The sequence below is a fragment of the Sinohyriopsis cumingii genome, unplaced genomic scaffold, assembly GCF_028554795.1.
Source record: "Sinohyriopsis cumingii isolate HCF-2022 unplaced genomic scaffold, ASM2855479v2 utg000957l, whole genome shotgun sequence".
NCBI lineage: Eukaryota > Metazoa > Mollusca > Bivalvia > Unionida > Unionidae > Sinohyriopsis > Sinohyriopsis cumingii.
This window is the reverse complement of record NW_028315947.1, coordinates 402,941-474,956: the sequence shown is the minus strand read 5'-3', so window position 1 is coordinate 474,956 and position 72,016 is coordinate 402,941. Positions and strand designations below refer to the sequence as shown.

The following is a 72,016-nucleotide window of genomic DNA, read 5'->3' as shown; positions in this document are numbered from 1 at the left end:
CACACTCACACAAATCGGTAACTTTAATAGTCTCTTTTCTAGAGATATGGTTATCCCTGAGAAGGGCTGTTTTTTCGAGCTTCACATGCAACCAATGAATGATGGCACCGTCCAGGCCTGGCACCACAGACACATCGCCGGCTCAAGTCATTTTAAGACTGTGGCTCGTAGCACAGAGTGGGTTGACTGGCTTCACTCTTGAAGTCTTCACTTTATGTGATAGTGAAGATTTGTTCCTTATCTTCTTCACCGCCAGGCCAGTGAATGATGACGAGGAGGTCTCCTTATCTCATCCTCACGGTTTTCAGTCTGGGTAACCACAGGTCTTTGTACTGGTGGTAGAGGCTTTGGTACCGGTACTTGTTGTGGTGGTGGTAGTGACTGTGGAGGTGTCCTCACCTCAGGAATGACCTCACACAGAGGCCTAAGTATGAGGTGAAGCAGGATCGTTCTTTTCCTTTACTTCTCTTCTTCCTTCTTCTTTTTCTCCTCCTCTTCTTCTTCTTCTATTCTTACACGTTCTGCAATGTTCTCCATGGCTACCGTGTCCAGAATTCGTCTGGCATACTCCAGATGCATCTGAAGTTCGAGTAATTTTTAAAATTTACTCATTTGTTGCAATTGACAGGTCAACGATGGGTAGCATTATGTTTCCTAGCTAGAGACTAAACATAGCCATAATGGTCACAAAACCGTCGATCTAATTCTTCAATCGTTTCTAGAAGAGTTACGACCATAATAAGTCACTAAATGTTATAAGGGAAATCCAACACTGCGTTGAAGTAGAAAATACACACAATATTGTCCACACACCATGGAATTGGAATATGTTCCTTGTAATTTAACATTATTAAATCGTGTCTTCTGGGAATTTCTTCTCATAAAGTCGATGATGTTGTCTTCCAAAGGTGGTAATCCATACGAATCGAAATACCCCACACAACCCACCTTAGGGAAGTAGACGGCTACCAAGTTGGTTCCTGGGAGATGACTGTCGTCCGTGTTGATGACATAAGCCTGATGGTCTTGAGGTTTGCGATTAGGCAGTACATCTTTATCACACAGGACAGGATTCCCATAAGCATTGTACAAACTCTTGTTCAAAAGGTAACAATATTCCCCCAGATATCCAGTTTTGTTTTATTTTTCTTGTTTTTCGTCACAGGTAATGGCAAGTCATCAATTCAATTCGGACGTTTTGTTCGAAAATCACTGACATGTAACCGTTTTTTCGCCTCGTCTCCGTACTCTGAGCCAAGAACGCTTCGATGTGATGGATCTCTATTTGAATCATTGGAGGAGAGAAATGATCATGCAAGTGTTTTTAACCACTGATGGAACACTACATTTTCCTAGGTGATACCCCAAACATCCTCCAAATACTCGTCTAATTTTTCTTCTTGACTCAACATCATACATCTATCATGTTTAATATGACTGGGATGATTGTTTTGACATCCATAGCAATATTTCTTGATCAATTCCGTAATTTTGTCTGCCAGGTGTTTGGCAAAATAGGAGACTAATTGTTGTTCTTGTTCTGGCCATCTTGACCTCGTCACTATGCGTAATTCCATGACTGGTGTTGTTCCCTAATGGTCCCGTAGTTTCGTACAAGGACGATCTCAAGTAATTCTTCTGGGCAAAGTTAGTTTCCAAGGGTGTGGTACACATTGTTTTAAAATCGCGACTGACTTTGATCTTGGACACGTTGAAGTGCTGAGAATTGAAAGGAATTTTATGATGGGCTCCACTGAAGGCTGCATTGCTAACGATACCAATGATTAAACGTTTGGGGAACTGTCCTTGGAACAGACGATTTCCATCATGGATCGCTGATCCGTGGGAATAGCAAAAGTTGTCTCTTACACGGGTCGTATTGGATACTTGGCAGTATTTCTGCTGAAAGTGTGATTGATGTCGTTTCCAACATTAGATAACAGTTCCACGGGTCATACGTAGAGTCTGGCTGCTTCATTTTGGTTTTGTAAGTGGAATTTTCTGCAGCCATCAAATGGAAAGCGGTGCTGCCACGATTCAATCTGAAACTGACACCCACTCCGTTTAGCGAATACTTTTCTTGTAACCACATGTCCAAATGCAAACGATCCATCAATTCTAAACTTTGGCTTTTTGTAATTTTCCTTTGATGTTCAACAAATCCCTCATATTCTGTATCTATCTCGTCGAACGTGGTCCCTTCGTCAATGCCACGCAGGTATTCAGATGAGCGCTCTTTTTTATTTCCGTACGTAAAGAGACTTTCCTGGTACCCTCGATAAGGATACGTATCCATAGTACTGCTGACCATGTTGTTATTCACATACAAATCCACTATCCTGAACAAGGAATGCATGAAATCGTTGACGGGGGCTACCTTATCTTCGCCGTCAATTTCTGCACCTTTCCCTTCTGTTTCTTCAACATTCATGTACAAGTAAATGCTATTCAGATCGATGTAATCTTCGGGCTGTCCTTTGATTTCAAACTCGATGGGAATCCATCAAAGTTGAGAGGGATGAAATTCTACCCATTGGGATTCTTTCATCATCATCATCATGTTGGGTGGCATGGCAAATAGATCCAAATAGAACAGTCGCAAGGGTCTCGGAGCATCATTTGTCCTCTCTTTGGTTTAATAATCAAAAACGTCTAAGTCTCGGACAGTTCTTCGTTTTTTGGTCTTTCTAGCTCTATGGGTGTGAAGTCCACTGGAAGGGTGTCTTCGTCGTCTCTTTCTGCCTTTTCCTTGCTGTGGCGTTCGGGAAGCAGGAATGCCAGATTGCATTTATAGGAGTTTCTCGTCAGCTCAAAATGTCTTTATCCGTTTGAAGCAAGACATTTTTGCTTGCTCTCAAGAAATCTTCTTTGGAGTTTTGTTTGTCAAAGATGACATTTTGGAGAAATTCTTTGCCTTGCGACAACGCGGCACCTTTCAAGGCGTGGAATCATCGTGTCACCATTGGTTTCAAAACGGAGGCTACCGTAGGAAGCACCGATTTAAATATATCTCCTAAACGATACTCTCGTGGCAAGCGACACCTCGTTACACTGGATACATGACTTACAATCGTTTTCGAAAATGGAGTTTCGCCGTGACTTTCCCTTTTGGTGAATGGAATATTTGGCTTATATCCCCTTTTACAGTAATGTTGACAGTGTAAAAATACGACTGACGGTCGGATAAATAGTGAGGATGTACAATTTCGCTGTGAAATTGATACTTATTTCCACCTTCATCGTCAGCGTTTGTGGCAGAATCTACTTTGAAAGGAATGACACTCAGTAACGATACGGAGTCGTGTCCCACCTCGTTGTATTCGTTGTACTCCACCTCATAGGAGTACGCAAAATCAAATTGAGTTGTCAGCGATGAATGGTACGGGTCCACCCTTGACTCTCTTGAGATTCCCACCCAAAATGTCAAATAAATCATGACAATATTGAATGGCCATTGTTTTGTTATCCGGACATTTCATCCGCAGGCGACGAGCTACTTTATGGTACTCAATCGTGGCAGGTTTGGTCAGTTTGGTTAAGGCTTTGCCAAGCAATGCATTGAATCTGACAGCTATCGTGTTCACCAAATGTTGATCGCTAAAATAATAGCCTGCAGGAATGTTTAACAGATAGATATTGCGTGGAATATATTTGGACACTGGTTGTTTCTTAGAGTCATCTACTCTTGAGTATTATCCGATAAGTCTTGCACTTGTTCGTCAATAACTTCAACCCAAAATGTGTTTTGATTTCCAGTGTTGTTTAGTGGTTGTATAAAGTGAATCATTTGCACCAAATCTACTTTTCAATGGACTTCCTGGTCGAATGGGATGGCCTGAGGTAAGGCGGCCGTGAAACAGCACAATGTGTTGTTGGGAAACACCTCCATTGAACTGTCACTGCGTAACGTTAACTAAAAATGGTTGTTCATAATTCCAAGGGGTCACCAGAGGTCAGAGGAGTGTCCAAAAGAGGATTGATGGGGTCGTTTTGGGTGGTGACTGTTGGGAGGGTTACTGACGTTAGGCACAATGCTCCCGTTTTTGTTACCGTTAGAAGAGTATTTCAAGGACGGATTGGGGAGAATGTAACCGATGCAACTGCTCAGTAACATGGTCCACAACTGTTTGTTCATTTGTTGTAAACTCAAGTCAGCAATGGCAGCACTGATGATACAATGTCCCATACAGATAAGGCAGAAAAGGACGATTTACGTTTTAGGCTCACGTTCTCCACACCACACCAACAAGGGTTGCTTTGGTAGATCTTGTAGAGAAGAACTGGTTGAAGGTGCGGTCACTACATTGGTACCGGTTGAGGCTGTGTTGAAGAGCATGATGGCCATTTCTTTTTGGCCATTCTTTTCCCTATAGAATGGGTCAGTGACTTCCCTCCCAGAATTTATTTTACTCTCAAGCCTACCAGAAAGATGGAAGAGCCCTCACATATTTTCTCACTTGCATAACCCTAATTACAACTAGATATATATGGATAGGAATCTCCAACTAATGCATCAAGCATGTGATGGATAAAAAATTTCAAACCCGTTGGTCATGTATGCGGATCACCCTCAATCTGTACCAAAGTTTGACCCTTATTTATTATTTGGCATGAAGTGTTCTCTATATATCTGTTGCTCACGCACTCACGCACGCACGCACGCACACACACACACACACACACACACACACATGATCATATTATCATCACGCTTTTGGAAGTGTGTGAATGATGTTATGCTGCTCATTAGAATATGCGTGAATGCCTAATGTCAGAAAACTTCTTTTATATCTATTACGATCGAAACGTCAAAACATAGGTATATGATGAGGGTGATCCGCAAATAGGAACATCGGTTTTGGACCAGACCCCTGTCTGCGATACTTGAAGCGTTGATTGGTATTACCTGTCCATATACGTGTACTTAAAGGTGGTTATTATTATGAAAAGCGTTTGGATAATTCCGTTTTGTTTTATAGTTCTCACCGCTCCTGGTGATGTTGTAGTTGTTTTATTTTGTGTTTCTTCGTGTTGTTGCTTTTACAAAACTAGTTTTTCTTTAATTAAAATATTACTTCTGTGTCAAACACTCGTTGAGGCAAATCCAACCACCATTTAATGTTACTTGTTGGGACGAGGGGTTTATCCGAATTAGTTGCTAAGACATGCAAATCGACCATATAATGATGATAATTTACAAACAATTCTTAGAGCTTACACGTAATAGTTTTCAAAGATACTTTTAACGGCAAAAGTAATAGCAGAGCATTTTCTGAAAATGTGTGTACGTGTGTGAGTGTGTGTGTGTGTGTGTGTGCTGGTGGGTGGGATGGGTATTGGACCAAAATGCAAGAAGTAAGGAATGGTGAACGATAAACGACCACTGATTCATTATTCGATTGGTAAGATTCAGGTCGCTAAATCTAAACAAATTTATTTCCAGACAAAGATGATGGCAGCAATAAAATACATGATAAATATCGCTCGTTGATCATAAAATGAAATGGCTACTGTGTAAATATTTGGGTTTTATTTTAATGAATTCATAATGAGAAGAAAGAAATTGAAACAAACTTCATGCTTTTCCCATGAAGAATATAGCGTTGTATTTTTTCTTTCTTCAGATTTAAAAGTCGTATTTGGTAATCAAGGATATGTATGTATGTATGTATGTATGTATGCATGCATATATATATATATATATATATATATATATATGTACCTACTTACGCACGCACGTTCATACTTACGTACGTGCGTGCGTACATATATACAAACGTGTGTATGTATGTTTTTTGGAAGATATGTAGCTATAACGCGCGTATTCATATATACGTCACTACGAAGGTACTCGGGGAAAAAGTAGATGTTGACAACGCTAAAATGCACCTTCAAGGGTATTGATTCTTTAGTTAAGTGTCGCTACTTTGTAAGTCTCTTACGATACGTCTGTTTGATATTGACATGATAGGAAGATAAAGTTACCTAGACGAAAAGATCCCCATATTGTCTTAAATACTAAAAGCTTATTTCTCTATATCTCTATAATCCGTATGTAACCGGGCTTAGTACGATTTGGCCTTACTTCTTCTCAGATCCCTAAATATCAGTTAGATCAAAAGCATAGTGAGAGTCTTTAATTTCAGTGACATCTTAGAAAAAATAATGCAGCACAAAACATATGTGCAGGAACGAAAATACGCACACATTCAATAATACTCTCTAACGCCAAAGGACAAAACATCATTAATGTTGCAAAACGATCGTGCATTCTTTAAATAATAATAATAATAATAATAATACTTTATTCAGTATTTTGGACACATGACAATATTACAAAATGTAATACAAGTAAATAAAGTGCGCCATGTGTTATGGTAATTAAATGTGGTGTTCAACACAATCATATATATATATATAATTCCTTATAAATAATCAGCACATAACATCTTAAAGTGCTACTACTACTACTAAGTGTATCATTCGCCATTCGGTTGATGTATCAAAGATTGTCGGAGTCCAAAAGCCAAATTGAAATGCTAATCATTTTGTTTATAAATACATATATTACTGAGACGCACGAGGGATACAAATGTTTCTACAGACATATAGAGATAGTAATCTTCATTAAAATATTTCTTTCTTAAATGGTCATAAGCTGGAGAAACACAAGCAAAATTGAATTCATCTTCCCCCAAATATTTTTTCCGGCATCATTCACAGTATCTACTATTTCTCTCAATTTCTACAATGCCTACCCGTATATATATATATATATATATATATATATATATATATATATATATATATATATTCAGTATATGTGCTGAACACCTACATTTAGCAAGCAACTTCCTAAAAAAAGTTTGAAAATACACATGATAGGTGATTTTCTGGTTTTAATTCATTTTTATACATATTGCATTACATACGTATTATGTGAACTATTAATATCACCTTGCCAATATTTGAACACCAAAACCCAAATCATTGCCTAAAAGAACGAGAAAATTGTTTACCGTAACGAACTTCTTGATTTACCAGACATATTCAAAGCCGAAGCGAAATAATATGTCTTTAAGTTTTGACAGGTGACACGGTTGGTTTCATCCAAATTCAACATTAAATAGCATTAATGTGGATACCGAGTTCAAGTCATTCTAACAACTTCAGCCAGTGTTAACTAGTTCTAAAACTAATACGAGGAACCAAGTAGGTCTCTTACTCACTTCATCAACAAAACCACATTAATACTAGTTATAGGAACACCTAAATACTATTTGCAAAGGTTGTATTGCGCATTTTCAATATCTCTGCTAAATTCATATCCACATATTTCTGATCCATAGCAAGCAATTAAAGGACATAAACTTTAAAATATCATGAACACTAAAGAAGTCAAATTGGTTTTTATAGTTCCAATCCCTTGAAGTAGCTTTATTTCCTGAACTGCTAGTGTCTACTTAGCTTTTCAAACTGAATGTGGGGTAAACAATAGACCCATATAATTGGAATAAGGCACACACTCCGTTCGCCTTTATTTCAAATATTAATTCTCCTTTTGCTTAAGATACCCTCCATTTCTGAGAACAATGGTTTTAGTTGCATACAAATTGGCCATCATATCATGTTTATCACAGAAACTTTATACAAAATTCATTTGGCTACATTGTCAACGTAAAGCATTGCAGACATTTCATCAATATCTTCTGAGATAAATACACTTATGTTCCATTTTAGCTTCAGACTTGTAATCAAATCATTGTTAAAAAGGGACAATATATTTTCTGTACTTAGGAACAACTTGCATACTGATGGAATGTTTATATTACTGGAAGCTATGTACGTTGGAGAGAAACCCTTTTGGTGGCTTTTCTGCAAGTTTGTTAGTCATGTGTCATGCGGTTACTTCAAAGGGATAGTACTGTCATTTTCGTCACGCGATAATGACATCCAAGCCAAACAGTGCATTGTACATTGTTTCTTCATCCAAACATACATGATAGATTCATGTATCATGCGAATGTAAATTCATTCAATGAGTTTGAGTCTGTAAGTTGTCCTGACGATATTAGTGACAAACTTTTGTTTGGAATGCATCGCATTGACGCAGACATCAGTGCGAATAAATTAATGAGTAGTTGATTTTTAAGTTAATTGGGTACAACACTTATACAGGACTGTCCAAAGCTGGTTTACTCATTTAAATAATTTTGGCATTCCACAGTTCAATATAACCTAAACCGAGGGGCCTTAAATTCTCGAAATGGCCCGTTCCATTCTCTTTCTCTGAAGGGAGTCAATATATTGATTAATTGTAGGCAACGATGTAAAGCCCTGTTGTACTAACAAATCTTCCATCCATATCACTGTGAAAGGCTCAAGTGACTATACTTAGACAATCTGAGGTTGTCTGTACCTTGCAAACAACGATAATGTTGAATTGAAAATGGAGCACCTTTAGCAACAACAAAACCCCAAAACAAATCAAAAGAAACAATGATTTGAAGTCAGGCAGCAATGATTGATTTTGACTATTAGGTATCAGAACGAATGAAATATTGTTTGTATTATTGACTATAATATTAAACAAGGAGCCACTCTAGTTTGCTGAACGCACTTGTTAAATGACAAGAAACATTGCAAATGAAAATATAATACCACCTGAAAATATTTAAGGCATGATGATACCAAAATTATGACGATAGATGTTGTAGATATGTTTAAATAGTCACGTAAAAGTACGTTAATATTAGTGTCTCAGTAGATAGATCTGTTTGGTGCGAACGTCACATCAACAAATGAAAAGATATATATATATATATATATATATATATATATATATATATATATATATATATATATATATATATATACTAAGGCAATTGGAGTAAAGTGCCTTGCAATGACAATAAGATGATGTGCGGCCTGTTCTTCACATATTATCCACCGCAACTCTCTATTTTGAGATATATAAGTTAGAGGGAAGCATGCTTGGGATGATATATGAATGTTAGTTTGTTCATTGAAAATATTAAAGCTGGACGTTCATATGCTTGAGTCAATATAGTTTGAACGGGAACATTGACAAATTACCTATTAAATTCACTTTTCTAACATTCATTCTCATGGTATTTTATTTGTCTATACGACCGCAACAAGGAAGTGAATGCATAGTCCAACCTTCCCTATCAACGTGTTTGTTAAATGTAAGTATCGGTAATTCCCCAGAAAAAATGGCGACAATAAAATGCAATATATCATAGGTATCTTCTTAATGATCATAAAATGAAAATGGCTACTGTATAAATATTTGGGCTTTATTTTAATGAATTCTTAATGAGAGGAAAAAACTGAAAGAAGCTTCATGCATTTCCTATATAGCGTTGTATTTTTTCATTCAGATTTTTAAAAGTCGTATTTGGCAATGAAGGATATGTATGTATGCATGTATGTATGCATGTATGTATGCATGTATGTATGTATTTATGTACTTACGCCAACACGTACATACGTGCACGTACGTACGTACATGCGTGCGTACATATATACAAATGTGCGTTTGTAAGTATGTTGGAAGATACGTAGCTCTAGCTCGCGTATTCATATATACCTAACTATGAAAGTACTCAGGAAAGAAGTAGATGTTGATAACGCTAAAATGCACCTTCAAGGGTATTGATTCTTTATGTAAATGTCACTACTGTGCAACTCTTTCACAATAATGTCTGTTTGATATTGACACATTGAAAACCAGTTTATCAATCTGCATTATCAAGTAAGTTATATAGTGATGGTATTTGTTTAAAAATAAACTTCCTGATAACTTCACTTTTCAATTTATTATAGGTAATAAATCTGAGTTTGATTTAAGCATAAGACCTCACAACGGATACACAATTTGAAAGAGGTGTAACCAGGATAAACCATAGTTAGCATGTAATATTTTTGAACCTATTTGACATTCCTCCCTACTAAAAATATTCCTACAAAAATTCCATTTTAACCAAAAATTAGCTAATATCTAAATCTGTTGAAAGACAAAGAAATATTCATCGCAATAAAATTATTTTGGCTTAATTTATAAAAAAATAAAAAATAAAAAATAAATTAACAATCAAATATCATTAAGTTTCGCTCTGTAAGAAAGATCTATCAATAATTGTATAATGTGATGGGTTATAATTATAACGACCTACATTTGTCATTGTGACTAAAATGTCTTCTCGCTGTACGTGCTTTTGTTTGAATATGTTTTTGTAATTAACAAAGAAAGAGGACCAATCGATACTTAATACTTTAAAGTTAAATGAACACGAAGCCATGACAGAATGGTATCGTTCTGCATGATAAGAAGTTATAGTTACCTGGAAGAAAATACCCCATATTGTCTTAAATACCTAAAGCTTATTTCTCTATATCTCCTATAATCCGTATGTAATCGGGCATATTCAGCCTTTCTTATCCTCAGATCCCTAAATATAACTTAGATCAAAAAGCATAAACATATCATTCTTTAATTTCACTGACAATTTAGGCAAAGTAAAGCAGGACAAAACATATGTGCAAGAACGGGAAGAGGTACACATTAGATAATTCTCTCTAACGCAAAAGGACAAAACATCATTAATGTTGCAAAACGGGCATACGTTCTTTAAATAATAATAATATTAATAATAATACTTTATTCAGTATTTTGGACATAAGCCAATCATACAAAATGTAATACAAGTAAATTCAGTGTGCGCCATGTTTTATAGTAATTAAATGTGGTGTTCAACATAAGTCTACATATATAATTCCCTATAAATAATCAGTGCATAAAACATTATAAAGTGTTACTACTACTAAGTGTATCACTCGCGATTCGGTTGATTTATCAAAGATTGTCTGAGTCCAAAAGCTAAATTGAAATGTTAATCATTTTGTTTATAAATAAAGATATTACTGAGACGCACGAGGGATAAAAAAATTTCTACAGACATATAGAGATAGTAATCTTCATTAAAATATTTCTTTCTTAAATGGTCATAAGCTGGAGAAACACAAGCAAAATGGAATTCATCTTCTACCAAATATTTTTTTCCGGCATCATTCACAGTACCTACTATGTCTCTCAATTTCTACAATGCCTACCCGTATATATATATATATATATATATATATATATATATATATATATATATATATATATATATATATATATATATATATATCTATCTATCTATCTATCTATCTATATATATATATATATATATATATATATATATATATATATATATTCAGCATATGTGCTGAGCACCTACATTTAGCAAGTAACTTTCTAAAAAAAAGTTAGAAAATACACATGATAGGTGCTTTTCTGGTTTTAATTCAAATTTATACATATACATATTACATTACATACGTATTATGTGAACTGTTAATTTCACTTTGCCAGATTTGGCATATCAAAACATAATTCATTGCGAAAAACTGTTTATGGTCTCAAACATCTTAATTTAGCCAGACATACTCAAAGCCGATAACATGTCTTTCATTTTAGGTAGCCAGGTGACACGGTTGGTTTCATCCAGTCTTTTCAACATTAAATAGCATATATTTGGATAGCGAATTGAAGGCATTCTAACAACATTCAGCCATTTTAAAATACTTCTAAATAATACGAGGTACCAAGTGTGTATCTTACCCACTCCATTAACAAATTCGCATTGATAGCAGTTTTAGGATCACCTACATACTGTTTGCAAAGGATGAATTGCACAATTTCAATATCTCTTCTAAATTCATATCCACATGTTTGTGATCCATAGCAAGCAATTGAATATATCAAATAACACAAATTTTAAAAACATCATGAACACGAAAGACGCCAATTTTTTTTATGGTTCCAAATCCTTGAATTTACTTTATTTCCTGAACCGCTAGTGTCTGCTTAGCTTTTGTTCAACCAAAAATTGGGGGTGAACATACCCATATACTTGTAGTAAAGAAGATAATCAGTTCGTCTTTATTTAAAATATCAAACCTACTTTTGCTTGAGGTAGCCTCCATTTCTGAAAACAATGGTTTTATTTGCACAAAAATTGGCCATCATACCAGTTTTAGCATAGAAACGTTAAATAAAATTTATTTTGCTACATTGTCAACGTAAAGCATTGCGAAAATATCATCAATATCTTCTGAGATAAACATACTTCTGCTGCATTTGAGCTTCAGATTTGTAATCAAATCATTAATAAAAAGGGAAAATAGATTTCCTGTACGTAGGAACAAGTAGCATACTGATGGAATGTTTATATTACTGGAAGCTATGTACGTTGGAGATACATGTCCTTCTGGGGTTTTCTGCAAGTTTATTAGGGTCATGTGTCACGCGATTACTTCAAAGGGATAGTACTGTCATTTTCGTCACGCGATAATGACATCCAAGCCAAACAGTGCATTGTACATTGTTTCTTCATCCAAACATACATGATAGATTCATATATCATGCGAATGTAAATTCATTCAATGAGTTTGAGTCTGTAAGTTGTCCTGACGATATTAGTGACAAACGTTTGTTTGGAATGCATCGCATTGACGCAGACATCAGTGCGAATAAATTAATGAGTAGTTGATTTTGAAGTAAATTGGGTACAACACTTATAGAGGACTGTCCGAAGCTGGTTTACTCATTTAAATAATTTTGGCATTCCACAGTTCAATATAACCTAAACCGAGGGGCCTTAAACTCTCGCAATGGCCCGTCCCATTCTCATTCTCTGAAGGGGATCAATATATTGATTAATTGTAGGCAACAATGTAAGGCCCTGCTGTACTAACAAATCTTCCATCCATATCACTGTGATAGGCCTAGTGCATGGCCTATCAAAATGTGCAAACACCCCATTCCATAGCTGCAATCAGCTATCAAGTGACTATACTTAGACAATCTGAGGTAGTCTGTATCTTTAAATATTTGTTTGCAAACAACGATAATGCTGAACTGAAAATGGAGCACCTTTAGCAGCAAACCCCTACAAAACAAAACAAAACATTGATTTGAAGTCAGGCAGCAATGATTGGTTTTGACTATTAGGTATCAGAACGAATGAAATATTGTTTGTATTATTGACTATAATATTAAACAAGGAGCCACTCTAGTTTGCTGAACGCATTTGTTAAATGACGAGAAACATTGCAAATGAAAAGAAAATTTCACCTGAAAATATGTAAGGCCTGATGACACCAAAATGATGACGATCGCTGTTGCAAATTTGTTTAAATAGTCAAGTAAAAGTATGTTAATATTAGTGTCTCAGTAGATAGTTCTGTCTGTTGCGAACATCACAGCAACAAAAGAATATATATATATATATATATATATATATATATATATATATATATATATATATATATATATATATATATATATATATATACTGAGGTCATTGGAGTAAAGTGCCTTGCAATGACAATAAGATGATGTGCGGCATGTTCTTCACATATTATCCACCGCAACTCTCTATTTTGAGAGATATAAGCTAGATGGAAGCATGCTTGGGATGATATATGAATGTTAGTTTGTTCATTGAAAATATTAAAGCTGGACGTTCATATGCTTGAGTCAATATAGTTTGAACGGGAACATTGAAAAATTACCTATTAAATCCACTTCTCTAACATTCGTTCTCACCGTTTTGTATTTATCTCTACGACCTCAACAAGGAAGTGAATGCATAGTCCTACCCGCCCTATCATCGTGTTGGTTAAAGGTAAATATCGGTAACTCCCAGCGAGTGAACTGCTACTTTGATACCATAACAATTGAATTGAATTCTTGTGTGCGTCTAAATCAGACCTCCGTTGCCTGTTCTAGATTGACAGAGTCAGGAAAGCATGGACAAATGGAACATGAGGAAAATATTTGCAGTCATCACGTTGCTTTTAGGCGGGTCCGCATCCTCTGGTAATTATTGCACTTACAAATAGACGAGATCTTTATGTAAAGTTTACATGCAAGATAATATAGTTAACCATTATAATTTTTTTTCTTTGGAAATATTGATTTAAATATAACTACATATACGTTATATAGCATCCTGATTTTGTTTCGCAAATATAGCATCAAGTGCTAAGACAAAAATATATTCGTTATGGCGAATTCGTATGGAATGCAGCAAAGCGTATATGATTTAAAGACAGTTTTATGGATATTAATCGTCACATAAAAAAAAAAACAACACGCTAGAAGCAAACTGTTAACAATGAAAGACGACTTCTGTATCGTTTTGCTTCTGGCATTGTTCCTTTTAATGAAAACGGCAAGACACAGTTATTATACAAAAGAACCTTGCGCCTCTTGATTCCTACTGACTAATCCAATCACTGAAAGTCACATTTCTGTGTTCTTAGTGCATTATTTTTACAAATCCGCAGTCTCTGCTCTACTATTTCTTACTTAGTCGTCAACACGTACTCGCTCATGTTTACCAGCTGATAGGGCCATGGATACGTGTATCCAGACAAGATATAAACAGCATATACAGAGATTATTTGTTCGCAAAAATATCTGAACCAATTTATTTCATCATGAATCAGATAAAAATCAAAATAAAAGCATTAAAGATAGCAGCGAAACTCATAATGACAAAAAAAATTGTTGCGCTAAACAAGAGGGCCATCGTACAGCTGTAAATGTGAATCTTGTGTCAAGAGTCTTGAACAACAATAGCAGATGATTCGAACTATATATTGGTAAGGAAATAATAATTAGTCTTTATATATAAATAAGGTTTATTTGCATATTCGCTGATATAAGAGCAACCATGTAACATGCGATATATATATATATATATATATATATATATATATATATATATATATATATAAAATCAGATTTACTAGAGATATTTAATCTTGGCCCCACAGTAATAGTTCGAAAAAAAAAACTAGTCTTGCCCTCCATGTGTGACATCGCTGACTACCCCAACTGTTAACAATATAATATAATATAAGTTACACAATGCAAAAAAAAAATCCAATTGGTTCAAGATGGGATAAGTCTAGTTTTCAAGTCGTTTCTGCCTCCGGACATTACTTTTAAGGATGGAACAAATAATCGATCCGGGATCGTCCAAGATAATCTAGTAGCGGCTTCAAAAGCACATTAAATAATCGCGTCACTCTTGTTCACACACACATGGGGTTGGCGTTGGAGATAGGAGATATAACGAAATTTCAAATCCTTCAACCTCGATTTAGGACGCTGCTCACTCAGTCAACATTTAATTATAAAGAATATAATTGAATACGTAAGATTTATTCTTGTAGAAAGTATACGACACTTCTTTTTCTTTCGCGTTTATTACCAGGAACAACGCACCGAAATAGTTCAATCCTTTACAGCCTATGGCAATTGTACTTTAAATATATTTTGATATGATGATACGACACTTCTGCATGAAAACCCCATTCAATAATTTAAACTGAGAAACAATTGCTTGATCGTTACGTCATTATAAGTAGCAAACAAATTTTCTTATTCAAACACGTTTTATTTGAACCCCAATATTACGAATTCATCGCTAATGCACCTTTCCAAACTAAAGGTGATGGTATAAAGTTTGCTGACACCATTTTTTAGATCCTTGTGACCCTGTGTTCCACAGAGTTTTGAGAAGAAGCTATAGCAGAGGGGTTGGATGCGAGGTGCAGAGTGTTGCAGAAAATCCGGTATGTGACAGGCAATTGGAACCTGGTTGGTACAGAGCAAGCACTGATATCAGTTCACTCAAGATGCCGACTACTTGCGTGCAGTATGCCTGTGGTACAATGTTTCCTATATGGTTAAACGGTATGTTTGTATACATAGAGTGGACCATAATGCGCTCGCGCACAAATGTTGTTTTGAGATATATTTTTAGTAACATATTAGTGCAGCTTTTTTGGCCAGTGTGAGAGAAAATAGAAGCAAAATGCATGCAAGATACAAGTGTAAATAAATTTCCTTGTTAGTTAAAAAGAAAATTATACACACATGCAATAATATAAAATTATACGTACAACGTGCATGAATGTATAAGGAATAGAAGACGGAATAATTATAATTATGTGCCAACAGAAATGGTGTATAAAATAAAATTTAATGGAAATGATTACAAATCGCAGCTGCTAAAGGTATGCCCCAACTACAATATTTTCTTAATATGTTCATGTTTTCAGCATTATACTGATATATTGGTCACGTTGCTGCCCCTTTTCTCTGTTATATCATTGTGTGTGTGTGTGTGTGTGTGAGAGAGAGAGAGAGAGAGAGAGAGAGAGAGAGAATTATAAGACAGGCTACTAAATCGGGTTTCATTTAAGTTTATACCGCATTCTTGTACAAATACTGACGTGTTCAACAGCTTGAACGACCATTTCATAACTTCTCAGGTACTCATCCAAGTCCAAACGATGGCATTGTTGACATGACTGGGTGCCAAAAAATAGCGTCATGCTGCGACAACACGTATCCCATTAAAGTAAAGAACTGTAATGGATTTTTTGTGTACTACCTGTATCCCACTTCCGGCTGTCCAGAGGGATATTGCTTTGGTAAGAAAACGAGATCTACTGATGTGCATGATCCCACTTATCTAGTGTTTCTTGATTATTTTAGTAAGTTTCATGCTATGGACCTGATGAGAAGAACAATATTTTAAATCTATGTTTTATTTCACCTGATTTAAATTTCATGATTTTGCATCTATTAGTCTTTAATGTAGAATACAATACTCAACCTATGTTGATCAGACTCATACACACATTTTTAAGTTTCAGTTCCGTGTTTTATATGATAATATCTGCACGTTACCACCATATCAAAATTCACCATAAAGGGTACATAGTGAAAAATATCAGTCCATTTGTTTCACAAGTTTCTCCGAAAACAAGCACCACATGTAAGTTTTGCTTTGTTAAATATGATCCCAAATATGCACTTGTGTTCACGTGGTGTTTTCGAAGATTTATAGTGTATCCGAGAAAAAAATAAAATCTGAAGCCTTGAGATCAAGCGACATGTTTAGACTGAGAAATTCAAATTACCTTTGCCAATGGTGTTCACTAAAGTTTCATGTAAAAATGACTACAATCCTTTTTTATAAGGAGATTTAACTAAATGTATTATCCACTGTTTCATATTTAGGAACTTTGAAAGGAAACTGTATCATGTATTCAAGGCTGTTTACAAATCATTTAGTACAGTGTTTATCCCAGGCCCAACATCGATCATCGAAGTTAACGCGACACTTACATAGTTCGAAATTTATAAATTGATATTCTAAATGTATTAATATCTAAGAGATATAATTTTAAATATGACTTAACATAAGACTAACATTCATTATATGTGTTTCTAAAAACTGAAATACAATTGTAGGTAGTGGACCCTGTCTTAATACTGGTGAAGATTCCACTACGATTTTTGCAGCAGAATCAAGTAAAATGCCCTTTCATATCTCACTTTCGCTATCTGTGTAATTATATATCAAGAGCGGGTTGTTATTTTATCAAAGACGTAGACTTACTTCAAACTTTATATGATTTACAAGATGAGAGGAGAAAATGTGTCTATGAAGTTAAGTATGGTTTGACAATTGTTTGGACCTATTTAGGAGTAAACGAATTTTGTTTTGTACTTTCGTTTCCTTTTCGCGCTGGATGTATTTAGAGTTTTCTGACTTGACAGTTCTTTATATACTGAAGCGAAGGAAAAAATGCATCATCTAGGAAAGAATTCCATTTTCGAAAATAAACAATTTGAAACTACTTTCCTCGCACGACCCACTTACCTCTAGTTATGAATATCAAAACTCCTCCACGACGATTTGCACACAATGATGCATTTATTATGCTGTTATTTCTTTTGAAAGCATAAAGTATGAATTAAGCATTTAGATTAGCCATAAGCATAATGGAAGAGCCAGCAAATTAATTTACGTGGGACTGTCTTGTGAAATTGTACGTTTGGCAAACTTAAAACTTATATAAAAAGTCAGCAGGCGTAAGTAAGTTGGCAAATAAGTTAGTGACTGCGTCAAAATTGTCAAGGGTAACTGATAAACTAATTTGATCAATGTATTATATAATTGTCATGTCTATGAATAGGAAGGAAGTTATAATAGTCTCATTTGATTTGTAGCTTCAAGAAGTACCACCAGGGAGGGAACATCTTATCCAGCAACAGGTATGTCGACTAGAAACGTTCAATTTTTCTTTCAAAAAGCATACTTTTTGGTTTATTTAGAATGTATGTTTCATACACAACAATTATACTTTTATTGTTCTAACAGCATTTTATGTTAAAAAATGGAATCTGTTTGATTTTAGGTGTCACGTCAAGCTAACTGATAATCAGATCCTACCACCCCATATCTTAAACCGTAAATATTTCACGTCTCAGTTTATAGTGAATACTGAAATGGTATAAATATGTACAATACTCATATCAAAAGTGTCCGCTTCAATAAACCCATGAAAGAGCCGGTGTAAAAGACAGCAAAGTTTACGGAAGTTTTTGAAATTTTTATATTTTATATGCTGAAGGTGGACATCAATAACTAACTCTAGTTTGTATAGGGACTTAAGAAGTTTCGCCAAAATACCCTTCCCCATTTCTTTGACCTGCGGAAAAAAATGCCCAGGAAAACAAAATAGCTAACCCAAGATAGTCTTTAATCCAATGTTCATTAAGTATGTAAATTTAAATATTTCTACTTTTTATAACGATGTTTATGGTCAACAAAACCTTAAACGATTATACCAACTACTTGAATATTACAATATAAGACTGAGAAGAGGTTTGTAGGAATACTAGATGCAGAAAAGCCCATATATTAGAAGTAGACTTCAGCAATGCTAAACCTCACCGGGAATTTTGTCTTGGCACAAAATAATATATTGTGGCCACATTTTACGACCGTTGTCACATTTTGCAGCCAATGTTGTAAATTTTTATTATTTTTAGTGTGGTTAAAACCCGTGAATGGACTTGTTCTTGCTAACAATATCAGCAAAACCTGTATGTATTTGTTTTGCGAATTACTGGTTGCTTTTTGTTGTTTACAGAGTTTTTTTAAATGTCAACTCCTTTTTAAATCTTAAGAGGCCAACCTTTTCAATCTTGAAGAAGTCATGGAAAATTTAGTATACACAAAATAATTGTTTAAAAAAACTTAAAGGTACTGTGCGAAATACCATTATTTGATAGTACAATCAGGCGTATGAGACTAAGAGTTATTCATTGAGGCACCAATAACCTCTAATGTTTTAAATTTGTTCTGGGATCTTATTATGCATTGGTATTAATTTTATTGGGGTCCATTTCTGGTTGCATAAAAGCGCTTACCTAACTACCATTCTTGGTGGGCTACTTGTTGATTTAAAGGCTGACAAATGTTTCATTTTTTCAAGTTGTATCCAATCTTGTTTATACAAGGAACATTGGCTTTGATATTTGGTCCGTAAGCAAAACATGTTGCAAAACCAATTTGATGCATACAAACATCGACTTATAGACATTTCAGAATGTTGATTCTATCTTCCGCTTATCATTAATACATGTATTATAGGTCAACGAAGCTTAAGGAAAATATACCATATCATAAGAGAAATCGTCTAGCTGAGATAGGAACATGATGTGTTTTTCGGCTCGGTTAGGAAAAATGCCAAATCTGGATGATGTAGAAAAGCAGTATAGAGTAATCATGAAATAAAAAAGGTCTCTGGTCATAAGAGAGAGAGAGAGAGAGAGAGAGAGAGAGAGAGAGAGAGAGAGTCGTGAAACGTTTAGTTGTATAATGTGGAGAAAGATAATATCCCTTTAGCAAGAGAGAAAGTACAGGGGCTTTTGCTTCAATTTCTGGTTCTTTAGTTTACCAACTCTGGTACATACCAGTAGCGTGTTTGAAGTGTAACACTCTGCTATCTATTCCGTTTTGTTCGTGAACAGTGACCCTAGAAAAGATACTCAGATTTCACGATATACGTTGTCCCTGTCATCCAAGCAATTTCTGGGTATCATTTACCCATTACTGGCCATAACAATGTTATAATACACCGAGATAAGCTAAGATAGAGAGTAAGCTAGCAAATAAGTTAGTGACTGAATGAATTGATGTCAGGGATAGCTAATAAACTCATTTAATCAAATAATGATATCATTTTTATGTCTACGAATAGGAAGGAAGTTATAATAGTCTCATTTGATTTGTAGCTTCAAGAAGTACCACCAGTGAGGGAACATCTTATCCAGCAACAGGTATGTAGACTAGAAACGTTCAAGTTTCTTTTCAAAACGCATTCTCGCTTTATTAGCAATGCACATTTCATACACTACAGTTATCCTTATATTGTTCTAACAACATTTTATTTACAAAAATGGAATCTATTAGATTTTAGGTGTCACGTTAAGCTAATTGATGATCGGATCCTATAACCCCATATCTTAAACCGAAAATATGTCCTGTCTCAGGAAATAGCCATGAAAGAATCAATGTAAAATATTGCAAAGTGTTCGGAAAAGTGCTCGTATTTTTGTTTTATATGCTGAAGTTGGACATCAATAACTAGCTCCAGTTTGCATCGGGACTTAAGAAGTTTCGCCAAAATACTCCCCCCTTCTATGACCTGCAGAAACAATGCCCAGGAAAACAAAATACTAACCCAAGCTAACAAGAGGAGCGAAACATGGCATGTATTTGTTTCGCCTATCGTTGGTTGTTTTCTTCTTTTCTTACGGTCCTTTGATTCAAACTCCGTTTTAAAGAGGTCAACCTAATTCAGTCTTGAAAAATATAGGAAACATTTAGTATACACAAAATAATATTATTGAAAAACGTAAAGAAAATGTGCGAAATATCGTTAATGGATAGTTTAATAAGGCATACGAGACTGAAAGTTATTATCGGAACTATGACATTAACGTTTTCAAGCTATATCAAGTATTGGTTAGACAATAAACTTTGGCTTGATATTTGGTCCGTATGCAATTCACATTGCAAACCAGTTAGTTTGTTCTTTACGAAATGTTTCAACATGTTGATTCTACATTCAGTTACTCGACACTAGTAGAAGTATTATAGTTCGGTGGAGTTTCATTAAGGAAACGGCTTGAAAATATCGCATACAAAATCGGTGAGATCATGTTACGATCTTAAATTCCTGTCTTTTGTTCCAGAGTACCAAAAAGGAACTTCAATATTGGTGGAAAGTCAATCATTCTGTGGACTGCAAGTAGTCAGTTTCCTGGTTTTGGGTCTCTCCTTTATATTTATGATGACCGGTTTTATCTTATTTGTACTGGCCATCCGTAAAAGGTATACCCCTCTCTCCGTGTGCTGATTTGTATGCGCCTGTACTGAGTCTGAATAATCTCAAGATTAATGCTAGTAATGCATATAATGAACATAATATAACGACTGTCTTTTTCTTTGACGTTGTTGATGCTGACATCACCGCATAATTGAATTGAAGATACAGCGACAACAACGAGAGTTAGTTGACAAGTCAACATTTTCTGTTACTTCCAAAAGCCAATCTTCATTTAAAATTATCATTATAGGTGATTATTCCATCCTACTTATTTTACATTTATTGTTCAGAATAGAACATTACCCATTTGTCAGTGACAAGCCATAAACTTTTAGCCTTGTGAACAACCTCATTAGAAACAGAGTTGTGCCAATCGATGGGACCCCAACGCAAGTCACAGCGTCCCTCTGTATACTCCCCCCCCCCAAGCCGGCATTGTCTCAGGGTTCATAATGCAAAATACTAGCGGGTATATGTTCAAAATTATATCGGAGAGTATCACATTATGTCGTAGTGATAACAAGTATCTGAATCAGTGCTACAAATTTGCCAAGAACCCATATTGTCCACTTTGTAACGGCAACAAATAAGCTCTTGCCTATTTTGCTTTCAAAAAATGTTTGAATGTTTAAAACGCACGTAATCATTGTATACTGTTTGTCATTGTCTGTGTTTGATTTGCAGGAAAACCTTCCCAGAGACGACGAGACCATGTTATTGTGAACCAGAACATGTTTACGAAATACTTGAGAAACCACTAAAGTATTAACAGCACATTTAATTCCCTTCACAGATGCTTCTTTTCTTATGTAAATTCTTTGTATCTAGAAGTAAAGATGTACATGCAGTCTCTGATAAACTTGGAAAATAAATATTCTCTAAATCGTATTGAAACCATAACATGAATTTTTAAATCAAATATAGCTTCAGAACAATTAACACGGTTACTTATTAGTCCGAAAATATGGAAGACATAATGCCATACCAGTACATCATCGCCGTTTTTTATTTGTCAGAAAAGATGGCGGACAATCCCATACCTTTGCATCATCGCTGTTTTTTATTTGTCAGAAAAGATGGCGGACAATCCCATACCTTTGCATCATCGCTGTTTTTTATTTGTCAGAAAAGATGGCGGACAATCCCATACCTTTGCATCATCGTTGTTTTTTATTTGTCAGAAAAGATGGCGGACAATCCCATACCTTTGCATCATCGCTGTTTTTTTTCTTAGTCTGAAAACAGGACGGACGTAATGCCAAAACCGATGCATTACTAGCAGAATGGAGTGAGGATTTTCAGTATATTTCTTCTGACATTATATTATCAATAAATAACGTAATTTGGCATGAAGCGATCATTTGTTTCTCAAAGTACCTCAAAAGTTACCAATTTATATTTGTTAGTATGTTAGGTTGTTGCTATTATTAATACTATTCAATGATCATGTTATGCTACATGTTTTAGTTTAACAGTCACAATTTGAATGATTTTGAGGAGGATACAATGTCTAAAACTGATGATCAATACAAGCTTTGTTTACTCTGGATTTTCGCAACAGTAAGTGATCGAAGTCGGAAGAAAAGTTATTTATCACACATCATGATCGGGACAAAAATAATACAATGCTAAAACGATCAATATAAGTAACAGATGAATCGACCAGAAAAAAAGAAATTTTGATGTAGTGAAACACATATTGTTCCATTTATCTTTTGTTTCTGTATTTAATCTACTGTGTTGTGCAGCATGAATTCGATCTGTGTTTATGCATCCGTTTACTTATCAGCTTGAATTAAGTAAAACTGTAAATTATATTACATTTTCCTTATATACAAATCTTGATCTTGTGAATTAGTATAAATAAAACGGAGTTATGTTGTTATATGGGGTCACGGAATGAAAGACTGCTTCAAAATAATACAAATCTTGCAAATCAATCAAAATCATCAACCGCTATATCATGTATTACATGTCGGAAATGTAAAAATAAATAAATAAATACATAAACAAGAAAGAATAATGTGTGATGTAACGACTAGTGTTTTAAGTTTTAACCATGAACGATGACCACTTGTATGGCGCTACGTTGGGCAAGGTATATAAGGAGGTTTAGGGCTTATGTAGATGTTATATTAAGGAATAAGTATTGGTAGGTAGTAGACATGTGTACAGACACTCTAAAATGCCTATACCAGCGACTTTGTTATATAGTTTTTGGTGATGTATGCATTGACAGGATGGTATCGCGGTTGATGCTTACAGGCAAAGCGATGAGTGCTCTTACCCGCCGACCCGGTTTCGAATTCGCATGCTAAATTTAATGAGTGTATATGAAATATGGTTAAAGATATTCGCGTGTGATGAATGGAATGCTGAAAATAAAAAAAGTCACACAAATGAGAAATTTGGGTCACATTAGCCAAGGTTTTGGTATGGCTGAGTTACTCTTTTTTGAATGCATATATATATATATATATATATATATATATATATATATATATATATATATATATATATACATATATACACCACGGATGAAAAACAATTCAAAATATTGTGGGTGTAATGAACGGAAAGCTAAACTATAAAAGTCACTCAAGCGTGAAAGCTCGGTCAGAATTTGCTCCTATATATTCAAGCTGTAACAGCTAAATTACAATAAAGTAATTCAACATTTACAATTTTTGTTTTGATATTTTGAATTGCATTTGTTTTAGATATATCAGTATACCAATTTCTCTACGTGTAAGTGAAACAGAATCAAAGATATTTAGGGGTAACTATCGGATAGCTGAGAACGCAAAATTCACTCAAACGTGCAGATCAAGCCGAAGTGACATAGTTTGTGAATGATTGAGTTACCTTTGCTGAGGTACACCCATAAATCAGTTTTCAGAAGTGTGTTTGAAACAGTATCCCCAAAACGAAGGACTAAAGATCGAACAACTGAACATGCGAAAACTACTCAAGCATGAAAATGATGTTAGATTTACCCAGTTTATGTATGATTTAATAGCTTTCCTTGGGAAGTACATACCAATGTTCATGAGTGTACCTCAACGAGTTGCATAGATATTGAGGTCTAATGAAAGAACAGTTAATAGATAATACCAAAGTATCACAAGCAAGAAAAATATGTCACAATAACCTGGTGTTTGTATGGTTGAGTAACTATTCAGAGATGCATTCACATACAAATATTCACCACTAGAATACAGTTAAAGATATCAAAGCGTAACAAACGAATGAACAAACTCACAAATGCGGAAAAGTAGTAACTAATGGCCAAATCTGTATATCCCTTCCCAGTTTCATTGACGACAACGATCATTAAAGTCCTTCCCTGACTATTTGACTACTGTGATTCATACTTTGGAAAAACGAATAAAATCGATGAGAAGAATATACATACATACATATATATATATATATATATATATATATATATATATATATATATATATATATATATATATATATAGTAACGTTATCTAAATGAATGCATAACGAATTATATTGATATTAACATGGTGGCTGAATCTGGCATTTTGAACATTTGAACATTTGCTGACTACCAAGGACAAAATCTGTCAATAAGAGATATCTCTCTTTGCAAATGATAGTGGGCAAAAGCAATTGATCTGTTCTTTGATTGTAAAGGTATCACGCACACATTTTCAAAACACAGTTTGTCATTTGCAGTAAGCCGTTAGCTAAATCAATTAAAAATCAAATCCTGTCAAATGTAACTGAGTGTTGCCAATGTTGCATTGTCCTTAGTATAACAATTCAAACGTAATGGCATAAGGAGCGACCTATCAAGGGAAATAACTCTCGAGACAATGGAGAAAAAAATCATATACAGATTTTGATATAAACAGGTAGTTACGTTGGTTAACTAATTAAGTAGATACACAAAATACAACTCGTTTGTATACTTTATATACATCTGAGATCAGGTCCAAAATTATAGATAAACCTTGCTTTCAACTCTAACTGTACTAAGAATCCTCATATCTGATTGATCATTGATTTCACATTAGGTCAGTCTGAGTTTAATGTGAAAATGTTTTCAGAATCTGATATTTTTTCTGTATGTAAAAAAGGACTAATACGTCAAACATAAATAACATGGTGTTTTATAGCATGTACATTTTTTGTCTTCAGTAGGTTATTCCTTATCTGTGGTAACACCTGCTGTATTCTACATGAAATTTGGTAGTTGAAAAATAAAATAGTAGAATACTTAACACTAATCATAGTATATTTAAGGGATGAGTACGAAAAGATATCTTTGTGGGAACTTGAATGTGTTTTCTGTTTTATGGACTTTTATTACATCAACCGCAAAGAGTTTAAATATCACTACACACTAAGTCGACAAATTCAAAGAGCTCAAATATGAATATATGCTGAATAATATCAGCGAAATTCAGCAATATAATATTTATATGTGCTATGAAATAAAACCTCAATCCCTATCTCTGTTTAAATTTTATTTAAAACAATACTACACTTGTGAGATAGAATTGGTCAGATAAACTAGAATATTTTGAAACTGAATGGCACACATTTATTAACTTAGTTGCATAGTAGTCATTTTCTGTCGATTGTTTGAAATATTTTAGATATATTTATGAAAATTAGTTGATGCATCTACAATCTTGAAGTATATATTCAATAATTCTTCGGATGCAAAAAGTTCCAATACATTTACACAATTTCTGCCATTATACGACAAGAATAAATAATTTATCAAAAATGAGTAAATGTCCAGACACATACTATACATAAAACCACTTTCATGAGTTTGGGTGAAGTAGTAACTAAGATATTGAGGTGTAACGAACGGACAACTGAATATACGAAGGTCACATATATGTGAAAATCAGAAAACAGTGTCCGAGTTTTTGCGTAGCTCTGTTACTCTGTCTGGAATTCATCCAAAAACTGATTGTAATGAGAATAGCCGAAATAGTAATCTAGGCATTGAAGGTTAAAAAGGAAACGCCAAAATATAGAAGTCAGTCAAGCGTAAAATAGGTTACACTAATCTAGGTATGGTAGTGTTATCACATGCAAATTCACATTAATGTATGGAGAATTGGGTCAAATATATTGCTGGCGCTGCCATCCAACATTATGAAAAAGTTATGCAATCATGAAATTAGGTCAGCATGATTTAATTATTTACTTGTTATTAACTGATTCCAAAGGTTAATCTTCATGGTTGTAGGTGATAAAGGGTACATAATATTGAAATCGTAACTAGCAAATGAAAGAAAACATTAATGTAGGACCACGTGGGCAAAGGGCAAAATTGTTTTTTATTTTTGGTGAGAGGATAAAAATGTTCTATAAATAAATGTCTCTCTTCTGTCCAAATGAAAACTTCAGTAAGCAAATGAAGTCCTCCTTTATCTAACTAAATAAAAAAAAATGAATCATAATATGTGACATTCTAGTAAACCCACTGATAAAAACATCACACACATAAACATACACAGAGAAATAAAAATAATCCACATACATATATAAGCTCTACCGACTGAATCTCGAAAGAATAATAATGCTCGTTAACAGCACGTGATTACGTTTGGCATTAAACCTCAGTGGCGTTACGTTCGATCACAAATGACTTTACAGTGAAGTTAAATGAGTATATAGCTGACCATTTGCTAGTTATCAAGATGGTGGCACCATTTTTAAAGTTACCCGTCTTTGCAAACGAAAAGAGGTTATGAATAATTTGTTATTTAGGCATAAAAATGTTGTGTACAATATTTCAAAATTTGTCATTAGCTGTAAATAATTTGTGAGTTTTATTAAATCAGAGTCTGAATAGTGCCAATGTCTGATGATAGCGAATAATGGAACTAGTTTTATGTATATGACTTGCAGAAGGATATTGTATTTACTATAGTCCTGCTTAAAGGGAAACAACTCCGGATAGAGTGTCATAAGATAACTGTTATATTACTGACTCAAACACAAATAATAGTCGAATTATTTAAAACCAACTACGAAGTTACTAAGGTCGGAACACAAAACAGCCACTCACCATACAGACAGAGATAAATTCGAGACTGATTAACACATACCCTTAAATGAAAATTATGAGCAGCCTCAGACAGGATAAAATCAGTTTGGTCATACTTCTCTCGCTCAACAAAGACCTTGACTGCACGATCATATATCTTGAAAGAATCCGTAACATGGACTTTCCCGTATTGTACATGTGAAATCTTACCCTGCGGTCACCTTCGGTAGTCTCAAAACAGATCTGAACAAATTCAACTTCAGAAAATTAATACATATCTTTTGTCTAACAAGTAGAAAATGACGCTGATGGAGGTGTGAGCCGAAATCGGTTTGAGATCAAACACACGTTTTTTATCAACCAATTTCTCGTCCATTTAGATAAGGCTGATGTATGTTACCTCATTCAAAGACGAGAAGTGTAGATGAGGCAGTATAATGACGTATTTATAAATATCTGCAGATCGTTCGACCTATTATAAAAACCAAACCATGGCACCTTCTTAACGTCCGGTCTGCAACCATGTTCGCTCTGACATGATTCACAAAAGAGACCCGAGTGCAACATAATGAAAAATATGCACAATGTTATGCATGTGTTAAACTAAAATCAGCCAACCCATTGAGCAATAACTACTCAGTTACATTACCAAACTAGGCATTAGAACAAATACGGACAACGGTAGGAGAGAAACCCAGACTACGGAAAACGTGGCACTGTTACCGAGGCAGACTCTATCACAATAACAGTTTCGTAAAAAGGGACACATATGTAAGACAACATTACGTACATGATGAAAGTGATTCACCTACCAGGAATTATAGATATAAGGTCCATCAACTTTGGTACAACTGTATCACATGTACAGCATGCAAAACTAGTTAACATGGTGTTTTAAGTGTTCTGCCTTCCAACCTACTGATTCCGGATGTACATGCCGAGATCTTAATGTCTCTTCCTCTAGTTCGCAAATAGAAAATAAACCACTTCTCGAGTCTACTACTATTGGAAGGTGTATATGGACATTCTTTATATTAAAAAAGAAAGGTCTGCAGCTTATAAACCTTAAGGTAAAACACGTACAGCCAAACTGCCAACCAGAAATAAAATAAGAGTTACGAAATAAAATGTATCCAGCAATTATACTATGTGAGACGTTTCTTGACTGTAATATGACTGTGCTTTTTCTATGAAACAGTTCTCATGGGAACTACGAGATGAAAGCCAAACAATTACTGGAGGGATGAGGGATAGTCATGAATGTTTCAAACAATGACATCCACAGAAGAACTAACTTCTAAATATCCATTGTAGAATCAATATGGATTAAATGACCTCAATCCCACGTCCAGTTATATCTGTTCTGCTTAATAACATCTCTCTCTTGTTACGTGGTTAGGCTCGAATAAAAAGTAACATAAGAAAGAGTGAAAACAACAAGTTTTGGAAAATATAACAAATAATTTATTTCTCTGGAAAAAGACTGTAAAAAATAAAAAAAGAACTTACAGTTTCCAGAATCAATTCCAAAATAAATACAAGAATAATCTAAGAATAAAGTTGTAGCCATACTATTGAAATGTTCTAATGATTTCAAGTTTGAGTCCCGACGAAGAATCCAAGATGGAAGGCGATGACGTATGATGTAGTCTGTACTGTGTTGACATCTACAGTTCCTTGTAAAAACACAATAATATATCTTCCGGTCTTGGAAATCCAAACAGAATTTTCAATAAATGTCCTTGTTCACATGTCTGTATGAATACAGTAACATTTCCAGAGAAATGAATTAATCTTTAAGAGTCCAAATAAACTGAAGAAACTTAACAAATAACTCAAAAGCTCAAAAGTTCATTTCTGGTCACAACAGAAGAAAACAACTTGACATCAAGTGTTTAAAAATCCTGGACTCTTAGATCTCTCTCTCTCTCTCTCTACATTACTATTAATATTAAGCATTTCGCAATTTCGGAAATGCCTAATTGGGAAATATATTGCGAATTAGAGGATGACGTGATTATGTTTGCGTGTAAAAGTCACATAGCTCCTGTATGTCCTTGGTAAGAACCAACCATTTTACTCCTATAAAACTTTGTTTACTTGACCCTCAATCAAGGCCATGAACTATGTCAAAAATAGAAACAAGTGTTTCTACTATTAGGTATCTAAGGAAAGCTCAGGACAAACTGAATTTTCTGCAAAATATCGAATTCCCTGTAAACCCAATTATATTATATTTGACATGAACAGAAAATAATAAGATTCCAAACCTACAATCAAATCAAATCAAACACAACTTAAATCAAATATAAATTAAATCGCATATATGTAACACTCCCCCATAAAGAAAAAGAAAGATTTGTTTGATAAAACTTTCTTTGTACCATAGATTAAAGAAACTCATAAGAAAAACTCTTATGAATTACACACAGTGAACATGAAATAATACGTTGTTATACACGGGAAAGTGCGTCTGATATTAAATTATGTTTTCCCTTGAGTGCCTGATGTCAAAATTATATTACTGTAACAACAAATTCCTTCTTAGCAGTCTTTTATTTTTATTTTTCATCCTGCCGATGAAAGTAAGGGGGTTGTGATCACTAAACACAACAATCGAAGGAGCTGAATTAAGTTAAACTTCAAAATGTTGTACCAATATCAAAGCCAAACATTCCTTCTCGATTGTTGAATAATTTCTTGGGTGCTTATTTAATTTCTTAGAAAAACAGCAAACTGGATGATCAATACCAATTTCATCTTCTTGAACCAAAACTGCTCCAACCAATATACCGCTTGCATCAATGGAAAACTTAAATGATTCTTTGAAATTTGGAGCTGAAAGAACTGGCGCGCTTTTAAGTATGGCTTTCAACTTGTCAAAAGCCTCCTGACAATTTTTAGCCCAAAGAAACTTGTTTTTCTTACTCAGTAAATTTGTTAGGGGTTCCGTAATTATAGAAAAATTGGAATAAAATTTTCAATAGTATACGAACATACCCAAATATTGTATCAGTTGCTCTTTATTTACAGGGGCAGGGAAATCAGAGATAACCTTGACCTTAGCATCTATCGGTTTAACTTGTCCATGTCCCATGATATGTCCTAGAAAACTTACAGTAGCACGGTAGAGCTCATTTTAGATAAATTAATTCTCAAACATGCTTCTGTGAGTCTGTAAAAGAATTTCCGAATTGTTGCTAAATGTCCTTATCAGGTGTCATTGTAGATGATGACATCATCGATGTAAGCATCACAATTATCAAGACCAGAGATAATCTGTAAGTGACCCACGGTCCACTTTGTAGAAACCTTAAACAAAGACCCCTCTTCTTGTAAGAGGTTTGTAGGTTGGCGGATTATACCTTCTTTCAAGGTGTCAGCTTATTTTGTTTCTTGTTATCTAGAGGTTGACCGCCCTCGATGTTATTGCCGAGTTTGAGTAAAGATAAATATAAGTCTTGAAACTTAATAGGTGAATAGAGATCTGAGCAGATGTATAGAACAGACCAACACGAGCCCCCAGTAAACAACAATTTAATTAATTACATAAAACAGCTGTGAGAATTCAGTACATCAGGAATATACTCTGCTTCTAGAAATAAAACTTTCACCAAATTACAAAACACAAATATATTTAAATAAAGTAACCGATCTGTTTTACTCATAGAATTAGTTCATCTTAGGATCGAGTGAACAATCGATGTCAGTGCCTTGTACAATTGCATAACATGCTTCTCCAGTTCACTCCACTTCCACTGTAGCTATTTCTTGGACTTCTCCCTCACCTCTGTGCGTAGCACGTAGATTCACAGATACCTGGATCTCAGGATAATACCTCTCACTATACGTCTCAGGATACGTCTGAGAATGCGTCTCAGAGATAATACGTCACAAGATACGTCTCAGAGATAATATCCACATGATACGTCTCAGAATACGTCTCAGAGATAATACGTCACAGGAGCTATTTTCTCCCTTTTAAAAAAAATAAATAGAGACAACCTAAATTTTATGTTGTTTATGACACAGGGGTTTGCATTCTCCCCTCTCGTTATCATATCTTACTATCGGTGCTAAAATATGCCAAAGTTATCAGTCGGCCCCATATGTCCAATAACGACCCTAGATAGTTTAAGGGCTAATTCATCACGCATTAACACCACACGAGGCATAAATGTTCCGAGTCAGCCTCAATTTACACAAGTGAAGGAATGAAATACAAGTTTTACTACGTCATGTTCAGAGAATACACACATTCGGGTCTATACATACATGAAATCACGCTTCATGCTTAACAACGTTAATTTCAGTCAATACACACTCAACCTTTATCATACCTTCTACATTCGGTGAATAAACATGGATTCTCGTAACTTATATTAACTAATGTAATGCATGAAATTCTTAGAACCTAATTCTTAGGCAAACAAGAGGACAAATTCAGACAATTCGTCAAACTTCTCTGAAGAAGATTAATGTACGACTTCCCATGAATAAACTCAACACAGTTTTACTTCATAAAGCAAATTGATTTACGAATGTAGCAAATAGATTCATGCGAATACAAGTAAATAAATTCAGCAAAGTATTATATATTGGCATCAACAAATTTCACGGAATTGTCACAAATACCTTTGAGCTTTCAAGCTTTCCTCGCCTCTACCGCCAAATTTTGTTCGTCGGTTTTCCTCGACAACAGTCCTCTTGGACAACAGTTTTACGAGAGAATTTCTCCCAAATTTACTCTCGGAGCCTTCTTATACTTGTTTAATCTTGCAGAAAAGCTTAGACTGATGTTAAATTCAATGAAGATAATATTCAATGCTCAAAGAGTTTCATGTGAAAGACGCGCCATTAATTTAGCGTAATAAATCAGAATCAAATATTATATGCTGCCTTTTTCCCGAGGCGCCAAAGTCCTGGTCAACTTGACCTTGTAGTTTGAATAACAGTGTTCTGGAATCTTTCAATTCTGATATTTATACTATGGAATCGAAGTTAGCTTTGTCCCCACCAATCTTCTGTTGGCTTAATAAATGAATGCTTAATTAAGAATAAAATTCTCCCCTCGAAAAGACATTACCGATCATGGTGGTATGGCGACTTGATACGCACCTGTCCCCATAAATAAATCTAATTAATTGTTATCTGGTCCAAGTTAATGTGTACTTCATAGTCGCCAGAAATTTGCCCCTTCACATAAACCCCTCTTTGAAGAGTAAAATCGGGATTTTGCTCTCCAAATGTTTGAAGATCTAATCTGATTCAGTTACACGTCCTCAAGTGACCCCCTCACCCCAGACGTCCTGTCTACTAGGCCAGTCCTTCCCTACATTCTCGTTGCCCTTCATATATCGTACCTGGACTTGGTACTGCTGTAGAAATTATTACCATCTCATTAATCGTCCATCTGTCAACTTAGCTAAAGCTAAATAGGCGAGTGGCTGGTGGTCAGTTTCCAAAATAAATTTTCGTCCATACAGGTAACGTTAGCATTTAGATATCCCAAATATAATTGCCAAGCATCCTTTTTCAGAGACCGAATCATTGCGTTCTGTAGTTGAAAATTTCCTGTTACTGTAAGCAACTGGGAATAAGTTTCCGTCATGCTCTTGTAATAGCACTGCCCCAAAACTTACACAACCTTCAGTACGTAAGACAAAATCTCGTGTCACAACAGACAATTTCACTGCTGCGTCTGACGTCAGCCTGTCCTTTAACGCATGAAATGCTCGTTCACATGCTTTTGTTCATATAATTTTCGTCACAGCTTTTTTGCGAGTTAATTTAGTCAATGGGCTCGCAATAGACCTGCAGTTAGCAACATATCGACGATAAAACCCTGCCAGTCCCAAGAAAGATCGAACTTCCGTCTTAGTGGTCGGTCGTACTGCGTCCCTAGGTTAGTCGACCTTTGAGCTATCTGGGGTTAACGTGTCTTCACTGAGGGTATGACCTAGGTAGGTTAGTTTCCTAAATCCTATATGGCACTTAGATGGTCGTGCGGTCAGTCCTGTTTGTCGAAGTCGCTCTAAAACGTTTTTCAGCAGAATGATATGATCGTTCCAAGTAGCTGTCGCTAAGAGTAAATTGTCCATGAAGTTTGAGACTCCAGTCCCTCATAATGGTTCAAGTAATTTTCGCATCATATGTGTGAAGACACTCGGCGCAATCTGGACCCCGAATGGCATAACTACCCACTGGTAGGTCCCATCTGGAGTTGCGAAGGCAAGTTTTGCTCTGTCTTCACTTCGAACTGGTGTTTGCCAGTATCCGTTGGACAGATCGATTTTCGAAAAATGCTTCGCATTGGTTACCCCGGAAAATATGGACTCAGGGTCAGGTAAAAGTTCCACTTGGAATTCCGTGATCCTGTTCAACCTCCTGTAATCGACGCATCATCTTTCTTTTGTACGAACACATGTTGAAATTTATATACCTGTGTATGATATATATATATATATATATATATATATATATATATATATATATATATATATATATATATATATATATATATATGTGTGTGTGTGTGTGTGTGTGTGTGTGTGCAAAACAATAATAAACAATAATAATAATAATAAAAATAAAAATAAAAATAACGAGGGGTTTTGGACTTTTTATAGCGCCTAATCCTTAGAAGCTCGGAGCGCTTTACAACATTAGACAACATGTGTGTATATATATATATATATATATATATATATATATATATATATATATATATATATATATATATATTCCCATAGACATGAGTTGATTAGTATTGTTTAAATATTTGTTTGTAATTTAATTACATTTAAGACCATCTATATTTTAATTTATATGTATGGACAATGTAATCTGAAATAAAGAATTATATCTTCTTATCTTATCTTATAAACATTACATTTCTACAGTAGGGCTCATTATGTGTCTGTCCGTCCTTTTATCCAGATGAACGCATATTTCATTTTACCTCTGGATCTCCTCATTCGGAATTATGAACAGAACATATGGCGGATCGATCAGTTTAATATCCAGAGGATTAACTGTCACACGATGATAACCGCTGTCTGGTTCTTCCATCAAACTGAACTGTCAGTAAAAAACGTTTAGTCCAGGGCAGGAAGAAGTCCACCATTTAATGAGATAAGAGTATATGGATGACTTATTGGCTTAACGTAACTAACATTATAAGGTATGGTCATATAAATAACATTAGGCTTACGTACTATAGGTAATAGGTTTGTTGAAAGTTCCCTAGATTATCGTCAGACGTTGTTTTATTTATACAGGTGAACATTGTCTATCTGACCTCACATTTCCTGTTTTCATTCGGGATCGCAGCCATTTCTATTCCTACACAGTTAATATGTGGCCCACGTTACATGTTTTCTTTTAAAGTAAAATCCCTTTTAAGTTGTAATGCCTACAAAGGAATTGAATAATTTTATTTTATAAATGCAAATTGCCAATTATGAGAGACATTTTAATTTAAAAAAAAACAGGTACAAAGGTTTTGGAGTCAATTCATGTCATTACTTTATTACAGTTTACAGATTAATCTCTTTTTATTTCTCCCTCTCTCTGTGAATGAAAATGAGTTAGGGATCAATATAAAGGCGAATAACATTCACTATTATTGTCATCTAAAGATCCTGAAACAAATGGTACTATATGTTTTAAGCTTTTATTCTTTTTAAGCATACGAAAATAACTGGCTATCTAGATTGCGCACTGAACACAATACTCCAAAAATATATGATTTAAAGACGAAAATGCCACTTTTGACGTATGGCCAGATGAAGATGAGTGAAACCTTTTTCTTATTTTTCTTAATTTCATTCTTCTTTTGCGGTAAGCTTTTCCAGTCGTTTACTATCCATTAAAAGGTTATTTTCAATAATATAAAAATATATATTAGTGTTTTCAGTACATATGATAGACATCTTTGAGATAAAAATTAACTGCATTTGCTAGTAACCAATAAAATAGTTGCCTTAATATGAAACATGAACCACAAAAAGAGCATCAGCCTTTATTCTGCATGAAATAAAAGACACGTACTGCTACAACGCATGACGTCACGATGTGGTACGACAAGAACAATACAATTCATATCGTAAGTAATCAGTTACCTAGGTAAGGTATGCCATCCATTACGCCGAACTTTTTAATACGTCTGGAAAGATAATCCGGACTCAGGTCACTAGCAGTAGCCTAGCCAATGCGCTCGTTGATGTCCTTTTCAAGTTCTCTGTAGTTACTACAATAACTCAGCATGCATATGCAGAATTCTTTAGCAAACTCTACACAGTCATTTAGAAGAACGTTATATCGATGAGGATCTGCACGAAGCGCGGCAAACTCAAGCGCGATAGGTTTGACTTTCCTGTATTTGCCGATATAGAAGGCCCCCTTGACTCTCTCTTTCACATCTCAAAATAAGCAGAATTCTTTCCGAATCTTGAATGTCTTCAGTTCTTCTCGATCGTAGCGTAGTCAAATATCCAGTTCAAAGTTAAACCCGGGATAGCAGCAGCAGAGAGGGCGAACAAGCTCTAATTGATTCACTATCCGTTTCGCAAAATAAGCCTTCCTCGAAAATCGCAAAAAAACCAAAACAAATCGCGATTTTCTCAGTATCTCGTATGAGACAACCCTGTCAACCAACTTAATAAACTCTAATGTTAATGCTAACACACCATATGGAGCTGATGCTATGGTTGGTTTTATTAATAACGGTATTATGGCGTTATTTGAAAGTGCCACATACATGATTGATGGAGAAACATAGAAACAATTCAAAATTATGTTGATGTTGCCGCCACAGTAGTAGGGTTAGCAAGATACTCTGACGACCACACAATATCAATTGGCACGTCGATGATGTTTCACAAAGATAATTATAAATGCCAACCCATTTCTTCAAGTACAAGTTGTACTAAATACTGCGGCTGACCCTCAACGTCCTGGAGCGATTGAAAGACTTGCTGATGCATTTTTGATGCTACAAAGTCAAAACCCTAATTACAATTTAGTATTTGCTACACGTAAATCAATGTTGAAAGGTAACCGTAGAGAATTTTCATGCGCGATTCCATTATCACATATCTTTGGATTTTGCAGAAATGTCCGAAAAGTTTCTTTGGAGCGAAACACACAGTTGTGCTTGTACGAAAATGTACCAGTAACGATGCCATTTGAAGATCAGCCGCTGCTGCTGCTGGTAAAGTGATACAGTCTAAACTATCGCTGTGGATACCAGTAATGACCCCATCGATCGTTGAAGAACAGAAATTACTTTATTTTATGAACATAGGCGGTAAATCTCTGCTGTCGTGGTTCTCAGTGTCCACCGATAGTACCCAAAGTAACGTCACTGGGTTATTCACGTGGCAAATAGCAACTCGACAGGGTGTTTCTGCACAGAGACACATATTTGTTGCGTTGCAAGATGCTACTCGGGTGGGTAATCAATGACGTTCCCATATGATATTTGATAAACTAGGTGTTACCGAAGTTTCTTTGAGGATAAATGGGGATCAAGAACCATCCGAGGATATAATCTTAAATTTTTAACACAATCATGTTGCTCGCACGTATCATAGATTGTTGTAGTATATGGGACGTGATCAAAACAAAGACACTGGTTTACAAATCTCACAGCTGGATTTTACAACATTGTATCCAATCTATTACTTCTCGCTGAAACATTTAGATTTATTTAGACAATCTGTCGTTGATATACACTTAAAGCTACCGTGGATAAAGGCGCTGTTGCTGATTACAGAGCAATCTCGGTCATACTCAGTAACAAAGCAATGTTACTTGAAGGTGTTAGTGGTCGAATGAGAGTCGTTGATGCACCAGTGGAAAATCTTAATGTGTTACCTTAATCCATGTGATTTAGAAATACGGGCATTTTATAAAAATGTCATATCCTCATGTTTGTGTCAGTCTGACTCTTGGTCAGATCAAGAAATTACAGTCCGCGCCGGCAAAAACAAAACACCAGAACAAAAATATCGTTAAAACACAATCAAATCACAGGCGGTGAAAATAAACTTTCACTAACAGAAGGTCAAATCAAACATCTCAATAAAGCCAAACAATCCAAGACTGGAATACGATTTAAACTTTCTGCTAGTGCTATCAACGATATGGCTAAAACCGGAGGAATATTTCCACTTCTCGCAGCAATACCAGCGCTGATAGCTGCTGCTGACCCAGCTGCTGCAAAAGCAGCCGTGTTAGGTGCTGTTGCAACCGCTGCTGCAATGGCATTAAAGAAAGCAACTGGGAAAGGATATAGAAAAGGGAGCGGGTCTAAGACTAAGAGGAACTTCGCCTTCATGGTACGGAAAGGGTCTAAGACTACCAGGAACTGCACCCTCATGGTACCTCAAACATCGTTGAGAGACGCAGCGCATCTAGCGCCGTTGTCAAATTTTGATTTACTCGATGCTGCTAAACAACTCAAAATAAACATTTTAGAGGTGTTTTTATGCGAGATCAGTTACCGCGTAAACCAAACATCGTTGAAGAAGGAATTATTAATCTTGAAGACAGCGTTGGTCCAGGAACTCATTGGGTTGCATATGCAATTGATCCAGGTGGACTCGTTTATTTTGTTTCGTATGGGTTAGCACCTTAAGTTGAATTTCTAAAATATGCCGGTAGGGTACGAATTATTCCAGTGCAAAGTACTCAAGTACAGAGTACTCCGTTTCAAATTCCAGTTTTTGGTACTCAACGCTACCAACACAAACATTAACCGATCCACCAATATGTGGCCTTGAAGCAATTAATGTACTTGAGGCGTTATCAAAATCAACCAAACCACCTCACAAGTCGTGCACGATTATACCGCAGGTAGGTTTAACCGTCCATCGTTGTTTTAAACAACCCTTAAAGATAACTTTGTTGATATTTACGGAAGATCTCTCAGCAAAGGTAATGGTAAAAAAACGCGATGATAATGATTTATCAAAATATGCGACTAAAGATAAAATCGACAATCTTATGAACATCTCCGGGGTTGACCGAGATGACGTTGTTGTTTTTCAGGACCGATATGGTGTGTTAAAAACCAGCAATATCAAATAGAATGACATAGTTCGGCGAGTACTCGGTGCAGTCACGCATAACATCCCTGTGTTTACTGACAGCGGGAAAATCAGAGAATCAAGTATATCATGTACAACCATCAGAGATGAAATCACAAAAAGTGTTGCTAATCGTTTAAAATCAACCGGTGACTATTTGACAGGTGAACTCAGCATGAACGTAAATGAAATGGTAGCCGTAACAGATCTAACATCTGATGAAGATGCCTCAACAAAACAATATGCTGACGTTAACTACAGCACCGGGCCGAGTATGACGTACACGTAAACATGTTTACAAATCTCCGTAGAAACATTAGACTAATTTATGAAACCGCAGAGGAATTATTTGGTACTCCGCTCACCGCTAACATGAAACTTCTGATATCAAGACAAACATTGATACGATTAGGAAAACACAAGAAGATATCGTAAGTGGAATTCCTGATATCGTTAAAAAACTAGTCTGATTAAAATTCCTCACAAACAGATCATCAACGTGGTATACACAGTGTCATCGGGATTCGCAACATGGTCAAAGCAAAATAAAACTCCCAAACATACCGCAACAGTCACTGGTGTATACAGGCTGTCTGTGTTCAGTGCTGAAAAATTTGAGATATTTACAACGTATCCATGGCGTCATTCAGCAGATAAGTTTTCTGAAGTTGTGTCTATCATATTAAATAAAGGAAACGAAGAAGTATTTATTGTGGAAGCAGTTGGTAAGAAATTAACCACAACATCTTACCGGTGGTGTCTAGAATTTGTAGCTGAAACACCTCAATTGGTTACTGTGTAAAATAATAATGTCGTTGACAGCGTCGACAACAACATTAAATGTTCAATAATATAAACACGATCAAGTACGTGAATGGCAATCAGCGTTAAAAACCCATCATTAACTAGTATACGTTGAAAGTAAAAAAATACAAGCGGCGTGTAGTTGCTTTGGATGCTATAGTTTATTCAGTATCGGCGTTAGTTGCGTCCACCGAGGTAGTATTATCAGCGCTAACGCCAGTAACGACGGCAGTAGCAGTAAAAATACGCGTTTCATCATCAGCGGCCTTTGCATGTGTTTTTAATACTATCGCGAAAATGATATTCACGTGCATTAGCATAAAACTCAACGACTACGTTGTAAACTTAAACACAGCCACAGCTGCATATTCTAAATTATCGTCATCAAGCCTCGAAGATACAACGATATCAGATTCCAAATTTGCCGTAATGGTTAAGACATACCATGAAGTAATCGAAGCAGAAAACCACCATTTGAAAGAAAATGAAAATAATAATGACAGAACTACTGCAGCCGATAGCCGCAAATACAACTCCGGCAAGAACAACAATGACAACAGGAAGGTCCAAACAACCTGAATTCAGTATTAATTTTTCAACTGTGATTCCGGTAAGCGAGATCGCGTTATTACAGTTGCGAGTATACCATAGTTGGCAAAATATCAGATCAAAATCATTTGGTGGATTACCAGCAAACAATTCGTCGGTGTTTGCAAATAAAAATAAACCAGATGGTACACCCGACTGGAACGTGTTGGAATATCCACCGGGTGCTATCAAATCGAAGAAATCAATGAGGAATTACGGCGCAGAATAAAAAGTATCACCGGGAAGGAATCCAAGAAAGCAATAACAGTCCATGAACCAACACTGTCCGCTGTCATCAATATAAACTCTCCCGATTACGCCGTGGATATATATCAGTCATCGATCAGAACAGTCTTAGGATGGCCTGAAATTCCACTTTAAGTCCCACCGCCGTTACCAGAACCAAAAAAGTCTGATTATACCACGGACAAGACATCATACCACGAATTTACCCTCATCATACTAAAATCGTTGAGTAGTAGTTTTTTCTTCAATAATAAGGACCATATATCGTAGTATTTTTGTATGAACGACTCCATGGAGGAGGAACTAAATCTATAATTATTCATCTGGGAGACATCAAAACATACTTTGAAATTATTAATCAAGAACATAAAACACAACTAGAGCGACTACGGCAACACTTCCAATATCATCTTTTTGATATAAGAAGTTCACGTAGCAACATCATTAAACACATTGAAATATTAAATCAGCTCGTATCTGACATGGAATATCTTCACCAGAGAATAATCCAGGCAAGATATGATTACACTGACGATATAAATATATATAAACAACGATTTTTAACTGCATACTCGATAACAGAAGCTGATCTAGTAATTTTAAATTTCGGGGATATAACGCAGAAGAATTATTAAATTTCACCGAGAAAATCATTGATGAGTTCTTTTCTGATATACTTGAACAGTGAAAAAAAAACACTACCGTTACGAACTATTCTCCGATACAACAATAATCCACACGAAGGTCGCCATGTATCTCCTGAAATCTTACATATAACTCCAACGGTCGCGGTCAGTCTTGTCTGTGATGTAATTGATGGAAGTTACAACACAGAAACAACAATATAAAATCAAGTGCAGCTAGGATTTATTCTTTATTCGTTCACACCGAAAGAACCCAACGGATATCTGATTGTACAAGAACCGATCAATCTGGTCTATCTACGATGTCATAATCCACTGTTATCAAGAATCAATTTCAAACTAACTTACCAGTCCGGGCATTTGCTGGATTTAAGGTATGAAACGCCAAGTATAAATTTATATATAAAATCCTAAGGATACTAAGAGTGTTATCAAGAAAGTAGTACCAAAAAAAAATATTCTCCTCCTTGACAGTCAAGGTGGATATTTATTTTGAACTGACAAATGGACTAGACCCAAGCTGTCGCTCAGATTTCACACAAAACACAATAATTTTTTACTGAAAATTGGTCAGTGGTGAAGGATAAGGAAACTTTTTCCTGACAGTCAGGGACATACTTTCATTTTTATTTCCGGATATAATCTTTCTTAGTTGCCTCACGCAAGAATTTGCCTCATTCATGAGATAATTCTGATCTAATGTTTTCAATGACAGTACACTAACAGAATGGTGTTATTTTTTTTACACTAAAGACGACACATTCCCATATGAGCCTCTAGGGTGCCATATGACATCCTACCAGGCTCAGGGGAATGTAAACAACCCTCATATACACCCCTAACCTGTCAAACAACAGCCTAGAAGGCTCAGGAAGGCGTTTTTACAAAGACGAAACATTCCCCATGTGGACCCCTAGCTTACCAAATTATATGCTAGCAGGCTCAGAGGAATACATCTAAGGACAATACAAAATGTAGTATATATAACGACGGCACATTCACCATATGAGGCCCTAGATTGCCTTATGACATTCTAGCAGGCTCAACCAGTACATATAAGCTTAATTCTAACTTACCCATAGGCACAACATATATATCTACATTATTTACCGTGCCTCTCCTAGATTGTCTTATGACATTCTAGTAGGTTTGACGGGCAATATATAATCTTAATTCTAACTTATCCTAAGGACAGCACAACATGTACTTTTTAACTATAACTTAATTGTAAGGACAGCACAACATACGGAGACCTTCTCTACATTCAACATATTTTTGCACACACTCCCCCCAGAAATCAACCATTCGGGTGAGAAAGGAGCACCACGCCGTGATGACGACGTGGGAGAGGGTGAATTTTTTTCTGTTGAAGTTCGAGCTTGGGGTGAGCCCCCAAAAGTTTATATAAAATCGCGAAATATTGCCTACTTCGACAATATGCCAGTCATTGGATTCGAATTCGAAGCGTCGATAACGATAATTCGGAGCTCTACCAATGGGCCACGGAACCTTGTTATTGATATATGTTTCAGAAATTATTATACAGTTACTTTTGGATTACAAGAAAATAATACAAATTATTATAGTTACTTTTGGATTGTAAAAAGTAATACAACTTGAATTTAGTTCTACCTAACAAGTCATATTAAAAAAATTACTTATTTTCTGGATAATATATAATACCTATAAAAAAAGAAATGGAGTGTATTTCAACATTATTGTACAATCTTCTGACAGTCAAGGGAGGGAACTCTATCATTTTTTACACAATCGTGCAGAGTTATCTCCGTTATCTGTATCTAACTCTATTAGGACATAAGAGAATGAGATTCGATGTTTATACTTTTGAGAAAAAGCCGATTTGTATATTTTATCTGCAACACGTTGTACGGAAGGCATGTAGATGTCAAAATATTTACCAGCAGCATATATCGACTGAAATATTATTTCTTCCCCGGTTTCTTTATTCAAAGATTTAACGACTCTAGGAACCTTTTTATACTTTCCAGTAGTTCCGAATGTACAATTTTCCCGTTGTGTAATAGTCCGAAGGTTACTCAAATTATTATTTTTCCTATCTGAGTCAATATGATCGATCACAAGACCGTCTTTGATTTCCCCGTAAAAGACCTCGAATATGAACCTATGACTGTTAATACTTCTTTTTCCCAACGGCGAACGTTAGATAACCAACATTATTAACAACACCAGCTGGTTTCTTCAGCAGACAGTGTCTGACTGCACCATCACGAGATGATTCATAATTCTCAATGATGTCGGTCAAATTCTTTTTGCTCCATTTATATGTAATATTCTTTGTCTAAATTATAATTTATTTTTACAAAATCTGGTAATATAGTCTTCGGTTTTTTTATGAACTTACCAATGACAGAGTTGTTATTTTTTTATCGTAATATCGCTTCAGTTTCCTATTTCTTTTACCACCACATTGCACACACAGCTGTGTTTTACCTCTAACCCCAACACCACACCATAAGCAGGGTTTTGGACCTAGACTCCCCTTCCTCCCACTTGGCGAATGTTGTCCGCAAGATTCATGTACGCAGGATTTGTTACAAGGAGTTACAGACCCTATCAACAGCCACTTGTACTGATTTCTTATTTGAGTCATTATATATTATATTTTTTATTTAAATACTGGTTTCAATTATAGCATGGATGAGTTTACGAGATTATGTACAATCAAGCCCTGGAAAACTTCCAGATTCGATCTTGAAAGAAGAACCCCTGACTTGCGGAGGCGAACTCTGACTGATCCGACTATTGATCTGATTAATATTATGAGGGGTGCGAAAAAGTAATTTCATGATGATGGGGCATTTCACACGTGGTCGACATTCAAAATTATACGCGATGACAAAGGTGTCGACGATGTCATTGCTGCTACAATGAACGATACACGTGCGAAAGCGATTATCGATTATATCAACGATCAGAAATATTTTTTTCAGAATAAAGTTTATTGTGCTAGCAGAAACATATTCCGCTGAGTGGATTATCCGTGACAAACGTGACCCTGTCCTTGCTAATGGACAAACTGTTGTGTTAAGTAAATATTCCAAGCCAGGAACACTGATTGGTATTGACAGACCATATTACGCTCGAGCGTATCATGTGACCGCGGTTGTTTATGGAATTTATCAGCTAAATGATAAACCCAACATCGATGATCTTGCACCAATGAGATTTTCAAGGCTGAATTGTGTAGCCGAACGAGTAATTGAGCATTTTACAAATGCGAAGCGTGGAAATGGGTTAACTAATCAGCGACGTGAAAGAAAAAAAAAACACATGGGCTGAATCGGTCAAGGATACCGGAGCTATAATAAGTGATGTAGCTATGTTATCAAGTAAATTAAAATTTCCAATGACAGTAAAAACGTTAACCGAAGAGGTTCTATATGAATCAGAGAACAAAGGAAACGGGACACCAATTGAAATTATTGATCACAATGCGCACGCGTGGACTAGCGCAGTAACAATATTTCCACGAGATCGAACTGTAAGATTTTACCCAGAGAACTCTGTGAATATATTTGATTTTGTTCACGAAATAAGTAAAAACGATCCTGTATCGGTATGGTTATTTTCAAGTTCAGATGATAAAAAATATGATCAATTTGTTCGACCCAAAGGCGATTTATACCGTAAAGAATCTCTTCCTGAAACGATGAGAAATCTTGCGCAAAGATATTAAAAAAATACTGAGCAATTATTTAAAAAATGTTTTACAGTTTCGTCAGTTGCTGCCCACGCTGGCAGAGAGAGAAATTCATGGAAACCAACGCGATTTGAATTTCTTAAAGATGTGCTGTTAAGTTATATCGAATACGGACATGGCAGTTTGTGGAATACCAAGTATGACCACAATGATGTTATTTCGGTGGATATGGTCGCGTGTTATCAGGGAAGTTTTCTTGGAGCGGGTGAGTGTTCTGGATATTTCAAGCGATTTGGACATCCCTGTCATGAAATGGTAAGAGTGGCAATTAATGGTCCATAACCTGTATTTGATTTGACAGGATTCGCTTGTGTAGTGTCGTTCGAATTCGCTAAAGATCTTCATCCGATCTGTTATGTTTGGTTTGGTAGACACTTCTCAGAAAAACGCTGGATACCAATAGTTTTATTACGATATATGATTGATAATGTTGATGGCCAGTGAGGCAGTTATATCATATCGGAAAGAAGCCGGAGTTTGGTTACCTACACCTAAACTACTCCCTTATTCTGCTGACGTTGTCGACTTTGATACGCGATTAGACATTTTCGCGAAAAATACCACCTGAGAAAGCATTGCAAAGAATCTCGGTAGAAAATAATTGGCAAATTTACCCAAGGTGGAGCATATGATAACCGACGGCATCACGCACAGTTAATTCTAGATGATATTGAATATGATTTTATAATCGCTGATGCAACAGTGAGAAATATATATTATAGTCGAGAAAACGCTTACTTATCCAACGGACAAAAGTTAGGCACAATTGTTAGTTACATTGATGGAGAATAACCGCAATATACACAGCTAAGATCCTCAATGCTCGCTTGTGTTTCTATAAATTTATTATCAATGATAAATAGATTTCCTCACACCGCAGTCAGAGTTGCCTCGGATTCATTTTATATCGATAAAAATATTCTTTTTATAAGTACTGATGCATCATGGGGTTCGTGGAGAATACAAGAAGAAACGTTACGTGATTATTCAGAATCCGCGGATGTTACGATTAAAGATAGTTATCGCAGCGGTCAGATATCAGAATTATCATATACAGCGTCCGTGTATGATCCGGTATCCAGACAAAAGACGGTTTATCTAAACGGGCCGGAAGGTTCTGGTAAGAAAACTCGAGTGATTGAATTATTTCGACGGAATTCAGATGATATGATCGTGCTAACACCAACACAAAGAAATAAATGAAACAACGAGGAGTGCAATCAAGTGCTTATCACAGCTTTTTCAAATACAGCGGTGGCACATGGACTCCTGACCGAATGGGAGAGAAATATATTCCAAAGATCATCATTTGGGATGAGGTGTGCACAGTGTCGTTAGAAACATTAAAAACATTTCTTGATTGGTTGTTATTGAAAAATACTGCTGTGAGAATGTGCGGCGATCACGGCGAACCACCACCGTTTGTTGGTCCATCTCCACACGATTGGTTGAAGAAATTTAAAGATTATTACTCGGAGATAACTGATGATCATAGATCTCTTGATAAAGAATTAAAGGAGTTAAAAAAATTAATCAGACTACAACCGAATAAAATTCAGTGTGAAATTGCGCGTAAAATAATTTCAGAAACTTCTTTGAACGACTTTTGGGAAAGATGGAGACCAAACGATTTAATAGTAGCAAGTAGAAAGATAGTCAGAGACACACGTGTACCGTTGTGTTGTAGATCAGCTGATACGCGAAGACAGAATATCGACGTTGATATACCAGGACAGACCGAGAAACAGAATATTGTATTAAATGATGTTGTTTTAGTCCATGTCAATGTTGTTGAGGACGCGCTACACGCTGTTGAGGACGCGCTCTCCGTGGACGTTAGGATATGCGATGACAATACATTCATCTCAAGGACTAACTATTACTGATACAGTTGTTTGGATTGTTGATGATCGTATCGAGTGGTCAAATTTAGTTTATCTCGCAGTGTCTCGAGTCAATAGAATATCTCAACTACGAAGAATTGTCTTGGACGCGTCAGAAACCATCAGTGATGATATTGACAGCGATATAATAAAATTTTTTTTAACTGGTTATAAACAATGCGACAAAAATAATAAACGCGATTTTGTTCTTGATGCTGAATTTACCAGCGCGCTGAAACAACAGCAGAATAATCATTGTGCAAGTTTTAATTGTATTATGTTGTGGCAGTACTCGAATAATAATCCAAGACAATTTACCGTGGATAGAAAGGATAACAGTCGCGGTCATGCACGAGAAAATGTGATGCTGACCTGTCTTGAATGTAATCGACGTAACGGCGCTAGTTAAGTGATCGAGGTGGTAATTGTGTATCCTCGGGAATTACTTGTAATGTTTAAATGTAAATCCGCGTTGAGGAACAGTTGAATCTAATCTGTAGATTGCAGGTCTACCAGTAGATCTTAACACGCTGAAAATATTATGTGATATGATACTACACATAGGATCAGTCGCTCTTTTTTTTTTTACCACCTTCAAGTTCACCAGGTTCATATAAATATCTTACAGTCACATTATCCAGCGCCAGTTGTTTTGAAAAATCACGTCGTTGTATTGATATACGCGCGCTTGTGATTGCATTAACGGGTTTCATTGCAGTTGTTCGGGTTATTTCATTATTTAGCGCAGCTATCACACTTGGGAATCCTGCAACCCATTCGCGAGATCTCTTGTCCTGAATGAATTCCTTCGCGTACTGATATCCAAATAACCGCTCAGCAAGTGTTCGACTAAATCGTTCAACAATTGCCTGCAGACAATGAATTGCAGTTTGCCCTCGTCTGTAATTCTTTTCCAGGATCAACCTGTAGCAGCTGTGGCCATCGTAGACCACCACGTTGATACATTCGTTTAAACGCAGAAGCAATTTTAGCAGCTGGTTTAGTTGATAACGGCTCTGCTTATTGTATCTACTTGCAACGTCAACGACAGTTAACACGCATTTGTATGTTATTTGACGTCTTCGTATTTTAATGGTATCGTGTGGTAGAAATAATATATCAGCCTGATGAACTTCATTTGGCACGCTGACATCAAAATGTGCAAACTGAATTCGTTTAGGCGGTGGTAGTTAATTTGCCATATTGCCTGTCGTGCTAACCACACTTCAGCTGTAAAACGTTCGACACCTGCTGCTTCGGAGAGTTTACTAATTGTTGCTCTACCTTTCCAATATCCTCTTGGAGAATAATAAATTGACTCCATTATAATAATAATCGGTTGATTAAGTACCAGCTTAGGAAACTTCGTTTCCCAATACAAGCTTATAGGTCCATCTGGAAGTTGTAAGACGCAACTGTTACTTAATTTGATAATGTGATGGCTCAAGTGGGATACGTTGTACCTGGTTGCTCCGTCTGTAGATGACTAGAGGTGCTATGATGTACTTATGGATATTAATAAAAATGCAAAATCGTTAAATGAAAACGGAGACAATGTTGCTGAATTTATCTCTGATATCGATGAAGCACCAAGTATTTATGATTTTGATGGGTTTATTAACAATTTAGTCGTGTACGATGGTGTAATGCTGGACAAACGGTCAAATCCAGCTAGAATATTTTCTCGAGGCAGACATAAAAACATAGATGTGATTTATTTAACCCAGCGATATACACACATTCCTAAAGTGATCCGGGATATCTGTAATATTCTTACTGTCTTTAACGGAGTTGATACTCACACGTTACGAAATATTCATCAGACCTGGTGTAGCTGTGATATGGATATAAATAAGATAAAAAAATTATTTAGTCGGGCTCAGTTAACCCCGCATGGATTTATAACAATAAACTTACATGATCATCGAACACGTTATCGAATTGGTCTTGATAAAATCTTTGGAGAATAGCAGCAGAGAGGGCGCTGCCCCAAACTTGGCACTGACGCGATCGCTGACTTTTCCTGCGATTTTACGCTATCAGAAAAACTTATCAGCGACAGAGTGGGTAAGTCATTTAGAGTTTAGTAAGATCGTTGACAGGATTGTCTCATACGAGGTAATGAGAAAATCGCGATTTGTTTTTTTTTTTTGTTGCGATTTCCAGGAAGGCTTAAGATTTAGCGAAACGGATAGTGAATCAATTAGAGCTTGTTGGCCCTCTCTGCTGCTTATGCGTCATCATTTGGCATATCAGAGAACACGCCCATAGGGGTCTTGTATGGCACACGCCATATGGCACACAAATTATAAACGCATGCCAAGCTTTGTTAATGCAGATGAAGATGCGGAACAACATTCACCGTTTGTCGTCATTTGGTAGATTGTTTCTGTATCTTTTTCTATGTGCGATGATAACCTTTTCATAAAAGTCGATACGTTATTCACGTGATATGCCAGTGGGTCAGTGCTTTTGAATGTTCCCTCGACCACGATGATAAAATCTTCTGAAATGACAATGTGACATTTTCACGAGTCAATGAATGATGTAATGATTGACCCAATACACGTCTTAAAAGAAGGGATGCTTATAAGATGCATGAATGAATGGTATAACAAAGAAAAAAGTAAGCTTGACCAAGTAAAGATTATCTCAGTCTGATAATGCTTTATTTGCTTAATACTTCAGTCTCTTTATTTATCCCACATCCCGTCAATACATTTACCTGTTCATTAACCAGTTCTTTTATATTGTAACACAATATAGAAACGTGAGTAAAAGCTATGTCTGTTGCAAGTCTACTCTCAACTTGATAAAGCCATTTGCGTCCCTCTCTTTATTCACAAACATGACCCGTTTATGCCTACCTTGGCATATATTCAAAGTCACCATATTTACCGAAAGTATTGATATTATTTTATGAAATTTCTGTTTAAACCAAGCTTCAAATGCTGAACTTTAAATCCAGACTCCGATTTTTTTAAGTTCTGTTTTTTTTTTCTGGAAATATTACATCAAAATTGCCCGAAATCAAACTCGTTCCTAAAATGCGCAAGATTTCTACCTGTAGTTTTCACTCAAATTACACGTTTATTGGTTGCATCTAACGGTATAATAAGGCATGTCGTTTGACCCGTGTGTGGCGTTTAAAGACGGCTTAGTATGAAGAGCAATATGTACACGTTAAGATAGATCAATATTTTTTTAATAATAATTTGAACATTTAAACTGTTTTATAGGGAACAATACATTTTATTTAATGTCTTTGATTAAACATGTGTGACACTTGGTTGCTCTCAATTTTAGACCGCGAAAACTAACATGTCTTTGATTTCTTTCCTCCTAAATCAAATTTTTGGGTGCTGAGTCACGATTTCCACCGACTCTTGAAATACCCTTTCACAATGATTTCTTGGAATAACTAGATTTAGCCTATTACGTCACATATATAATAAAAACTCCTCCCGAGGATGCCAACAGTAACATAATCTATGTCAGTCAAAGTATAAATTAGGGACATTAATTCCATGCTTACAAAGGCAGGAAACATGCAATGCGATAATGCCGTACGTATCAAAGTTTTATCAAGGGCGCTATATGTTTACGTAAATGGTGTTTCTATAAATGATTATCAGGACATGCGTATTTGGTTTCTCTTATTCCCAGTATAGATGATTGACATTTCATCCAGTGGTGGAGACAATCTGTAGGAAAAGAAACAGAAACAAGACACACACAATCAATGGAGATATTGTACCGAAATAAAATCAAATCAGTTTCAAAGATTAAAGAAAAACTACACAAGCATAAAAGACCCAGTAGACCATACACACACACATACACACACACATATTCCATAATAACACACACATGTATTTGTGTCTGCGCGTGTGTGTGATGACACGATGGATAGTTTCATTTTCGTTGTTGTTGTGGGTTTAACGCCCTTATTCAACACACGATAGTACATGCGGAGACTGAGACCCTCGCGGACAGAAGTGGATTTGGCAGTGATCGGTAAACGAGAGAGGTATATGACACACGGTACTAATTATATGGAAAAATGGGAACCAGCCTGGAAATAGGTGAACATAAAATAGAGTATATATGGGTTTGGCAGGCCAGGATTGGTTAATAATTAGGAAAAATAATCTTTTGAGAGCTTATCCTAGTTATAAGTGAAAACAAAAATAGAGACATTGTTTTATTGATGGGATTTCAGTCTTTTAACAGCCTTGAGTTTGGAACACTCATTACTAAAATTAGCATCTGAAATTTTGTTGCGGATCTGAAAGCACATGTTTCAAACACATGCAGGTTAAGAAAGTGCCGCGGCTCATATCCTTTCCTTGACACTGAAGCGGACATCCAGTTTTCATTTATACTGACAAATACAGATCTGATCATAAGCACTCAGAAATTTTAAGTTACTGAATTTTTAATATCATGGTATTTGCAAAGGTTTACTATGGGAACTGAATTAGTATTGTGAGTCCTATAGACCTCAGCCAACAGCGGCCGCTTCCATGTTTGTTTTGCAGCTTCTTGAAATTCTATACGATTCATATTCAAGAAGTCATATAATGACAATTCAAAGTGTTTAAGGGGTGAGTCTTGCTGAAAAGCCAGTTTTTTTGCGAATACCTGTTTATCGTAAAAGCGTAATCTGTCAATGGAAACTCAATACTCTGTGCAAATGTGTTTTTGATAAAATAAAAAAATAAAAAACGAAAGACAAACCGAGAGAGAGAGAGAGAGAGAGAGAGAGAGATGGTGATGATGTAGGCCGATAAATCAGCCCTTCACCCGTTACGATCTTGATGTTGGGGTTAGGGGCTGATTTCATGTATTCATTGAACTCTGCAATTATCAGCAGACACTTATGGCTGCACATATATGTGTATATTTCACACACTTACCGGTATTTTTCGCGGCTGTTGAGCTCCCGTCGGCTGAAGAGTTCTTTTTGCGATATGTACATCATATTTCCGAATCAAATCCTACGTTTGACAACTTGTAAATCCAAGCAGAATAACACAACCCTAAAATGCCGTTGAAATTTAAGTTTCGTGATCACCATACTACACAGAGCAACCAATCCGATGCGACTTCCGCTCGTTCGCTCATTCGAAACACTCGGTACGCTTGGTCATGTGACTCGGTTGTTATGCTGGAAAGCGCCAAAGTATGATGGACGAAATGATTGCGGATGTTCTTGACGAATTGGGCTATGACGTGAGATTAAAGGTGGAACAACAAGAAGCATTATTAAAATTAGTTGAAGGAAAGCATGTTATTGCTTTTTTACCCACCGACTTCGGGAAAAGCCTGATATATACTCTTTTCCCTATCATCAAGAGAAAGGTAACGTGAATTTAAGAAATGTTGATAAAATGACATTGTTCTTTATTGAGGTAGGAGTTATTGGTATGTGAGAATAGTGATAATCGATTGGGCGAGTTGTGTTGGTGATACTAATAATATTTATTTGTGTTTTAGGCCAAGATACATATCCATACATCATGTGATACAAAAAAGTGCGTAACAAAAGAACATCGTAGTTATAAGAAGAAATATACATAAAAGTAATAATTATTGCATTTTACAGATATAAGTTATATAGTTATATACTGCACAGTATTCAAACAAGGGGATTTAAGTGTGACCATAAAAGCTGTGGAGCAAGATTTGTGATGATCTAAAGTATTATGCAGCAGGAGTCGTTGATAAAATTATTATGATTATTATTGACAGTATGACATTATCATTTTTTGGATTAATAGGATTAATATAAAGTTATAATAATTTCTTTTGTCCTTTTCATAGTTTTGATATTTAAATCTTGCCAGTGTTCATTGGAAAGTGTTGGATGGATACACTGATTTATGGAATGTTAGACTGAATCTTACTGATAATGCCATTTCTCTTGGAGACCTAATATGGGATGTTTTGATTCATATACATTACGAATGCCTGTCTACATTATAAAACATAATTACCACACAATTCATGAAAGTTCTTTATCAATCTTCATAGCAGTGTTAAATGACAGTGTTCTTTTGTTTTATTCTTATTAATGAATATAATAAATTATTCAAGAATGTGTTTTTGTCTAGAAAATTTAAATAATGAAACATACATTCAGTCAGAACACATTGACAACATATAAAGATGATCACATAACAGTTTCTGTATATTGTCATTGTGATAAGGCTATTACTGGTGCATGGAAGCCAAAAATATTAAATGTGACATTGTATAAAAAATGATAAAGTACAATTCAGAAAATATTTTTTTAAACATGCATGAAATAATAGTCTTTCTCTTCTTTTGATCTTCATTTGACTGGTAAACACCAAACAGTGCTGGTTATATCACCACTACGGGCCTTGATGTTAGACCAACAGGCAATAATGAAGACACACAGCATCAAAGCCCAATGCATTATAGAAGACATGCCAAAGGAATCCATTCAAGGTAATTTTCCATTGACAGTCATGCATATATAAAACAGTGTGTGTAAAAGAAAATGATTTATTAAAATTTGGCACAAAAATTTATGCAAACCAATTAATAACTTTCCACAAAGTATCTAATATACTAAGAGATTTATGGTGATGTTGATTTCTGTTCTTGTCCTTATTACATTCCAATCAAGGTAATACAAATAATTATTGAAAGAAATAAATCAACTGTTATATTTAGCATGGGATATTGTGATCATACACTAATGGTAGACTATCTTTATACAAGAAACCTTAAGTTATTTTGGTGCAAGAAGTAGTTTCTTCATTCAGATCTGTATTTATCTTAAACATAACCTGTTTTATATTTTTGTTATTCTTTTACAAAGACAAGATGTAGAACAAATCTATTACACAATAATAAAGTAAAAACTGTTAATGTAGGAAAAGGATAGTAATCAAATTTCACATTTCTACAGATATCAAAGATGGAAATGTAGATGTTATTCTGGCCAGTCCAGAGGCTATCATGAAGAAGGAATGGTTACAGATTGTACATCAAGAACCTTTGTGGTCACAGCTATGTCTCCTTGCTTTTGATGAGGCTCACTGCATTTCACAATGGTGATTATTATATTCTTTATACTAAAATTTATTGTACAACATAACAGAATACTGTGTAACATCTGGCACAGAGTCTGTCTTTCGTTAATAGGAGTTAAATACAATATTGTCCCTGTTTCCATGCAGTAAAATTCTGTTATTTGAAGACTTTGATGTGTGTATTTCAAATCAGATAAAACAGCTCTCTAAATTCAAATAAGACATTATGAAAATAATAATGCAGGAAATAAATACTACCTATGAATCTGAATCATACAAAACTTGCATGTACTCGTGTATCTTAGTGCCTTTGGTCATTTACTTCAAGTTCAGTACAATCATTCTTATAGCAAGTTTAATTATTCCATAACAGGGGACTTGACTTTAGACCGGAGTATAGAAAAGTGGCTGAGCTGGTGACTCATTTCCAACACATTCCATCTCTTCTCCTTACTGCCACAGCAACAGAAAAAGTGGAGAAGGATTTGAGGACTCTACTTGCACTTCCTACTGGGGACACACATACCATTGCCAGACTTCCAGACTGGTACCTCATTCTTTTATTTAACATCTGTTCTGTGATTTTTATGACAATTCACTTTCACTTATATTTTAAGTATTTTGTTTGTCTGTTTATTACTATTTCAAGAAATATGTAAATTATTGTACAAACCTGTCTCTAGCTGTATTTGCCTGAAATAAACCCCAACACCACAGTAAAACTATACATTGGTTGTGGATATTCATAACATTACACACATCTTACCGACCTATTCACATGCTATTAAAGTTTTATCCGATAAAGAACTGACATACAAATACAAATAAACTACTAGCAGTGGTAAGATGCAAGAATCAAGGGATACTTGAATAGAAATAGGGTTAACACATTATTTAGTTTTGTTTTGTTTGAAACAAATAGGGGAAATGTAAGTTGTTATAGCATAACGTCTATAATATTCAACACATACTCCCATAGTGGTGATACACACACCCTTCTCCACTGATGAAAACCTCTTATATTCAAGCAAGGTACAAATTTCATTCTCTTCATTCTACATACATATTTTACCTATCTAAACTTGCCACCTCTCTTATCAACCATTTGCTGTCTGCTTAAAGTGACTGGACTTTTTGCAATGCAGTATTCAGTTTTCTTGTGATGAATTCCAACAAATTATAAATAGTGATCATGGGCTTTCTGTCAGATAAATATGAGCATTTAAACAGACACAAAAAATTATTGAATAAAATGTAAGGTGAAACAAAATGTCCTGACTTGTATTTGTTTCTTGTGCAACATAACACTAGTATTAAAAAAGTGTTTCTCTTTCAGACCTAATATCTACATACATATGGAGAAGTGCTCAGAGAAGTATGAGGAAGTGCTTGCATGGTTGCCACATCATGTCATGTCCAGGAAGGAGAAGTCCTAGAAGATAGTTGTCTATTGCCAAAGCATGAGGGATTGCCAGAACATTTTTATGTGGCTCATGGAAGACTTGGCAGAGAATGCATACAGATGTTGTAGTACATTGCGGGGTTGAAAATTCAGTTCTCTCCTCTTGGCAAGAAGTTGGAAGATTTTCTAGGGATGGGCGTAAAGGACTTGGATTATGTTACATATTTCCTAGGTCTCTTAGCCACTGTTCAGATGAATATATGAAGAAGCTTTGTAACACATCTGACTGTCTGAGACATTGTGTGCTGGAACAATTCCTTCTCTCCAACATGGACCAATCATCTTTACCATCGTCCAGAATGTGGATTGTGATTGGTGTGAATGTAAAGCCTGCATGTGTTGTGTTAACTGTATGTACAGATGTGGATGTGCGGGAAAACCTGTGAATGTCATTGATTGGTTGTAGAGTTCTGGTTGAAATACATATTAACAGATTGGAATGTGCACTATGTGTAATTCAGTGAAACATTACTATATTCAAGGCTCTCTAACCTAATTTAGAACAAATTACTACATAAGATTGGTTTAAAGTTATCTGCTGATATATATATATATATATATATATATATATATATATATATATATATATATATATATATAGTAATGCAGGAACAAATACTAACAATGAGTCATACAAAAATTGCATGTACCGGTACTCATGTACAGTAACATGTATATATTACCATTTTAAGTGGATTTTGATGTAACTCATTGATGTTTCAGCACATACTGGGCTATATAACACTGAAACTACCATATGATGAAAATTGCATAGAAATTTGATTGGCATATCATCACATTCAAGGCTTACTACATGAACTGGTGACTAACAAGTGGACTGCACATAATTCATTGACACATCATTCTGTTGGAAACAAGCTGACATTTAAGAAAAAGCTGATTAGAAGTACATGTTTAAAAAATGCCTAGCCATGTGTTCCACTTTCCATTCCAGACGTCCTAGACATTATTTAATTGACACGTCAATATATCATGGCTGTATAACCCCATATATTACAGTGGATTTGGACTGTATTAAATTCAATAACACATCAGCACATTCTATGCTAAAGAACCTAATGTAAACTATATATCACATGTACTTGTAAATAACAAATATATATTTGGTTTACAGTCAGTTACAGATACATCAATACATTCTATGTGATATAACATGGTGCAAACCAACAAGTCTGGTATGTCTTCTCTGCAAAAGCCATCCATAACTCACATGTTGTAACACTGGGTATTAGTAGATTAAGAAGAGTATGAATTTATATACTTACTGTTGCAAATAAAGTTGCCTCAATCAACTATAATCTCCAGTCTTTTGCTCATTTTCTTCAGATGCTTCTGAATCCTTTTCTTAAACTCTTCCATCTGATTAAATTTTGAAAGAGAATGAATATCAGGGAATGCTGAGTGACATCTTCCTGAGATTAACTCACATCATTTGTTGTCTAAGAGGATTTTCACAAGGTCCTCAATATCTGTACTCCTCCTCACAACACCTTTTGTTTGCTTGAAATTGCCACGGTTAAGTATCTTGTGATCAAAAACATACTGAAGTGTTTTCTTTATCCCCACCATTTGGCTGTGTCTAGCTATGGTGTCATCAGTCAGATTTCCACTGGCGGTCTTGACAGCCTCCTTGTATTCTCTGTTGAAAAATTCTATTTGTAAGTCCATTTCAATATTGTGTCCCTCTTTCCCTGCAGTATTAACTGTTCTGTTCCATCGAAGTTGGTGTGCCAGACGAGAGGACACTCCACCATTTAGTGCACTTAAAAGATTATAGCCACATACAAAGTACTTGGGGTGGTGCTGATCAAAGAACTCTATCATATCATGCCTCCAGTGGCTGATTATTCTATCTCCATCTCCTTCCCTGATAGCATCATGACGGGCCATTTCTCCTAGACCTCTCCATAAAAGAGCCTTGGAGTATTCAAATACGTGATCCTGCTTTGACTTGTAGTCTTTGTTACATTTTGTTGACATGACCTCACACTGTCCAGAGCAAAACCACTCACCAGCTGGGACATCATTGTCACTTAACCCCAAACATGTGAGATGAAACCATCTTCCTTTAGGACAACTGTAATTATCACAACATATAAACTCTTCAGTATCACTCTCTAACTGGCACAGGCCACAATAGCTGGAATCAGCATTACAGTCTTGTATCTCTGGAGGATGGAATCCTAAGGTTGCCACTTTCTTTGCAATAGACTGAAAATAGCACCATAACTTTTCAATGTCTTTGGGAATATGGTCTTTGTCTATCATTGATCTTGAACTGGCTATGACATAGGCCTGAGCTGTAGCAAAGCGTAGCAAATCGGTGGCATAATTGAAGCAGGAGCTGGTTTTGCTGTTGACATTGTGGTGCCTGTATCTGTTTCTAATATAATATAATGTGCCCACATCACGTGCACTTTGGGGTCTATACAACAGCTTGAATGTATCCTGCAAAAGAAAGGTTTTGGGTCTGTACTACTTATATATTGTAAATATTTGTTGGGTATGATAATGTGTCAAAAGTAAGATTGGTACATCTGGAGATTTTGTTTATAATGACTTGGAAATAGGATCAGATATATATGCATATGCAAATAAATGTTGAACAAATGTCCTTCCAGTATGTTTTGAAAGGCCTTGGCAGGGAGTTTTACTAGATGAATTGACAAGTCAGAATCAGCATGCACCCTCTGCAAATATTGTCTAATTAATTTACAAAACAACATCCCAATATAAAATTTTTGTGTTATTCTTTTACTTAATACTAAATAATAATTTTATTTCAAATATATGAATGTGGATTAGTTTTTAAATGCTTTCTTACAATATTAGATTTAATAACGTGTTTAGGGCATTCTAGTTTACACATCTCGAGAATGAAAAAAGTTTATTCAGCTTTCATATCATATTCATTTCTTTACACAGAATGTAAATAATGCTATAGATAAGCAGTCCTCAACATTATTAGTTAATTGTAAATGAGGCCATATGAATCCATGGGCATATAATATAATTTTGCATAGGGAGTTTATATCTATAATTTATTTCATTTCAATTAAGTCTTGATCCTTTATTATAACAAGGAATATTGTACTTCTTCTGATCAAAAGATAATCAAATACTAGAAAAAGCATATCAACAATTAAAATTTGTGGACACTGAATTTTAAATAGCAATCACATATATTGTTTGCTTCCTATTCCTACCTCTAATAGTATGCCACGTTTGTGCCACTCCTGTATTGCTGGAACAAGCCCATGTAATCGGTCCCACTTGGATCCCCCATTGATTCTCGCAATTTGTCCATCATTTGCCCTTTCACAACTGAGGGCATCCCCATAAAGAATACAGGATATTGGGTCCGAGTCCAATCTTCCTGGGACATATTGTTGATATTCTACCATGATATCAACCATATCTGCAATTTTGGTCTCATCCTTTGCCAAAACACCTAGGGGAATCTGTAAAAACAAAATGGTGAAATTTTATTATTGTGTAAATAAACATTCAAATATAGTCAAAACAAAATGGTTCTCTGTGCCAAAAATGGTTGATTCAGACTAGTTTGTATTTAATTAAGTACAATCAAATGCAAATAATAATTTAGACTGGTTTGTATAATATACAATCAATTACAAACATTAAGTGACTATTAAATTAATATCCTCAAATAAACTGTATCAATTACAAACATTAAGTGACTATTAAATTAATATCCTCAAATAAACTATCAAAAACTTTGATCTTCTTCTAAGACATCAAGCCTATCACATTACTGGAAAAGGGCCTCTTCTCTTCCTCAGTAGCAAAGGACACCAACCAATGTAAAAGATGAAAAGTATTCATTTTGGGAACTGCATAACTAACTGCAAGATGATTTTTGCTTTGATCAGCTCTAATGTAAATAATATATGTTCTTAATTTGTCACAAAGTGGCAAAATTCAGTATATATATATATATATATATATATATATATATATATATATATATATATATATATATATACTTACAACTTCGCTCTTCTGTCCAAGTTCTTTTGAATATTTATGGGGGATGTGGGCCTGCACTCTATCCTGGAGGCATCTGAATGGTCCTTCCTGCACCAGTATTCTTTGCACTAATATAATGAATTCATATCTGTAAAACAAAAACTGTTTTTATGAAAATAAAGTGCAATATAGAAGTTCAATGGTATCTGTACCTATGAACTCTTAAGTATTAATTAACATACTAAATTCAAGATAGATAACAGTTTTCCTCTTTTCACTGACACTAATATTAGTTTCAAATTCTTTGCAAATATTATTGTGCATAACTATATTAGGAATGAAAGCAATAACAATCATTACAGGTTTATTTGCACATGGGGGGGGGGGGGGTAATATCATGCATGTACTTTCCTCCCACAGAAAATTATATGTAAGTATGAATGCATTTGTAATTATCTCTATATTTAATCAGCTAATGAACCTGTTATGACTCTATGGTCTTAAGCAAAGTAACAGAGAACAGGTAATCCAAACAGTTGAGTAAAATTCAATTAATAATTAATTACCTGGAATACAAAGTGAAACTTAAATTAGAACTTTAAGTCTAAAAGTATAGAAAGTTTGGAATGAATTTGAGTATTGGATGTGCTGTTGTGCCTGTAGCTTTGAGTGAGCTGATTTATGTATCCCAATGATATGATACAGAATGTTAATTGTTTTTAAATAAATGATTCCTCTAAAATTATACACGGCAAAATATTATTTTAGTGCTGAACTTTAAACAGGAATGATAAAATCTTGTTTACTTTAAAGTTATTTACAGACTGTGACTTGACTATAACGCAACAATATACCCTGCATCTAATTGAAAAGTTGCTTCCTTGCTCTAGATAATTCATAATCATTAGTAACTAAATGTTGATCACATGACCTAGACATTGATGAAGGGCTTGAATTACCGTCCATCTACACCAATCTCCTTGCACCATGTGACCATTATAAGTCAAGTGCAACATTATTCGCTGAAGAAGGCAGTGAGATATTGCTGAAAATTTTGAAATCTTAAGGTAACTATGATCTGAATATGGGAAATTACTAATGACCCTGGGTCTATACCACTTACAATGGAATTTATATAAGTTTTAGCTTGACAAAAATCAGGTAATCCATGGTTTCTTCAAAGGGAACAAGTAATGTCCTGAACTTGAAATTAAACATGTTGTCTATTAATGATCAATAAGTTATTATATAATCTAAAATCGGGGACAAAATGTTAGGTATCTAATATGTTGTTTACAAATGATTATTACATTCTACGATAATGGACAATAGTTAAATGCACAATATCAATATACATAACAAACCTAAAAAGCTGGTAGTCTGCATGATCTGGGTAGAATGACTCAACTGGGATATGCATGATGTCCATGGGTGATGGGGGGTAATCAGAAAGACCCATACAAGGTACTCTGTCAATTGCTGCATTAGCCTGAACCATATTGAGCATCTGATTTCCATGTTCCTGTGTACTGTAGCGGGCACGAGTCTTCTGGTTCACATTATCAAATACCAAAGTGTACCCCATGGGAACCATTGTTATCTCATCGTCATCTGTATCTGAGAAACCATCTGAAATCATTGTTTGGTTATTAGCTTATGCTTGTTTAAACTGACGAAATTAATTTTTGTTCCATGTTTCATTTAGTGTATCATGTCAAAGAACTTAAAATACATCCGATACTGGTTATTAGAGCCATTTTTGAAGTTGGATATAATAGTCATGGATTCCTTTAAATTTATATATTCAATCTCAGCACCATTACTTACTGAATTTTACTCAATATTTATTTTATGCTGATGATCAATAAAATAAAGTGTGATTTGACATGACTCTGTATCTTACTTTTGTGCTTTTATGATTAGATGTCCAATCTGAAACATGCCAATTAAAATATTAATATTAATTACCATGATATTGAATTGTTTTCTATTGAAAATGTTAATTAATATTCATTGCAAAATGACAATATTTCATACTCTGTGTGTGTGTGTGTGTGTGTGTGTATTTGAAGTTTAAAAAATGGAATATTTCTACAACTGAGTAAATGGATCTGATAGCCAAATGTTCAGAAAGGATTTGATTCATGGCCCATACATATTATACTACCTACTCACAATGTATGGTATCCTCCATTAAATCTGTACTGCTGACCTGGTCATCATTTGACTCAGACAGGGAATCCTGCTCTAATGTATAATACATGTCAGTGCTTCCTGTCTCATCCAACATCCTCACACCGACCTCCTCACTGACTAATAAAGTAGAAGTAATACCAGAATAAACTTACTTAAAATTTGGAAAAAGAATATAAAAATGAATAAGAAGACAAATTCAATTGAGAAATCATACTAACCAAAAAAAACATATTTTCTCATGGGTTTACCACAACTGACAGTGTTAATGTATTTCTTATACAATACCGAAGAGTGGTAATTTCAAATGAATCTATCATTTGCATATACGGAACTAAATTTGTATTCATAAATCCATTCATAGTACAAATTTGGTCTTATGCAGAAAACTGAAAGTAACAAAAACGATTGAATAATAGAAATAATTTAACTACACGCATTGCAAAATAATGAATGCTTAACAATTGTGGTAACTTCACACAGATTTAATTCTCCTCGATAAATACTACCTATGTGGTGGAAGTGGATGATATTATCAATTCAGTTATGTAATGCAAATTTATGTTCCCAATTAATAATGATACCTACAAGGCTCATCATTGTCAAAAAGGTGTCTCCTGGCTTGTGGTACTCTGTCTGTCAGGAGTGACTTCTGCTGCAGGAGGTCATCTGCATACTGCCGACGGATCATGTCAATGCATCTCCTGACTGCATGTATGCTCAGGCATAGTCCCAGATGGTTCAGTCTAGCAAAGGCCTGTGAAATGTTGTTGTTGTTGTTGTTGTTGTAGGGTTTAACGCCATTTTTCAGCACAAGATAGGCCATATATGGCAGCCAGTATAACTGGTGGAGGAAGAACCCTGGAAAACCCAGGAAAGAACCACCGACCCACGAGAAGCTACTGGCAGGCTTTCCCACGTACCCACGCTAGCCGAGCCTTGGACTCGAACATACGCAGACAGAGGTGAGATGGCAGTGATCCGGAACGGTGAGCGCTTTAGACCACTCGGCCACTCGGGACCCCGCCTGTGAAATGTAAAAAGGTTATTAATGCATGGTTATATATTTAACATTTAATTTTATGTCTTTATTCTTGTGATCATTTGCATTTCTTGTTAGAATATACCAAAGTTAATTAAAGAATAAGTTTATTACAATATCTATTTATTAAATCTTGACTGATAGATATACAAGATCTAATGAAATTAGACAACTGCTTCAGTGTGAGGAATATTTCCTACTGTTTTTGGATCAGACATTAATTGTTTTTTTAATGGTGACTGAGATTCACTTTTAAAAATTATTGCCCTGAAAATGTATCCTTTCACAAATCTGTTGGCATGATATTAATATTGTTAAAAACAGGAGCTCAAGGGATTCAAGCAATAATCTCAGGTTGACCTGCTCTACCTCCTGAAAAAAAAATGGTTAAATCCTTAGCAATTATAACTTACTTCTCTTGAACAACCAGCAAGCCACATCTCCACCCCAACCATCTGTTGCAAAAGCTTCATGTGACCAGGATTCCTCATGAAGACTATCTGGCCTATGATGGCTCCTATGTTTGGAGCAAGCCAATGAATTCCACGGGCAAAACTTTTTTCCGTCCTGCTTTTACTTCCTGCTGCTTTCAGCAATGACAACAGCACAGCGCATTTCTCTTCACTTTCAGCAAGGACTTTCTGCCAGTTGAAGCTGATTATCTGTAAGTAAGGGTCACCACTTGCTCGCCATACTGACTTAAAGGCAGGGTGGCATACTGCTTTCATCTCCTTCTTAATTATGTCCCCCACTACCCTCAGAAGGGCCATCTTAAATGTCTTACTTTTCTGCAGGAGAAGATGAAGTGCAGTCACATGTCTGCTTTTCTTAATGAGGCTGGCTGCATAGGATATATGCTTCATCTTCTTATTTATAGTAACCTTTACATTTGTCTGGAAGTTAAAAAAGGAGAATTTTTAATTGTGAAATATTTATTTGAAAATTAGTAATTCCTATCAAGTACAGTAAGTTGTTGTGTGATATTAAAATTTTATATGTTAATAACAGCATGTAGTTAAACAAATTGTTCTAAGTGATAGTCCACATAAATACATTTGAATATGTGCAGTCTAAAAGACTGTAGAATGTCTAGCAAGATTATATCATAACAGTTAATAAAGCCAAACAAATATATTAGTGCCTAGTACCATTTTCATGTTGAAGATGTGTGAGGCCACCTAGCATCAGTAGTTCTGGATAGTAGCAAGCAATATTATGTCTAAAAATCTAATTCAAGCTTGATTAACCTAAGCCAGGAGGTTATGTTTTAATATATTCTGAATAAATGTCTTTAATATAAATTTTCACTGATTTATTAGGTGCATATATCATCAACATCAGATCCCAGGTAAAAGGTCAACAATAGAAAGAACAGGTTTGGTGTGATAATAAGTTAAATTTTTGTAGTTATTTGGAAGGAAAAACAATGGCAGTTTTAATCCAACCTAAACTTCATGTATTAAAGAAATATAATTTCCAAATGGGAAATGTAGTAAAATCAAAAGATGTGGAAATTTAATAAATATTACCATTATCACAAATCTCAGTTTATTCTTATCTCTCTCTCTTAACTTTCAATATCTCATAATTCTCATTACAATATAACTGTGCTGCAAGAACTCAATGACACTTATAATTATTCTGGCTACCTTGATTGTAGTGCTGGTAACAATTTTTCTTCTTTTGCTCTTCTGGGGGGTGGGGGGTGGGGGGTGGAAGGGGCTGTAGCTAGTACCTTCTGTCCAACATATCTATCCCTCTTAGAGGATGACTTCAGGTCCTGGATAGCCTCACTCGATATTCTCTTGCCAGCAGAAATCTGTTTTGTTTCAACAAAATGCACAGTATAATGATACTTGTATTGTAAAGGTTTAAGCAATTACAGAAGTCTAATGTAACTGATGTATATATTAGACAATGATCACATTAATTTGAGAGGTTGAACTGCATTAATGTTATTATCACTTATGATAATGCATTTAGTAAATGTTGACATGAATAAGCATATTATGTTGTTAGCAATATATTGCATATTGTTATTTTTGTTAATGAGAGACTACCTGTCCAAACGCATCAAAATTTATTGGCAATCTGTTGTTGTTGTTGTTGTTGTTGTTGTGGGGTTTAACGCCATTTTTCCAGCACACGATAGGCCATATATGGCGGCCAGTATTAATGGTGGAGGAAGAACCCGGGAAAACCCCGGAAAGAACCACCGACCCACGAGAAGCTACTGGCATGCTTTCTCACATCTCTACATTGGCTGTTGGCAATCTGTGCTGTATCCATCACAGATAACAATTATCTGTTAAAGAACTAAATGAAAATATCTCATTTGAATTATAGTATTAATTAAATAAACTGTATGACATATTTTTATTATTTACAAATAGTTAATTCAAGATATTATAGTTCAAGTCTGTTATCTTTATTTATTGATCTATATAATAATTATTAAAATATCACAAATGTGTTGATAGTTTTTATAGGAATTGGGCAGTTCTTAAAACCATACAAAACTGTAATCAACATTTTATCTTTCTTTCTTTTCAAGCATCAATTGATACCTTTCACTACTGTTCATTTTTCTAAAAAATTATATGTATCTGAAATTTACTGTCAAAGGTTACAAATAACATTGAGAGAGAGAGAGAGAGAGAAGAGAGAGAGAGAGAGAGAGAGAGAGATGTTTATGATATGGAATCTGCATAGGCATTATGATTTAGGGTCAACATTGTTTAATGAGATTTTCCTAATGTTGGGTGTCATACTGATTATTAAGTGAATATTTAATTATTTAATTATTAATTTCACTACTATAGAATAAATAAAGAAAAAGTGGCACCAGTTTTTTGTAAACAAGTGCTGTAAATTTTTTTATATTCTTGTTTTGAATCTCTAAAATTTGATTTAAATGCACCATTATTGGGACCCTTATAACTTGGAAGTTTGTCATTTCACAATGCTAATCACAGTTGAACAAGCATAACATATATATGCACTTCTGTCTGGAGTAAATGTTAGCCCCAAATGATCATGTAGCACATCTTGAGCTGTTTCTGTCTGTCTCTTCAGTTTTCCATGTAAATTAACTTTGTTGGATCGATTTGCGCCCAGGTGAACACCACAAAGCGAGCATGTATTTTCCGCCATTGTTTAATTTTTTGCATTCATTTCCTTCTAATCACGCGTTAACTTAACTGTACGAGAATGGTACTACAAAGGATGTTTCTTACCTGTCTTGTTCGGAGTCTGCTTGAATCACGTGATAGTCACATTCACGTTGCTACAGCCGAGTCACATGACCATGCGTACCGAGTGTTTCGAATGAGCGAACGAGCGGAAGTCGCATCGGATTGGTTGCTCTGTGTAGTAGGGTGATCACAAAACTTAAATGTCAACGGTATTTTAGGGTTGTGTTATTCTGCTTGGATTTACAAGTTGTCAAACGTAGGATTTGATTCGGAAATATGATGTACATATCGCAAAAAGAACTCTTCAGCCGACGGGAGCTCAACAGCCGCGAAAAATACCGGTAAGTGTGTGAAATATACACATATATATGCAGCCAAAAGTGTCTGCTGATAATTGCAGAGTTCAATCAATACATGAAATCAGCCCCAGCAGCAGAGAGGGTGAACAGACCACTTAAGGGAATGGTCACCCTTGTGTTTAGACCAAAAAAAAAATAGTGACCCTTCATAGAGGTCTACGATTATTGTTTGTCCCAAACAGAATTGTAGACAGGACCCTCTCTGCTGCTCAATAATCTTGGGAATCATCATCTGAATCATGGGAGTCTTTTGTTTTGTTCTTCAAGTAATATTCAAGTTCTGATGGTGGTTTTGGATTTATGTTCTTTATTTTTCTGTAATAGTTCATCAAACTTCTGTATCGATCTCCACCGCAATTTTTGCAAATCTGATATGATCCTCTAACGCCGTTGTTACATCCAACACAACTTCGTGAACCAGCATGAGGATTTTTCTTTAAAATATAATTATGTTTTTTACAATATTCTCCACGACACCTTTTGTTGCATTTATCTGTTGTTCCTTGAATTAACCACGCACAGTTGTTCATTATATTAATGATATCTGTTTAATTAAATTTATTAATTTATCCAAATATTTTATCAAGACCCACACGATATCTTGTTCTAGGATCATGTCAATTTATTGTTATAAATCCATGCGGAATAGCTTGCGCTCGTGAAAAGAAATTACTGAATTTAATTATATCCATGTCACCGCTGCACCAAGTTTGATGAATATTTCGCAGCGTGTATGTGTCTACGCCATTAAACACAACTAAAATATTACAATTGTCCCTGATTAATTTTGGTATTTGTGTATATCGTTGAGTAACATAGATAACATCTGTATTTTTATGTCTGCCGCGAGAAAATATTCTGGCTGGATTTGATTGTTTATCTAGCATCACATCATCATATACAACTAAATTATTAATAAATCCGTCTAAAACATCAACGGACGGTGCTTCATCAATATCTGTTATAAACTCTATAACATCATTATCTTCGTCCAGTAATCGCGCGTTTTCGTTAAAATCTTTTAATACTTCATAACATCGTTGATCATCAACGGATGGTGCTACCAAATACAACTTATCCCATTTCAACCATCTCATTATCAGATTAAGTAATAACTGCGTCTTACCCGATCCAGATGGTCCTATGATAATCATTCTGATGGAATTAGGTAGCGCAGGATGATGCTTAACAGGTTCTCGCTGCCGAGTTGCTGAGAAATCAATTATATCCATATATATTATAACATGAACTTATATTGTTTACGCTGTAGAGTTAAAACTACGACTACTGATTTAGCTACAGTTATAGCAAAAAATAAAAAAATAACGTATGGTGGAAAATGTGCTGTATGTGGTAGAAAGAAATTTTCGTTTTTACCTAATAAGCGCGGTGGTGATATTGCTAATTTCATGTCAGAGTTTCCGGGTACTCCATGGGCTAAATACCCAGGAGAAAAACATCTACCAGGATATAATTATTGCGGTCCTGGTACCAGACTTGATATCAGGCTCGATAATCAGGATCAACCAAAACCAGGCGAGGAACCAGTAAACGCTATTGATCGAGCTTGTCATATTCATGATGTTGCGTATAAGAGTAAAAATCTACAGGATTGGCATATTGCAGATTTGAAATTAATTCACGCGTTAAATTCCATAAAAAATAAAAATATCAGAATCATTAGCTAATTGGTTAGTAAGATCCGCGATGAAAGGTAAATTTGCGTTTGGGTCTGGTAATATATAATGGAATTAATTTATTATTCACCAAGAGGATATTGGAGAGGCAAAGCAGCAATTGGTAAACTCGCTGATGCAGCAGCGGTTAAACATACTACTGCTTGCGCGTGGTTATCCAAACAGGCAATATGGCAAGTTTATCTACCACCACCGAAACGAATTCAGTACGCGTATTTCGATGTTAGTGTTCCTAATGAAGTTCATCAAGCAGATATTCTGTTTTTACCACATGATACTGTGCCTGGAAAAACGTACAAGTACGCGTTAACTGTAGTTGATGTTGCAAGTAGATATAAAGAGGCAGAGCCGCTATCAACGAAAACATCATCTGAAGTAGCCGATGCGTTTGAACGAATTTATCAACGAGGTGGTGGACCACAAAGTGGTCTACGATGGCCACAGCTGCTACAGGTTGATCCTGGGAAGGAATTTCTTGGTCCAGTATCATCGTTGATGAAACGACATAATACCAAAATACGACGAGGTCATACTGCAATTCACCGTGATCAGGCAATTGTTGAGCGATTTAATCGAACACATGCTGAGCGGTTATTTGGATATCAATTCGCGAGGGAATTTATTCAGGATACTAGATCTCGTGAATGGGTTGCAAGATTACCAAGCGTGATAGCTGCATTAAATAGCGAGATCACACGAACAACCAACATGAAACCCATTAGCGCAGTCACAAAAAAATATACCAATACAACGTAAGGATATTGAAAAACAAAAAATATTGGGTGATGTTACAGTTAGATATTTATATGAACCGGGTGAACTTGAAGGTGGTAGCGCGAGAGCGACTGATCCTATTTGGAGTGTTACCACACACAAAATATCCACCGTGACAAGATCGCCAGGTAGACCTGCAATCTACAGATTAGATTCGGCTGCTCCTCAACGTGGATTTGTACGTGAACAACTACAAATAATTCCCACGGATACACAACTACCACAGCGATCACTTAACTAGCGCTGGCGCCTCTACGTCGATTACACTCGAGACAGGTCAACATGGTATTTTCTCGTGTATGACCGCGACCATTATCTTTTCTGTCTACGGTAAATTGTCTTGAATCATTACTCGAATACCTCCACAGCATTATACAATTGCAACTTGCGCAATGATTATTCTGCCGATGTTTTAACTCAATAATAAATTCAACATCAAGATCAAAGTCGCATTTATTTTTTTTATCAGATTGTTTGTATCCGATTAATTTTTTTCTTATTTTATCATCATCGATGACGTTGAATTTATTAACGATTTCAGGAATTATAATTCTATGTAATTGAGATATTTTTCTGACCCTTGATACCGCTAAATAGACTAAATTTGACCACTCGATGTGATCGTCTACAATCCAGACTCGTGTGTCAGAAATAGTTAATCCCTGAGACGAGTGGATCGTCATAGCGTATCCCAACACCCATGGAGATTTGTCAGCGCATAATGCATCTTCGACCACACCGATATCAACAGCGACAATATCATTTAATTCGAGATTTTGATTCTCAGTCTGTCCTGGAATATCAACATTAATATTCTGTTTTCGTGTATCTGATGGTCTATAACATAACGGTACGGGTAATTCTGAATATTTTTCTTTATGCAGCTGAAATAACTGCTGTTGTAAATCGTCTCTGATTATTTTTCTGCTTGCTACGATCAAATCGTTGGATCTCCATAAATTTAAAAAATCACTCATTGAGGTCTCTGAGATCACTCGACGTATTATTTCACACTGAATTTTGTTTGATTGTAATCTGATTAATTTTTTAAATTCCTTTAAATATGCATCGAGAGCTCTATGATCATCATCTATTTCTTCGTAATAATCAACGAAATTTTTTAACCAATCATGTGGAGATGGTCCAACAAAAGGCGGCGGTTGACCATGATCGCCACACATTATTATAGCGGTATTTTTCGTCAGCAACCAATCAAGAAACATTTTTAATGTATCCAGTGACACCGTACATATCTCGTCCCAAATAATTATTTTAGGTATATATTTTTCTCCCATTCGCTCAGGAGTCCATGTATCCCCGCGCCATCGAAAGAAACTATGATACGTGCACGATTGTACTTGCCGTTGTTTCATCTCCCGTGCAAGTCTATGTGTGGGTGTCAGCACGATCATATCTGAATTTCTAAAAACATTAATCACTCGAGTCGTTTTGCCGCATCCACCAGGTCCATTGAGATATACTGTCTTATATCTAGTTATTGGATCACTCAACGATGGCGCTTTCGACATTTCTGATATTTTATTACACTAACGATAAAAATGTCTCATTGGAACATCTGCTGATTCTGTATAATTGTGTAATATTTCCTTTTTTTATTCTCCACGAACTCCATCGTTCATCATTACTTGTAAATTTCATAACAGACTCTAAATATTTACTCGAAATATAAAACGAATCTGTTGCGACTCTGACTGCGGTCTCAGGAAATATATTAATCATCGATAATAAATTTATGGAAACATAAGCCAACATGGAAGATCTTAGATGAGTATACTGTGGGGAGATATCATTTATATAACTAACGATCGTACCCAATTTTGTTCCGTCGGATAAATAAACACTTTCTCGATTTACAAATATATTTCTCGCTGTTGTATCAGCGATTATAAAATCGTACTCGGCATCATCTAAAATTAATCGTGTGTGATGTCTTTTATGATCATATGCTCCACCTTGAGTAAATTTACCTATAATTTTTCTACCGAGATCTTTTGCGGTTTTAAGTTTAATCTCGAGAATTTTAGGAGCTTCTTTGATAATATCATCTTCGGAAACACCAGGACATTTTTCCTTAAACTCGCTAATAACTTCATCAGCACTGATAGACTCTGACGTGGGCAACCAAACTTCGGTCTGTACATGATATGATATAATTGCCTCACTAACCACCAACGATGTCAGTACAGCACAATCTAGCATATATTGTAATAAAACTATAGGCGCCCAACATTTTTCACAAAATTGTCTGCCAAACCAAACATAACAAATCATGTGAAGATTTTCCTTCAGCTCGAATGATTCAACACAAGCGAATCCAGTCAGATCAAAATCAGGTAATGGTCCATTAATTGCCACTCGCGTCATCTCGTTTGTAGGGTGACCGAATCTTTTAAAGTATGCAGAACAATCTCCGTATCCTAGAAAACTTCCTGGATAACATGCAACCATATCAACCGAAATAACATCGTTGTAATTATATTTGGTATTCCACAATCCGCCATGTCCGTATTCGACGCAACTTGCGTGTATGTCCTCGAGTAAATCAAATCGTGTTGGTTTCCATGAATTTCTTTCTCTAGCGAAATGAGCCGCAACAGATGGAACGGTAAAGCAATTAGTTAGTAATTTGTCAGTATTTTCCGTGAAAACTTCTCCGCGAGATTTTTCATCTCGTCATGGAGAGATTCTGTTCGATATATTTCACCGTTTGGTCTAACAAACTGATCAAATTCACCTTCCTCATTACTTTTAAATAACCATACCGATACAGGATCGTTTTAACTTATTTCGTTGATAAAATCAAACATATCTGCTTACATATCTGAGGGGTAAAATCTAATAGTTCGATCACGTGGAAATATTGTTACTTCGCTGGTCCATGCCTGCGCGTTATGATCAATAATATTTATTGGAGCTCCTTTCGATTTATATTTTGATTGGTACAGTACTTCTTCCGTTATTGTCGCTACGGTTATTGGAAATTTTAATATTTTTCCTAACTCAGCAACATCTTTTATTGTAGCACCGGTATCCTTAACTGAATCAGCCCACGAGTTTTTTTTTTTTTTTACGTCTTAAATCAGTTAATCCATTTCCACGCGTCGCGTTTGTAAAGTGTTCTATTACTCTTTTGGCTACACAATTTAACCTTGAAAATTTCATGGGTGTCAGTTTATCAACGTTGGTTTTTTAATTTATCTCATAGATTCCTTAAATAACCGCTGTTAGAGGATACGCTCGCTCATAATACGGTTTGTCAATACCCGTCAATAGACCCGGTCTGGAATGTTTACTTAATATGGCGATTTTATTATTACCAAGGACAGGATCATATTTGTCACGGATAATCCAACTACCTGTTTCTGTTAATACAATAAAGTTTACTCTGAAGAAATATTTTTGATTGCCCTCATACTCAGCGATGTAGTTAATGATAGTTGACGCTCGCTTGTCATTCATTGTGGCGTCCTTGACAGTATTGCGTATAATCTTGAACGTTGACCATGTATGAGATGCACCATCCGTGTAAAATTCTTTCTTGGCGTCGTGAATTTTATTGATCAAACTTTTATTTTTCGGATCAACCAGATCTTGTACTGGCAAGTCTGGAGATAATCTGTCGAGGTTGAATTTATATTTAACAGGCCTAGTTTGGGATAATCTCTCAAACTCATTCATATAATTAAAACAAATATTTAAATAAAGAAATTTATATATATATATATATATATATATATATATATATATATATATATATATATATATATATATATACAGTGTCTCAATGCAAATGGTTGATGATCGGCTCAGTAAA

General features: G+C 35.4%; 3 protein-coding genes and 1 pseudogene across 4 annotated transcripts; 2 read left to right on the top strand and 2 right to left on the bottom strand.

The window, feature by feature from the left end:
* The first annotated feature begins 13,769 nt into the window (after positions 1-13,769).
* On the top strand, positions 13,770-22,688 carry LOC149772946 (von Willebrand factor D and EGF domain-containing protein-like). Of its 2 annotated transcripts, XM_089947026.1 has the most exons (8): positions 13,770-13,951; positions 15,629-15,838; positions 16,420-16,581; positions 17,408-17,467; positions 18,170-18,214; positions 20,243-20,287; positions 21,206-21,344; positions 22,024-22,688. In XM_089947026.1, the coding sequence occupies exons 1-8, from the start codon at positions 13,882-13,884 to the stop codon at positions 22,106-22,108; spliced, it is 816 nt and encodes a 271-aa protein (XP_089803152.1). In that variant the 5' UTR covers positions 13,770-13,881; the 3' UTR covers positions 22,109-22,688. The 2 variants fall into 2 exon arrangements, with proteins under 2 accessions (XP_089803152.1, XP_089803153.1); XM_089947027.1 differs by lacking the exon at positions 20,243-20,287 and having other exon boundaries at positions 13,772-13,951.
* Positions 22,689-35,497: 12,809 nt separating this feature from the next.
* LOC149772945 (uncharacterized) lies at positions 35,498-49,274 on the bottom strand (annotated as a pseudogene).
* Positions 49,275-52,766: 3,492 nt separating this feature from the next.
* LOC149772944 (uncharacterized) lies at positions 52,767-55,440 on the top strand. The gene is made up of 4 exons (XM_089947048.1): positions 52,767-52,859; positions 53,326-53,470; positions 53,823-53,996; positions 54,786-55,440. Coding segments are annotated over exons 1-4 (405 nt in total). The 5' UTR covers positions 52,767-52,774; the 3' UTR covers positions 54,787-55,440.
* Positions 55,441-56,360: 920 nt separating this feature from the next.
* Positions 56,361-62,927, bottom strand: LOC149772943 (uncharacterized). The gene is made up of 7 exons (XM_089947029.1): positions 62,571-62,927; positions 61,704-61,872; positions 61,098-61,235; positions 60,287-60,551; positions 58,944-59,070; positions 58,139-58,393; positions 56,361-57,380 (listed from the first exon to the last, which is right to left on the bottom strand). Exons 1-7 carry the CDS (start codon positions 62,925-62,927, stop codon positions 56,361-56,363), a joined length of 2,331 nt encoding a protein of 776 aa, XP_089803155.1.
* Positions 62,928-72,016: the final 9,089 nt, after the last annotated feature.

Coding starts and splice junctions, on each gene's coding strand:
- LOC149772946 (XM_089947026.1), top strand. CDS start 13,882: ATGGACAAATGGAACATGAGGAAAATATTTGCAGTCATCACGTTGCTT. Junction 13,952..15,628: donor AGGCGGGTCCGCATCCTCTG/GTAATTATTGCA, acceptor ACCATTTTTTAG/ATCCTTGTGACCCTGTGTTC. Junction 20,288..21,205: donor AACATCTTATCCAGCAACAG/GTATGTAGACTA, acceptor CTTTTGTTCCAG/AGTACCAAAAAGGAACTTCA.
- LOC149772944 (XM_089947048.1), top strand. CDS start 52,775: ATGTTAGACCAACAGGCAATAATGAAGACACACAGCATCAAAGCCCAA. Junction 52,860..53,325: donor GCCAAAGGAATCCATTCAAG/GTAATTTTCCAT, acceptor ACATTTCTACAG/ATATCAAAGATGGAAATGTA. Junction 53,471..53,822: donor GCTCACTGCATTTCACAATG/GTGATTATTATA, acceptor ATTCCATAACAG/GGGACTTGACTTTAGACCGG.
- LOC149772943 (XM_089947029.1), bottom strand. CDS start 62,927: ATGGCCCTTCTGAGGGTAGTGGGGGACATAATTAAGAAGGAGATGAAA. Junction 61,236..61,703: donor TTTTGACAATGATGAGCCTT/GTAGGTATCATT, acceptor CTACTTTATTAG/TCAGTGAGGAGGTCGGTGTG. Junction 59,071..60,286: donor GCAGACTACCAGCTTTTTAG/GTTTGTTATGTA, acceptor TTTGTTTTACAG/ATATGAATTCATTATATTAG.